Source organism: Chanos chanos, chromosome 4, assembly GCF_902362185.1.
Source record: "Chanos chanos chromosome 4, fChaCha1.1, whole genome shotgun sequence".
NCBI lineage: Eukaryota > Metazoa > Chordata > Actinopteri > Gonorynchiformes > Chanidae > Chanos > Chanos chanos.
In genome coordinates, this window is record NC_044498.1 from 42343024 (window position 1) to 42403401 (window position 60378).

The following is a 60378-nucleotide window of genomic DNA, read 5'->3' on the forward strand; positions in this document are numbered from 1 at the left end:
CCTGCATGGATGATGAACTGGAATCTCTCTACAGTATTGATATTCAATGCAAATTTAGAAGGTTTGTCCTTATAAATCCTCAAAGGCTTAAATTTTATTTTACATTGTCCTGTGTCACCGATTAATTTGACTTCAATCAACCATTTTCCTCTCAAGCTCGCCAGATTATCTTAACTAAAATTTAAAATAGAACATTTTAATTCACATTTTCATCTGTGATAACAAATATTTCAGACTTCTTTTAAAGACAAAAACTTTAGATAAAATATTTTCACTCTATGATGTCCCAAGAAGTACATTGTTTCTGGCTCAGATCAGATTGAGCCTTGTATGTATCTATAGCTCTGACTTGAGTTGCCATTGAGTTGTACAACTCTATTCTAAGATCTAAAATCCATCCTGGTATCTTGTTCAATTTAACCAGTCCACTTACAGTTCAACAAATGAATCGCTTAGTCAGCCAGTCTGCATAAAACTCCTATAAGCCACAATATCAAACGGAAAGGAATCCAGGGCTCACATACATTTCTCGCTCTCTCTCTCTCGCTCTCTCTCACTCTCTCTTTCTCTCCGTGTCTCTCTGTTTTCCAGATAGCTTGGCAGCTCCTGTGAATGTGACGATCAAAGCACTGAAGGCAAACTCGGCTGTGGTGACATGGGACATCCCTGACGGTGATACTGTTATCGGATTTGCCATTACACAGCAGGTGAGAGAGAGAGTGACAGACACAGAGAGAGAGAGAGGGGGGGGGGGGTTACAGGTAAGGGCGCAGTAAGACTTTAAGAGACCGTCAGCACACCCCATCATTTCTTATTCGAAGATACAGGCATATCCCTTATATATGAGCAGTTGAGTCAAGGTTATTCTCGGAATGCAATCATTTATATTTTCTGCTTGTTGTTTCTTCTGATTTCTTTTTCGTGTGAAGAGTTAGGGGCAAAGGCAGGGAAGTGGACGAACGCACATCGCCAGAATAACGAAAAGAGAGAGAGGGAGGAAGTGAGGGCATGCGGTGAATGACAGAAGGAGGGGGGGGGGGGGGGGGGAAATGGAGAGAAGATCTCCTGGGTTTTCAGTTTGCCTGCAGGAGATTAATTAGCACTTGTCAAGGTGTTTTTGCCCTTTCATTGCATCCTGCCTCCCTCCTTCCCTGTGTGATCCGCCGCAGGAAGCGACTGCCGCGCGGACACGTCGTAAGGACCGCGGCAGCGTTCCCAGCGGAGCTCTCATCGCCGTGACAGCAGCCGCGTCACTGACAGCTGTTTAAAGAGGGAAAGAGGATGTTATTCCTCTCAGAGGAATTCTGACAGTGCAAATCTTTACTTTTTTTTTTTTTTTTGTCGTCCTTTTGTCTCCCCGAGTGGAATAATGAAATGACGTTAGTCACGCTCCGGTCACGCAACAAAAAACTCCGAGGACGGAGCACAAAAAAGAAATAGCAGCACCGCTGTAAATATTGCCAAAATATTTCAGAGTGTGGAAAAGCGCGGTGTTTGAAAGAAGTGTTTGAATCTTGGATTCTTGCTTCTGATATATATTACTGCATCATTTCAAACATATCAGAACTAAGGGTGGTGCAGAGAGGTGTATAAGGGAATACAGTAGCTCCAGAGGTTTCCAACCTTTGACATAAGTAAGTTGCTTTGATTAAAGAATGTCAGCAACATGAATAAAGGTGATGTATTTTTGACTTTTGACAAACTTATACTATTATACTATTTTTGTGATACATCAGCTTATTTTGAACATATTTTTTCTTTGTTTGTTTGTTTCGAATGACTGAATGAGAGTACAGTACATCTTTCTGTGCGGAATGATGTATGAGCGTAAAAAACTGTTCTCAATCTCTGTCAGTTTCTCTCTCTCCCTCTCTCTCTCTTACTCTCTCTCTCCTTCTCTCTCTCTCTCTCTCTTACTCTCTCTCTCTCTCTCTCTCTCTCTTACTCTCTCTCTCTCTCTCTCTTACTCTCTCTCTCTCTCTCTCTCTCTCTCTCTCGCTCTCTCTCTCTCTTACTCACTCTCTCTCTCTTACTCTCTCTCTCTCTCTTACTCTCTCTCTCTTTCTCTCTCTCTCTCTTACTCTCTCTCTCTCTCTCTTACTCACTCTCTCTCTCTCTCTCTCTCTTACTCTCTCTCTCTTTGTGTCATGTGTTACAGAAGAAGGACGTGCGCATGCTGCGCTTTATTCAAGAAGTGAACACAACAACACGCAGATGTGCATTATGGGATTTGGAGGAAGAGACAGACTACATTGTGCATGTGCAGTCCATCAGTATGAGTGGGCCAAGTCTGCCCAGTGAACCTTTACACTTTCGCACGCCCAAGGAAGCCGAGACACAAGCCTCTAAGAGTAAAGGTAAAGGAATACTCCCAAACTTACACGTGTACAAACACTGACATACAGTGTAAGCACACACTCAGTATACAGTCAGAACAGTTGGGCCACCACTGACAGGTGAGTCAGTTAAAGTCCCTCTCTACCTCCTGTTTAGTGGTGATTACTGATAGCCAGGCGTGTGTGCTGGCAGAAAGAATATATGTGATTGCTATATTATCTATATATATATTAGGTAAAAGCTGCCTTTCATTTAGAGAGTTGAGCACTGTGTTTTAATAAGATGTCTAGGTCTGCATTATATTTAGGTCATGTTTGTTAATGGGCTTTTTAAAAAAAAAAAATCCACAAAGAAAACAATATTAAGGTTAGAAAAAAAAAAACACGGAGTGAGCTGTGCATTTTAGCCCCGAACTATGCATTTATAGAAATGGTTAAAATATTAACCAAGTGAAAAAAAAGTTTTAACATCTTTATGCATTCAAGATTAGAATCCTGTATAATGTGAGTTATGTGTTTGAATAATGGCTCATACATTGGTCATTGCACTGAGTTTATTTTGACAGACTCCAGAGGATTCAGCACCACACAGACTAGAATGCCAACATAGTTTAGAATGCTACACAGGTCTTAATGCCACACGCATCGGAAACACCACGCAGATGAGAAAATTTTCATCGCCTGGAGGCTCTCTGTTGTGATATTTAAGCCTGCAAAAGGGATGTAATTATTTTTCAGTTGAGAAACTATGCCTTTGATACCTCCAAGATCCAAGAGACTAAATTACAGTATCAAAACAAATAAATTAATGAAGCAAAGATTTTGCTCCGCTTATGCCTTTCATTCCTGTTCTCAGATTTAGCTCATATTTTGAAGTCAGGGTATCAAAAAGTTCTAGATACTATGTAAATCTGAGGAAACACAGGTTCTCTTTCCACAAATTAATAGAGATGAGAGAGCCGGGAAATTAGGCTAGAATTCTGCCTTGTGCTTTTCTTTTTGTTTTCCCTCATGACAAGGGTTTTGTTAGAGATCAAAGAAAAGGCAGAGGAAAAGACTGACTTACAAAGGGTGTGCATGACAAGAGAGTGAAAACAGATGAAAAGAGAGAAAGATGAGAAAAGAAGAAGAGGGTGTGGGGATTACATAGTAATGACACTATTTCCAAGTTCCTGCCAAGTGGTAGAAAACTAAATCCAAGTGCAATCAAACCCAAATATGACAGCACTGAGAGACAGTGTTTCTTTACCCGCTTCCTCCAAAGTTTTGTGAAATTCCAATCGGAAAGGTCCAGAAACAGTTTTTCTTTCTCTCTCTTTCCCTTTCTCTCTCTCTCACACACACACACACACACACATACACAGGCGTACTCACACATACTACTTAGATTGCCTGCAGAAAAAACTATTGTGCACTTAAGATTATCACAAATCCGCTTTGAAATTTACACCTCTAGAAATTCTTGATGCCCAAAATGTGACAACGTTGTATTCAAAGTGATGCACAGACACATCAAACATCATCTCAGCTAACCCAATTTGTCTGAATAGCACTTAAGTTTCTTTATAACAGTCATTGATTTTTAACAGCCTCTGTTCCATTGATCTGGGCTCTGTGATTGACTTGCTGTTATCTCTCACTCTGTCAAGTATCTCAAGAATGACACAACTTGCCTACGCTTGAGCATTACGCATTCTCCACACATCAGGCCTCTCTCGAGTCCTGCGATGGCAAGTACACAGAGGACTAATGGGGATGTCTACGGTTTCCCAGCAAAGACTGATGATTAATTGTAAAGGCTGCGTACAGGTTTTTGACTCCTCGTGAATCTTAAGAAGGGGTTCCAGTCAGTCTCTAAGACAGGCCGGAATTAAGGAGCCCTCTACACAAAACAAACAAACAAACAAAGAAACAAACACGCAAACAAAGACGGAGATGGCATAGTGCATTGTACATGACATAGTACATTTCTGAGGCAAAACAGTGATGTATGCAAGAGTACACATTATGAGACCAGAGTTTCATGCAGCAATGTTCTTTTTTGTTTGTTTTTGTTGTTCAGTGTTAAAGTGAATCTACTCTGTTATTCTCTGTCCTCAGACGAAGTGACCATGGAGGAAGTGGGACAGACCACTCAACTGAGGGCAGGGGAGCTCATCATTATTGTCGTGGTGTTAATAATGTGGGCAGGTAATGACCGGTGCCAAGATTGTATAGATCATGTTCTGAGTAACCACTAAGAACAACATTTTAGATCGGATTCAGCCTTTTTGTCTTGTCAAGTTTTGGTTTGTTAAACTAGTTGACATAATTGACATAGTCAATGCTATTTCTGCTAGCTCCTTTTGAAAACCAATTTTCGTTTGATTCAGTTTATTCACAAAAACCTTTTGTGTGACTTTACAATCTTTTGAGAACTTTACAAGAGAAATTTCTGGTAAAAAAAATCAACAAAATTATGTTTGCTCATAATGGTTTAACACAAGTGGGTAAGAAGTGAAAAGAGTCATTTTTTCGTTTTGCAATGTATGTGTTTTTTACACGTTTGTGTGTGTGTGTGTGTGTGTGTGTCTGTGTGTCCTCTTTCTCCCAGGTGTGATTGCTCTCTTTTGTCGTCAGTATGACATCATTAAAGACAATGAACCAAACAACAACAAAGACAAAGCCAAGAACTCCTCAGAGTGCAGTACACCTGAGCATCCCACTGGGGGGCTGCTGCGTAGCAAGGTATAACCAAATCTCCTCCTCCCTTCAAGACCCCAGAAGAGATTGGGCAGGTGAATTGTCCTGGCAACCTAACGCCATCACACTACCACACCCACTGCTAGCTTTAGCTCACTACATCAAAACATCAGCAAGGTCATGTCATATATACATCTTTTCATGGTTACATGAATTCTAAATGATATTCACCAAAAGCTATGTTTAAAGGAAAAAAAATCAGAGCAGGAGTTTGGATGAGAAGTACTCTGGAGAATCCGAGACATGTCTCTCTGCCTATCTTTATCATACTAGCACACCTGCCCCATCCAAGTACAGGATGTGTATTCAAAAACATTTCAAATCCATCACATAACGGAGCTACTGAGGTTGGCTTCCACTGCACAAACCCGACTCATTTGTGACTTGTGTTTTTCTTTCTGGATTTTATAGTTCCCAAAGAACAACAACAACCGGAAGCCGTCTGTGAACATTATCGAGGTGTGATGCAGGACACATCACCGTGCCAATGGACTAAGCTTTGAAACAGGTGACAAGAAAAAAAAAACCAAGCAGTCCTTTAAGGATGAGCCTAGAATTCTGCAAGCTGCCTGTGTTTAACCTGTCAGAGCAGGTTCTGGGTCGAAACTGGGCCAAAAGACCTCTTCAGGACTGGAGACACTGAAAGGCAAGGGTGGAGACAACACGATAGGACAGGAGGACTTCCATAGCCCCGACTGCTCTTAGGGTATGCAGATAAGACCAGGCTTAGAAATGACAGAGGATCAGGCGATTAGCTGATCCAGAGAGCTATGAAGAACCAGATCACAATTCACAGAGGAGCCACAGATAACCAGGGCAGAAAGATCCTTCCTCTCAACTCCTTATCAACAAAGACCCAGCCAGGCTCTACAAGGAGACACAACAACACCCAGATAGACGCTCATTTTTTTAATCTCTTACTTTTCCGTCCCTTTTAGACTCTTTCTCTCCAACCTTCTTGCCTATCACAAATTTTCTACTTCATTTCTTAATCTCATTTTCCACTGTATCTGCTCACACCTTTTCTTCAGGTTTATCCTTTGTCACCGGAGGTCTTCTTCCACTTGCACATTCGTGTTTCTTTATTCCTCAGTTTTGGTGTTCTATGCATTCTGTCTGGAATGTTCGGAACCTGAAAACTCTTTGTGCGTCTTTTGAGAACAAAAGACTTGATTCATGTAGATTTTATTCCAACTGGACCACCATTCTCAGTGGTCGTCCTACCTTTTAAATCGCCGCAAAACAATTTTTCTCACTTTGAAACGAGAATGTTTGATTTTCTGCTATAGCAGTCCTGGGGCTTGCTTACGTAGCTGATCCAAGTCACAGTTCCTACGCACACCTAAAGCTTTGAGGAGGATGTTTGTCATTCAGACCCCTTCTTCTCCCCCCACGGAGACCAGCATTTTGTCCTGAGGAGAGGCGGCTAATTGCGGCGTGTTTGACATCAGTCTGTGCGAGCAGCGACAGAGCGAGATCAAAGGACGGAGCGAAGTCTCACTCCTCGTGTTCCACCAACCTATTTTTTGTTTTGTTTTTTTGGCCTGTTACACACACATATGCGTAAACTTTAGGCACGGTATATCCACATTTGTAAGTTGTGGGTTTTCTTGTATTGTCCTGTGGTTGTCCAGTCATTTGTTTTCTTAAGGACTTGAACAGTGCCATGTTTTAGCCATAAATTTATATGTCACTCTAAAGCCATAAATTTATCTTTTTTATGCCCCCCTTTGCAGAATTGTGTTTATTCGGTGGGATGGAGTAATTTCTTATTGTCTTGATGACATGTTTTATCGTAAAGAAAACGAGTTCGCCTATTGACATTATGACTGGTATTTCCAAGAATGACTGGCTGTCAGTTTTGGAAAGTTCTTACTTTCCAGTTAAGGATAAAAGAACTTTTAATGCATTGAGACTGTTCAGTAGACTTGCGGAATTTATTTCTTTTCAGCAATGGAGGATCCACCTGTAAGACAAAGCCTCCCAATATACCACAGAGTATATTGTGGTAGAAGGAAGATTTGACTAAAGGACATCCTGACCCATCTCTTATGGATGCAAGAATTGCCTCTGGGGGAGACTGACCTCATCTCTGAGAAAGGGCTGAAAAAGGATTCACATCAGCAATAACACAGTGAGGAGGTCCCTTGTGTAACTCAGTGTCTCTCCATCCACTGCACTTCAAATCTTGGGGCTTAAGATAGACAACCAGCAGTAGGGGCTTATAAGAGTACTTTACCAATCAAAAACTTTCATACAGCGCCACAATTTCATCTCAGTGTATATACCAGGATTCAGTATCTGAAACCTGAGCAATTTGTCTGATAAATTAGGCAGTTTTTTTGAATGCATTTATCCTCTGCATTTATTCCTCTAATGCAGTCCTCTGTTTCAAATTTCACATGTTGCCCACAGCCATTTACACTATACAGAAGGGCTTTCCTTTGAAAAATAATAACATTATTAACAGCAGAAAACTGAAGTACTCTTTTAGGACCTCTTCCTGGTCTATCAATATTCAGTGAACAAGTCATTTTAAAATGAATGATCATTTTACATAGTATTGGGTTTATGTGTTGGGATAAAGGTTTCTTTAAATCCTGCAGAAAAAATGTGGAGAGTTTGGAGAGCTAGGCTTATATAAAATACACTAAATGTTTCCTGTGCTGTCGCAGAAGGAAAAATTTTTCTATCGAATGAACTGGACATTTTTCTATGTCCACATTACAGATTTGTATTCTTACCCTGACAATTAACTTATTAAATGGCACTGAGATATTTATCTTTTCAGTGATCCTTGTCAAGACATTATTTATGTTGCTCCAGTTTAGCTTCAGTGAGAGAAAATTGAGGATGTAGGTATTGAATCGCTACAACCGTGTTTCTTGAAATATGTCTGTATTGTTAAATAGGTCTGAATTTCTTTAAATGTGTCTGCATATCCAATATATGTACATGTTTTATCATGATTTAATGCTGTGTTCTCATGGCTGTTGTTGAAGAATGACTAAACACCAGGAGACACTTAAATAGAAAAACAGTGGAGTAATTCATTTCAGTATATGCAAATGAATACTGGGGACCATTGATTTTATTGCACCAGAAAACACCACTAACATTCTATGTGTCATGGATAATATCATTTCAGAGGAGGCATGCATGTTATTTAGGAGTTTGTTGGTCAGCATTCTTACCTTTGAATTTTTTATATTCACAAGATTTCTCTAATCCAGTGTTAAATGGGATGCAATACTTTAGATATTTAAATTCAGTGCTCTGTGTTTTCAGTCTTTGTAAATATTGGATCAACTTTTCCAATATATTCATTTTGCATATTATGTGTTTATTATTGTACATTCATTGCACAATTTTTACATTACTGTTCTTCATTGCTTGCATTGTTTGTATATTTTTGTCCCTTGATAAAGGATGTGAACATTTCTGTTATTCATTACAAAAAACCTTTGGTCGTATCTTTATACTGCTGTTTCTCCTCAAATGCTTTTCGCTGTTAGAAAGAGGAACATGATCAATAATCTGCTTAAGTGTGTCACAGCTTCACAAACACTGTAATTATAGATGTAGTAATACCCTGTCTATAGTGCTTACATGTGATGAATTTATAGATTTTACAAAAGCAACCTTTTTTTTTTCATTAAGTCTTAAGCAACCTCACATCTTATATATTACATGGAAACCAATATAATTGATTAAAAGGGTTTAGCATTTTCTTTTCTTTTCCTTTCTTTCTTTTTTTACCATTATATGTTATTACCTAAAAACAAATCTGTCAATTGGGATTTGACACATTGTGGTAGCTGAAGTGATTGGGTTTTAAAATGTCAGCATTAGCATCCTAATGGCAGGACTCAATAGGAAAAAAATAAGGCTTTGAGTGGGATAATGTAAGGATGAGATTTTAATGAGAGAATATAAGTCCAAATAGAAACCTCTTACACACTATATCTGCAGCACTGGAGGCTAAGGTTTTTTTGAGAATCCACCCTGTGTAATCACAGGCAGTGAAACCCATTAAATTCTAATTAAAAGTTGCTTTAAGGTAAAAACACAATGCTAACAATAATTAAAACATGGAGAACCTTTTCTATAAACAAGTTTACTTTACAAGTTACTAAGAGCAGCTAAAAGAGACAGAGAGAGTAAAAGAGAAATAAAGAGAGAGAGAGAGAGAGAGAAACCCATTTGATTGATTCTGATGATGTGTAAAGTCTTGTCAGTGAGATTTGCAAATGCTGTTCTGCTGCATTACCCTGGCTGATTAACAGTGCTGAGCTGAAGGTTGTAGTGACTGCTCTTCAACTCTCTCGCTCCTTCCAATCGATAGGCATTCCTTCCACTCACTAATGGATAGTGATGATCGCTCCCCTGGATGAATTTTTTGAACCATCGCCATCTCTGCAGTCTTATCTCAGTCACTAAATCTCTCAAGGACACTCTCATGCATTTGTTCTTCCTGTAGATTAAAGTTCAAGATGAAAGGAGGTTTCAATTATTTTTTTGCTTGCACAAAGTTAAGCTTACATAAGTCCAACATTGTTATAAGGTTGTTAAATTTGGAGGGCTGACAGTTTTTTCCATAATGAAATATCAGTGACAAATTGACTGATCTGAAATGATGTGAAGTGATCATTTATTTTTGTAAAAGTATTTTCTCATTCTATTGTGGTTTTCAACTTAGAAAATGTTAAGATTTTTAATTGCACATGTTGTCATGTGCAATTCAGAATTAGTTGTGCTTTTAAGACCATACAGTATACACAATTTGTCAGTCTTTAGGTGAACAGGCAAAAAGTAGGATGTCACTCATATTTACATAAGCATTGATGCATTCAAAAGGCTATTTTGTAAATATTTTATCTTACAAAGTTAGGTTTTTATTTCACAGTTTTGTTTTGGGGCTTGATGCATTTCAAGAAACTGTTTGAAAATTGTGTGGGTCTTTATTTAGACAGAGGGCGCTTATTAAAAGCATGCCAGTATCATGACATATTCACTGTAGCTGTGTGTTGGTTATGTCTGCAGTTGATATGTTCTTACTGGTTTGAGGAGTATATCCCTGTATCAGTGTGAGATAAAACAGTCAATCATTGGCATTTCTGATATGGTGTCCATTTTACACCAGCCTGTACTGTACACCTGGGAAAATTATTTGCATTTAAAAACTGTGAAATGAAGTAATAAGTTTAAGTATACCTCAATAAGGAACCTGGTCTACAACCTTCTGCATCATTCAGTATTACCACTTGAAATTAAATTTTCAGAAACTTTTTGGGTTTCGTGTCTAGTGGAAAGATAATGATGGATGTGATCAGCTTAAAAAGTTAATGCAAGGGAATTTCATAGAAATAAAAGGAATTAAATGAAAAGAAAAGCATGTATAAGAGATATAAGAATGTTTTAATCTATGTCATCATATTTTCAGTAAAAGCTAAACTGTACAGCTGCCATTGTTTAATGAGGGCTAGCATGGTTTTGTGCAACATTAATGTCACATGCTCAATAATGAGATCAGTGTACATCATCCTGATTGACTGAATATGACAAATAAAACCAAATTTATTTTACATTGTGCTGGACTCTTGATTCATTTGATTTTCAGCAAATGAAGTGTTATTAGTGTTTGATTCCAAGCTGTCACAGTAATGTTGTCTTCCTGTCTTTCAAATAATTTCCCATGGATTTCTCACTTCAGTTACAATATCCTTGTAATAGTTCTTGGTAATCCCCCTGCCCCCTATAGCAAGTGTAAAAGACCTGGGGAGGCAAATTTAAGGTAGGCCAAAATTTATAGCAGTCATTCCTCTCATTTCACACTTTCATTAGCCTGTCAAATGGCTGTACTTAATCTCCCCCTCCTTCCTTTTACCTGCCTCTTCTCTTTTGACGGCACTGGTCCTTGTCCCTCCTCTTCAGAATAACTGCTGCTCATTCAATGCCCGCTCTGAATTTTTATTGTGTTAAAAAGGCAGGCAGTATGGATGATGAAACACACAGTTCTACTTTTGTGTTTTTTGACCTTCCTGGAATTGTAGCGAAATCAATGGAAGCCTTTTTGATATTGTACAAAGTTCCGAGGCATATCCTTCCAGGGGAACAAACCAGGAGCAAGGCAGTGCGAGTATGAAATCAGCGCTCCTGAGCCAAACATTACAAGCTGTCTGATTCGTTGTTTAATACAAGTCACTTTTTGTCTTCTGCATATAACAGTCAATCACTTCAACATATTCAGAATGCTGCCTACTCAGCTGGTCAGCTTTCTCCTCAAGCACTATCCACGTTCAGTGAAAACTATTCCATCCTCTTTCCTGTCTTCTAAATTATTGGACATTTTCACCTGTGAAACTGATCAGACACATTTGTGGGTTCCTGTAATAAAATACATAGAGCCAGAGGGCAGTCACTCAGCAATGTATACGTGCGGAAGCGTCACAGTGCCTCCTTTAGATTGAGTAACTGGTTTCAACACCCGCAACCAAACACTTCCAGTGAATGGTAAAATTTCTTTGACTCATTAGCCTTTGAGTGTCTTCTTGAATATTGTTTATTTGAAGTCCTGACACAATATTTTCATGAGTTTAGGTCATTGACATTGACAGAGCTATTCCCAGTGACTTTCTTCCTTTTCATTTGTTCTCTTGTATATTTGCAAGTTTGGTTTCAGTGTTTTGCTGAATGACTAACAGGAGTTTTGTCTTCAGCTGACAGACAGATGGCCTGATAGTCTCTCAGAGAATTCTCTGATTCATTCTTTCTTCAGCCGTGGCAAAATTACTAATTCGCATTCTGCCATTTAAAGAGAGGGGAAAAAATGGTTTGGCAACACACACACACATACACACACACACACACACACTAAGAACTTTTATAAGCCCACAGACAACCTCAGCCAAAGAGTTTCCCCAAAACCCCAACAAAGCTCGTGTCCTATACAGAACACAAGCCAGTGCTATTCAGCTTTGACTTTACGTTGAGCTTGAGTTTTCATCGGCTGCACATGGAGCAGGCTTGCTCCCTTAATGTCCCGTTCCAGCCAGTTCCAGCCAGTTCCAGCAGAGGATATTACATCCCTAAACACACTATCCATTTAAAATCTCTGTGATTGCACACACATACTGTGAGCAGTGAATTTCACTCATTCTATACACCGGTAGTGAGCATGCACACACACACACACCAGGAGCAGGGGGCAGCACGCCTGCACTGAGGAGGTTAAGTGCCCATGGGCAATTCAGCTTTGTATGATGTGGGAAGGGAAAGCGCTGTTCACCCTGCCAGTGCCGGGGATTGAGCCGGCAATCCTCCGGTTGCAAGCCCACTCCTCTAACCATTAGGCCTGCCTCAAAATTTTCACCCCAGATGGGACTCGAACCCACAATCCCTGGCTTAGGAGGCCAGTGCCTTATCCATTAGGCCACTGGGGCACACTCACTGACTTTGTTTTTTGACAAACCTTACTGTTAAGTTCAGGGTTCTTTTACGTAAGGCACTAAGTAGAATCAATGCCAAAAAGTATTCATGTTGACATGCTTCTCTGAAATGCAGCTAGGTGGGAGTATGTAAGAAACTGGCCACTGGTGTGTAAGCTGCAAGTACATAGCAGCAAATCTTTTTTCAACAAGCAGAGGGTGCTGTTGTGTTTCTTCACTTGAGGTTGAGAGACGCTGCAAGGAAGAGTGGGAGAAACTACCCAAACTCAGGTGTGTATCATGGCTCAAAGAACGTTCCCCCAACTTTCCTGTAACACTGGAAACGGTTTTGGATGGTCACCATAATCACTGGTTGGTAGGCTGTGCCATAGAACAAAAATGCACTTAAACTCTTTTTATCCATAAACCATTTCAATATTTGCGTTAATTAAAGGAACGCAACGAAATTTTGTTGAAATACCTTGAAGAGAAGGTAACACTCTGACTAATGACGGCTCTGGGGATGAAGCAGGTGCTACTGAAATAATAAATATGAAAATCTGTGAATCAGTGTAATGGGTCACTGGAGATGAATAATATTCTCCTTTGTTATTGCCCAGATGTTAGATATGTCGTGATTGTGTTGGCTGATTATGTGCATTATGTCACAAAGATGGTGCAAAGTGCATCTGAACAGATTCCCATCACGGTGATGGAGAAAGGAGCAAGCTAAAATGGGATCTAGGAAAAACCAGCAATTAATTCAGCTAAACTGTGTTTACCTAACATTTGCTAAAGAATCAGTCATACACAATCTCATTGAATACTCCCTATAGTAATCTGTATTTGAGTTTGTGTTACTTAATGTGACTGATTCTAACTTTTTGTCATTATTCAATGGTTCAACGTCACATTTAAGTACATATACAGAATGTATAACCTGGTTCATTTAGCAAGCTTCTATTCTACTCTATTCTACTTGGTTTTTACGGTGTACATAATTTAACTTAACCTCTGTAAATCTCTTACATTTTTGCTGTCTGAAATACGGAACTTTAAATATTCCAACTTTCCTCCTCTCAGCGTGTAGACATTAACTATTGATCCACTGTCAAAACTAACCTGTTCTGCGACGCGTTTAAAATAGCTTGAACAGCATTTGATGCACGAAATGGAGAGACAAAAAAAAAGGAGCAGATAAATCAGGCACAGCTCACAGCAGTCTCCACTTCTCCTCCCATTCACATGAACCCAGACCGCTGTAATTAGAAAACCCAGATATACTCAGGTGTGCTCCTGAGGAGTTGCAGATACTTTATGATTATGTTTTTCCATTCATTGGTAGAGCATTTGAAGTTATTCCAGCAATTTATCAGTGAAAGGATTAAAAATTATTGGGTTAGAAATATAATTTTTTTTCGCTGTTCTTCCTAAATTTGGTATCTCATATTTCCTGTGAGTTTTTGTAAATTTCTATGTTACAGGTAATACAATGGGATCACATTAGATGAACCCACAACAAAAATGACCTGCATGTTCTATTAATTTCAGCATGTTTTTTTTCTTTATTGATCAGACAAACAAAATCTCAGATCCTGCAGATGATCAAGTTTCAATTCATTTCTGAGTGAACCAGAAAGCAAAGCAGTCCGGCGCTCCTAAATGAGATCTACTCAGAGCTCTACAACACAAAGGATGGAGATGAAGAGATTCACAATGAATATGAGGGGAGACAAATTAAGAGAGCATCCAAGAGACAACAAAAAGAGGCACCAATACGATGTAATGACATCTTTGAACCCAAACCCGAAAAGATACAAAATATATCCCCGTTTGATATTTCCACCTTCTTTTTGGGAGCTAGATTCTATGAGAGAGAATAAATGTCGTGTTGTGAATCTTCCTCGTAGCTTTTTTTTTCCCACAGAAACAGGGGAACTTGATGTGTAGAACTATACAGCAATGTTATTTTTTGGATGGCCTAGATGAATGTTGACTTCCTCTGATCTTCAAAAACAATCAGATCATTTGTGATGCAGAAGAACAAATGTCTGGGTGGCTTTGCTCACAAATCTCATCCACAGGAATCTGCTGCCACCTGCTGTACTCTGGGTAAGCTCTCGGCGAGCAGCTCCCAATCACATCCTTCCTTAATTTATTCAAGTGACAGAGGTACACGGTTTCATTGACCTCCAGAGGGGAGAGTTCATTGGGAAAAGAGGCAAACAATGTTGAGGGGGTGGGGCACATATATTGACAAATATGATGATTTGTAAAGGTGGGAATCTTGGATTAAATCAGATAAACAAAGGGTATCTCATCTTCTATGAGGAAGACTTGGGACATTGTCATATTGATGTCAAAGAAATATATCAGTTAATCATGAAGTCTGCTCCCAGATCTTGGAGAGGAATCTATGCTTTGCCAAGAGAAGTGTAAGATAAGTGGGTAGTGTTAATGCAGAGCTATGGCAAACGACTGAACTTCCCAGACTGTTCATCAGAGCATCTGTGTCAGACCTGCCCAAGAATGCAGTGGACAAGAGTTTACAAACTGGAAATGGGCACTTGGATCTTCTCCTGCATTTTCTTTTGGGCCTCACACTGAAGTCTAAGATTACATCTAGGTAGATGTAATCTCTCTGATGTCAGCTGCACACCACTGGCTCCAGTATTAAAAGAACACTTTGAATCACTTTGCTCTCTGCAGTTGAAACTGCTTGCAGGACAGTAGGCGCTTTCGCACCGAACAGTTCTAGGGTCTAATTCGATAGGAACTACCCCCTGTGGAGCTTCCCCTAGAACTACATTCGTTCTAGGACTTTTTTCTGTTTGCTTTCGCACCGCCAGTAGGAACGCTGAAGTGACGTAAGCCGGCCGACGGTATAGCAGCTAAGAGCTGTTGTTTATGACTAACCAGGATAGCTGCACATTTTGAAGTACAAATTTAATGACTTTTAAGACCTTTTAAATACCTACAAAAGGAAAAAAAGAACCATTACTGCGGCAAAAGAAATCGACAAACTAGACTACAGTATACGCAATGAGTTTTATTGAATTTGAATGACAGAAATATTGATTGCACATTAGATAACCTATAACTGCCTTCTCATTAACGAAAATAAAACTGTATGGCGATAGACCCAGTCCAATGGAGAAAATAATTTCCCAATGCATTTATGCATTTACCACCGCAGTAGCAGTGAATGACTTAATGGGCATAGTACTTTTCGGGTGCTAGCATAGCGCTTGTGCCTGACCCTTGCTCGCGGCATCGTGTTTTTTTTTCCCCGCCGCAGCCCTCAAATCGTAAGCTGGATAAACACATTCTTATTTTAGGTTAAAATGCGGATAACAGCCACACAAGCGGACACACAAGCACCTACCGAAGCGGAGTGTACGCTACCTCTTCAATGTACAAATATACATTGGACGTTGCAAAATGGTCAATGCTGGGGGATATAAATACCGGTAAAATAAAACATAAAAACTATGTGCCCCCTCCTACAATTCCAGACATTTTGAGACATGAATATCAAAAGCTAAATGAAATACGTTCTAAGACTTTGTATTTTGCACGGATCTTTAAAAATGGCGGTTGCAATCATCGTATACCTGCGTCTGGACCAATGGCTGTACACCTACGTCACAAGGTTCCTATTGTGCTGCAAAAGTACCTACCCTGGAGTAGGGGCTAAAAAAGCCCCTCAAAACGGCGTTCTTAGAACTAAAATCGTTCTAAGTTCCTGCGGTGCGAACACGCCAAAAAGGGGGTACTTTCTCCAACAGTTCTAAGAACTATGAAAAGTTCCTCCGGTGCGAAAGCGCCTAGTGTAGTGTTGTAAAATACTTGTTGTAAGTTGGTGCCTGTTTGTGTGGGCTTTTACATATTTGCATGCTCATGTTGTCACCCTTTAAAGAGAGTACCAAACAATGCAGTTGTTTTGACAGTATTGCTTGGTACTCTCCTGACATGTTTGCTCATATTTAGGTTATTTATAGTGCGAGAGTAATAACGGTAAGCAATAATCTGCCGCACTCAGGAGTGAAGCTCAGGGTAGACATGTAGGGCACCAGCCTTAGCTCTAAGTTCAAATTTCTCCTGAGCTACAGTAATATGCAGGAATCATGAGTAAGCCTGCTCTCCTCTGAACTGGAGAATCTTCACTGTAAATTGGAGATACTGATACAGGATCTTTCACAGACACATCTTACAGGTTACTTGCGTGCGTGAACGTGTGTGAATGTACAAACTTGGTGAGCTACTGTTTTGTTTGCTGTGGTCTTTTCCCTTTGAATTTTTCACTGAATGATTTTGTGTGTTTGGTATTGCACATCTACACATCAACAAATACAAATACCTGTAAATTGAGGTGTTGATATCCAACGTTTCTTCCAGCATTGAGTCACATTTCAAAGTTGAATAAAGAGCTATTTTCAGAGCTATTCAATAGCTATTCAAGAGCTATCCCCCCCCCCCCCCCCCCCCCCCCCAGCCCCACTTCAGGCTGTAAGATTGCAGTGTAACATTAGATGGTTCTATTGCTCTGGCTTCAGCTTTGGTATCAAACCCCTCATATATGAGCCAGCGACATCTTAATAAAAATAAACCAGGAGACCCAGGAATGAAGCATCTCCCTGCCCTACCTACAGATCTGAGGTGTTAAGCAGCAGTACTAAATTGAGTGTTCTTGAGTTGTAAGCTGTGGCGCTTAACATGAAGAGTTGCTGAAAGATGACCTTAACATTTCTTATACAAGAGTGAGTGTGTTTCATTTTCCTTTAACAGTTATCAAGATGTTTGAAGTTAAAATTTGCTCTTATAGTCAATTATTGGAACTATAAAAATGTGGTCCAGAAAGATATCTAAAAGATGTTTATAAGTACTTCTACTTACTGCACAATCTGATCTCTTGCCTGTGAATTCACTTTGGATAAAAGCATCTGCTGATTGAATAAACGTAAACGTAAATCTCAAAAGCCCTCTCAAAAACATTTGATAGATCGACAACTGATAACTTGTTAGCAGGATTAGGTTAAAATTAGCTCACAGATTCCACTTTGCCATCTTGTAAATGTTATCTCTTAATCTCACTCACTCACTCATTTTCTAAGACACTCATCCCAATTAGGGTCGCGGGGGGTGCTGGAGCCTATCCCAGTGCTCATAGGGCGAAAGACAGGGAAACACCCTGGACAGGTCGCCAGTCCATCGCAGGGCAGACACACAGACAAACACACTCACACACACATTCATACCTAGGGGCAATTTAGTGTGTCCAATTTGCCTAACCTGCATGTCTTTGGACTGTGGGAGGAAACTGGAGCTCCTGGAGGAAACCCACGCAGACAAGGGGAGAACATGCAAACTCCACAGAAAGGACCCAGAAAGGAGATCTGGACTACGTATTTAAATGTCATTTTTTTTCCTACCAGGCTGAGAGGATGCAGTTTCTCAGACTCCTCCGGTCTGAAGCAGTTGAACTTAAGTGACAATAACCTGTAGGATTCAGGGGTGAATCTGCTAGCTGACTGGAGAATCCACTCTGTAAACTGCAGATGGCCGATTATAGGCAATCTCTCTGAGCACCACATAATATGTGTGTGTGTGTGTGTGTGTGTGTTTGTGTGGTTAGTAGTTGCAAATAACATGATACCTTTTCATGACTCTTTTTTGGATTGAGGTTTATTGACTGTTCTATCCTTCTCTCATACACACACACACACACTTAAGACTGAGTCCCAGGGATCTGAATGGTCTTCTTTGCTGTGTTGTTACTCCAGCCCCTTCCCCCTCTCTCGCTCTCTCTCTCTCTCTCGCTCCAGGGTCAGTAAATGCAGTATAACAGCTGGGGGCGCTGCTGCTCTGGCTTCTGCTCCGACTTCAAATCCCTCAAACCTGAAAAAGCTGGATCTGAGCCACAATGAACTCTGCGCTAATGAAGAATTACAGGTTAAAAAAAAAAAAAGAAAGAAAAGAAAAAGAAAAGAAAGAATCTCTCTAGTGAGAATTATTCATAAATGGTGCAATTTTGAGAATATGGACATTAATTAAACACATAAATTCTGTCTTTTCAGCTAGAACAAAGGGTGCGAGGGTGTATGGATACTAAACTACACTGTAGGTTACCAAGCAGTGAAGACTCAGATAAGTCATTGTTCAAAACGTCCCCAAGTCCATGGTTATCACATGCGAAATTGATTCTAGAATAGAACCAAAGATAGAGAGTTTTCCATCACCACCAACACCACACCCAGTGATGGAATTTCAAATGGAAGACAAGACTTCCAGACATTTGTGTAACCCATGCCAGATCTCTTTTACATATATTCATGTATCTGCTGGTCTACATATAAAAGTGTGTACCTTTGAATGTTTGTGTATATTAAAAACATGCAAATTATACATATGTCCTGTCATCCTAGCACTTGTTTCCAAAGTACAAAAGAACTCCTTCTAATAGTCCAAGGTTAGTCTAATCTCAGCCTGTTGACCCCATGTGGATTACAGCAATGGCAATTTTGGATAGTTATATAGAAAACTTTTAATATTCCTCCAAATAAAGCATGAGATTTTAAAAAGTGCCAAAAAGCAACGCTGTCTCGCAACTGGTGACTGCTCTGAAAAGCAGCAATTACACACAATGACTCTCTTTGGAGACTGAACTCCTGCAATTACAAATACAGTAATTATAATAATAATAATAATAATATTAATAACAATAACTTGAAGGTCTCTGCTGGTTTGACGGAGGTGGATGGAGGAAAACAGAGGCCAACAGATTCCCAGGCACAAACAAAAGATGTGTTCAGCGCACAATTCCGGTTTGTTTTCTTATAGCCACGAGTGATTTTGGCTACAGACGCATTGTTTTTTCAACCAGTTTAATCTCGTTGTCCTCTTTCAACAGGTTATTGGAAAGGAGGTGAGAGAAAGGAAGGTAAAACAGACACCAAAGAGTTAAGAGAATCACAGTTAAAGTATCACAACTGTACATATATAGGTTTATAAAACCACAAACAGTAAAAATTTCAAAACAATCCCTGAGTTACACAAGCACAAACAACATCCAAAAACTTGATTGGCATTGTACAATACACAAAAAAACCCGGCACACAACACAATTTCAGTACAAATATTCAAACAAAAAGTGCAAAGCGTTAAAGTAAAGCAGTGCTTGTGGACGATTTTTGGTTACGTCGTCAGTAATTAGAGTAAGTGCAATGGACACATTTGAAGTTTGAACTGGTAAATTGTGTCATGTGTGTAATCCAGACAAACAAGCGAAAAAGTCTGGCTTTATGGAAGTGGGTTGCGTTCAAACACGTCAGGTACTTGGGAAAACCGTCGATGACTGTGGTGGTTCTGTCTCTGCCACTCATCCAGAGAGAGCAAGCGTTTGCCCCTGCGTGCACAGTAGTTTCTCAAAAGAAGAAAAAAAAACATATTCAGACATTCAGGTTTACGTATGCTGCTGACCTTAAAGTATACACACAATGCGATAGTGATTATCTTTTGGGTTACAATCGACCAAGTGAAGGAAAATCATGTTTTCTGAACCACTATGTACCCTGGCCCTCATCCGACTTTTACAAACAGTTTTACTTCTTGAATTTTTTCTCCCCCCCCCCAATGTAAAATGCACAGATTACGTTGATTACAGATTAAACAGTTCCTAGTCATGAAGAGATCTGAGAAGCACGTTTACCTGCGGGTGAGATCAGAGGGATGTTGCCATGGTCTACCATCTTCTCCACATTCTCCTTTCGCCACAGTGTTCATTAGATGAAATAACTCAGTCATCGCTCCTGTGAACCATTCAAACACATCAGAGTGGGCCGAAAGAGTTAACAGTCTACAGTAAAGGGGCGGACAGGTAATGATGTTTATCGTGTTTGCTTCATCACGGTCCATGTTTGCAGCCAGACCGAACAACTGAATCAAAAATTGCCTGCATACATTTAAGCACCACGCCAAACTTTCATCTCAAGGCTCGTATTGTTACCAACTGATTTTTGATACGATAAACACATCTGGATAAGCACATCAGCTACATAAAAAAAACAAAAAAAAACAACTACATCATCTTTAATTCTGGTATTCCCAGCCATTTAGCATGTGTACAAGGATGTTTAATCAGAACTCCAACATTTAAATACTAGCTCGTACCAAACGCTGCGAAAGTCACAGAGTAAGAACTAGTGCCCCTTCAACGCGTTTTTTTTTTTTAAAAGACGCTTTTTAAATCCGTTTCTGGGTGTTTCCCCAGTTACACCAATGCGTAATGGGTAGGCCTAGATGAGGAGAGTTTGTACCCGCTCCTGTCTCGGTGTTTTCTCTCATGTGACTGGTCACTGAATCAATGTAGATCCTCTTCCCACGCTCCCAGTCCTTCTCCCTCTCAAACACCACAGGCCTGGAGCACAGAGAAGAGACCCCTCAGAGCCACAACAGAGCCACAAAGAGTAGTCACCGCCCAGACCACTAAAAATTACATTCAGTTGTTCAAGGGTTCCGTAGTTAGAAAAAGTAAATGCTGGCTCAATTTCTGAGAGGAGGTGAGAAAAGCATTTGGAATGAAACTCCAAACCTCACATGTCCCTAGTTACATCACCCTGTGTATGCTGAGTAGCTTACTATACTTTAGGCCTAGTTCATTTGAAACTAGACACTAATGCGTAATGTAATGGCAGGCTTGGGCCTGTGCTGATTACTCATACACAGTTTACATACATACCCTTCCTCTCTACCAGACAGATATAGATCCATGCATACGCTTACAAGCACATCAGGAAATGATCCACGACAAGGACAGGTGGCACAGTTGTAAAAGGGACAGTCATTCTAAGGTTCAACACTTGAGCATTCATCATACACATGAGAAAACATACAACTCCCTCATCTAATGACAGTTTTATCCCTGTGTTTTGATGCCTATCACATTTCAGTCCAATCTGCCACCTTTAAACAACAGATAAAAACATGCAATCCATGTTTAAGGTTTGTGAACAATGGCATGTTCAGGAAAAAAGTGCAAAAAAAAAAAGTGCAAAAAAAACCCCAAAGACCACAAATGACAGAGCATGTCCTTCAACTGACTAACACATAGGCTACCACTTTTTTTTTTTTTAACTGACAAAAGAGCTTGTCAAGTGAAACCATTTTTCAGAGTACCACAAAAAGGCTAAGAAATTAACACTTAAAGGCTGAAACAAGTTTAAGATGGGAAAATCTACATGGGAACACCTCATATAACTTTCACAACATTACTGTATACCCAAAGCTAATTCATCAAAGGACTAATGATTCATCACACACTCACTCAGTTTAAAGAAGTACATAAACATGTCGATACCTGTGTACGGGCCTGTGGACCGCTGCCTTCGCCCTCTGTTCACTCTGGGTGATATCTGCTCCACTGCTCTTACTCTGTGCTCTTGGAAGTACCACTTTTGATTTCACCTGACCCACACACAGTGTGTTTAGCAGCAGCAAGTTTTCAAACGAATATTAATGGCAGGGCTCAGAAAATCTTTCTTAAGTAAAGGATTTTCCCTCTATTCTTCCAATCCAATAAATAGCAGATACAGAAGACAGCACAGAGCATTAATAGGGAGGGACAGAGAACTGAAAGCTTATCAAAACCAAAAGAGACAGTGTTGTTACTATACTAATAACATCAACAACACTGAAAATACAGAAGATACAACATGGTACCACAGCCACATATTCTCATAAACATCTCAATATCAGTGACATCATAGGAGCTTCAAACTACTTTACCAGCAGTAACTGACACAAGTGGACAGACTGCAGAAGCAAAAAGGCTATGAATTCAAAGCATGTAGGAATGGTACAGGAGCAATATTCATATTCAAATTCAAACCTGGATGCGAAGAGGGAGTGTGCTTTCAGAAGGGCCGCCATTGGGTACCTCGATTCCCCGGAAGGTGACCAGACGCTCCGGGGACATGACCTGTTGGTTGACCGACTGGGGCTCTTCCTTCTCGTCCGAGACAACCACCTCTGTCTTAACGGCTGACTGAGCGACACTTCTGATCGGAGCAGTACTGCAAACTGAAGACTCACGGACAGCTGCACCTACGATTAAAACCTCCTCCCCACTCTTACTCCTGCCCTCCAAACCTTCTCTGTCATCTAAGAGAGGGATTGCTGGCTGCCCTGCCAAGTTAAACAACTTCCCATCCTCAGAACTGGACGGGCTAGTGGAAGTGGACGTCTCAATCAACTGCTCCTTCACAGCTGCAGAGGATTTTTCCTTTTCCTCCGTCTTCTCCTTCAGCGCAGTGTTTGAGACCAAGACCCTCACTGACTCTCTTGACTTGGCGAGGGGAGTGGACATAACCGGAGACAGCTTCTGCATGACCTCTGTTCTTGGTGCCATGACCTCTGATTTCTCCACAGTTGGCGTTTTGAAAGATTTGGTAAAATAGCCCTCATCACTGACACTCTCGTTCTCACCCTCACCTGTGCTATACCTTTGGCATTGCTTTGAACTTTGACCCATGAGGCACATACTGTCAGAACAACCCCTGAGACAGAGAGAGTCAGGCTCCCCATAAAAATTCTGACCATGTGCAATGAAGTCATCAATCCCACTGATACGCTCCCCAACATCACAGTCAATGGGGCTGAGACATAAAATTTCATCTACATCAAAGTCGAAAGCAGGACCTAGGTCCACAGTCTCCTTACGTGAAACCAAGGGGCTATCCAAGTTTGTGCTACGAAGCAACGGGCTGCTCTGACCCTCGTTTGCAACAGTACAGCTGAACTTCTCATAACTCCCACTCGGAACACTGTTCAATTGTTCAAACTGACCTTCTTCAGTAGCAAGGCCAATTCCTTTTCTCTGTCCAAACCTCATGCTTAGGTCTTCAGCAGGCATGAGGGAACTTGAGGGAACTTGTTCCACCTCTTGCAAAGCATCAGAGGTGTCCAAGACACAAGCCAGGTCTGGGGAGGCAGAACTAACAGGACTATAAGGCCTTTTACGTGGAGTCTCATGTGTGTCATCCAGACCGGAATCTTCCAGTCGCCTCTTGCAACTTGCTGTGGTGTTGCTCTTAACCATCTGTATTTTTCAGTTGTAAAATTAATTATTTGCATGGTATGATTACAAATAAGATCGGATATATCACATGTAACCATTTTAAAACAGACATAGGACTTAAATGAGGTGAGCGACGCCTTTCATCGCCATTTGTTATGTGTTAACCAATGTTAACATATTCAGCAAAAATCAACAACATTCTAAAGTTCAAGACGGGTTAGAGGACACCAACAATCCTCCCAAGCCATTCTCATCTGTAAATAACTAATGTTAACTGATTGTGTCTAAAGCCTAAACTTCCCATACTGACTGAAGGTCATCATTTTCCACAAGGTTAGCTAAGCCTGACTAACCTTAAGTGGTTATACCGCCAAAACGCCCCCCCAACATTAACTGAACCGCGCATGAAAATTGCCCCAATTTTCTCTCGTTAATTAGGATTGCACAACAAACCACAAAGTTATGCAAGTGTTGAAATATCATATATACATAGTTTCAAAAGTTTATCGTTCAGTTAGCAAAAACTTCGAACGTTTGCTGCCCACAATCAGCTAGCGGTTAGTCAAGATGTTTCACAAACAAGTTTATGGTCACTTGCTGACGAATGATTTACGTATTATTAATTCAAAAACTACCCCAATAGAGTAGTTACATCAGTTGAATTTAGATTTAAATGTAAAAACCTTGGAAGTACTTTATTGGGGCACTGATTTCTCACGGAAAACGAGTCAAGCCAATGACTCGTATATCTTACCTTTGCAAAGACTGTCCTGTCCTCTCACGTTTTCATGTGTGCATTCGCCCAGATAAACGGCACAAAGTCTATGGCATCAATTTGTAACTGTTTGTATCGAACGCCAACACTGATTGGTTAAGAGAAACGATCGCGACGTAGGTGATGTTTGGAATCTCAAATTTGTTTTATCCTGTTCTGCTCTGATCAACTCTGCTCTCATATACAAGTTGTATGAGTACATTTATTCATATTACCCTAAGAAATAGTAATTATATCACGACGTATAGTAAACGGGTTCAAACTCATCAAGTGGATTCAACACAACGGTAACGTGGTTAAGTTCAAACGAATCGATTCTCAACATTTGTACTCAGAGGTGGCAAAACACGTCTGAGTGCAATACTTTATGTAGTTATGGTTATGATATACCGGTCATTGTTTTCTGTGGATGCTGTCAATCAGATGGACGTCATGACTGTTTAATCCTAGCGTTAAACTCCATGTGTAATAGCTAAATAACGGCCAGAATGTGGGGTGTACAAGAATTCAGAAAGCTACTTTAATTAAAGTAAATAATAACAAATAAGGCAGACAGAATACACATTAATACAAAGTTTATTTAAAGCAAAATGAATAATATGATTCAAATAATGAATACTGAAAACAATGTCAAAATGTGACAAAAAATGTCCAAAGACTTGGAACTCAAATCTAAGCTCCAAATAAAACTCCATCGCAAAAGTAGTCCAAGATCTTGACTACTGTGTAAAACTTTACTCCTAAATGGCAAATAAGTCAGGGTTAAACAGCACATAAAATGTACAAAATATTAGTAAATATTTGAAAATAATCAACTTGAGATTAAATTAGCACATATAAACATTTAAAACTGATTTTGTTAAAAAGCAGTTTGTTTGTTTGTTGCATCCTTGGTTTTCAAGTTATTAACAGTACTTACACAAATTATTTGTGTTTGCTGATAGTAAATAACTGATCCATTTGGTCAATTTGGTTCATACACAAATTAAATGTTATTCTTTTTTTTTTCCCCTACTTTTTTTTTTTTGGTAAAAGGTAGCGTTATAGAAATAATCAAATGCAACTGGTTATGAGAATTATTTCCCTGAAATGAAAATGTGCTTTGGAAACAGATGAAGGGAAGTGCAAAAATATCTTTGTTTTTTGTAATAGAAAAAATAAGATTGTCTTTGATATAAACTTAGGCCGTGCTGTTTCGGCCACTGCGTAATGCCACTGCATGGCTGTAAATATCTGTGAGAAATGGTGCGACCAGAGGTTGGGGACCTTCTTTGGTTCGACCAATTAGAGCTGATCAGCTGCAAATCTGGAAGTAATCTGAACCCCTGTCACTTCATACACATTGCTTACTAACCTCAAGATCTGTTTCTCTTTTGACAAAATATGTGAGGCTGACTTGAGTCTATGGACAAAAAACCCATGCCCAATTCAGAAAAGTCATGGTAAAAGCAAACCTCTCCCTAAATACGCACCACTTAACTATATTAAAAATCTCAACGCCCTGACATTTGACAAAGTTCCTCCATCGACAGTGCCCAGGGTTGTGTTGACCTCTCCAGGAGAGTATATCACTGCATAGAAAGAACCACACAGACAATCTGCATCTCCCAAATCCTCCACAACCATATACAGAGTCTCTCATAAATTATAATACAATTAATATCTTGTCTATGTACATACATACATATAAGCATACACAAAATGTTTAGGGACATTATAAAAGGGGAAACTGCTTGACAACATAAAAACAGGTAACATGAGGATTAAAATCAAATTTAATAGAGAACTAATGTGGAAAAAAAAACATAAGAAACGAGCAGTTACTTTGTATTGCTTTGGTCTGGGACTGAGAAGTAACCATAACCATCACAGGTCAGCCAGGTAAAACTGCCTGTCGGCTTAACGTGATGGCTCCAGATGGCATTAGTGAGAGGACTACGATGGTGAGTCGTTCACAGTCTTCCTTCATCCCTTCTCCAACACCTCCCCACCCCACCTAAAAAAAAATCACTCCATTTCCCCTCAGCACCATCCACAGTCTCAGAAGCTGAACGCGTCCTGTCTGTCAGCTGTGTCGGCATCAGCTTTGTCCCAGTTGCCGGGTGACAAGCACTCTTCAGCATTGAAGTCCTGAGGGTTTACCCCAATGTCCAGGACCTGGGGGTTAGTGCGAGACTTAGCGAGTCTGGAGGCAAAAGGGAGGAGGAAAGGAAGAAAGAAGAAAAGTTTTAGTTAGCTCACCAATGCTAAAGTGCACTTGTCAGTCAGAAGAAAGGTTTTAGTTAGCTCACCAATGCTAAAGTGCACTTATCAGTTGTGCCTGAGTGTCCAGAGGGATGAAATGCAGTTAACCATTTGACCATGTTTCCTCAGCCTGACAGGCTGGGTCACTAAGTACTAAGGCACTCTAAATTATGATTTATAAAATGAAAATAAATAAATAAATTACTCTGACATATAAAAACTACAGGTTTGGTTTAACATGCAGTTGTATGTGCACAAGATACAAAAAAAAAACAACCAAACAATCAAATTGGTTATGGCACAGATTTTCCATTTGAGGAAATCTTTTGAACTTGCTGTCATGACTAAATATTATCCCCTATTGTTTGAGAGGGTGTAAAACGATGGAGACCTATCATGTCATTCACATCAGTAAGTGAGTGAGACTTAGGTTCACAAGGCCATAGTCAGGCTTTAGATATTGATCTCTGCACTGTCATAAACTGATCTAAGGTCAGGAATCCAAGGTCTGACTCTGCTTGAAATTCATTATGTTTATCAACCCATTTAAGTAGCAAGTAAATCAGCTGGCCCCATATCTTCGCTACAACAACCTGTCAAGTTGGCTTACCATTATGGCTACACGATCAGTGACTTGAAAACAGCAGAGTGTGAATGGCCAATGTTGAGATAGGTGGAAAAACAAGACAGAAAAAAAACAAAAAACATAATAACATGTATGAAGACACAGCGGACAAGTATCAGTCTCTAGAAACGACAAAGAACCCTGCCATACCAATCTGAACTCCACCACATTTAATGATACCTTACGTAATTCAACGGCCCTGGGCTGGCACTGAGAGAAATCCTTTGGGAGGGATCTAGAGTGTTTTGAAATCAAAGTGAGACAGGGTTCTGAGCCAAGCGATGCTTCATGCCTGAGGGAAACTGGATGCTACATGATGCTGTACTGTGATGGGGAAATTCAACTAACGTCACCTCTAAAGATGGTTGTGAGGGTTGAGGAAGAGTGTGGGGGAAGGGTTTGAACATGAATATATGATGGGGGCTATGGAATGAACGGATGGGCACGGAACACATCAGTTAAGTAACAACACTACACTTCTAGTTTGACACATCTTTACCTGAGTAGGACTCAAAGCTATCCAGACTGCGGCTGGTTGTGGGAAGAGGAGGATGTAGGGAGAATATCAGAGGAAAGATCAAACACCAAGGAGCAATATCATTAATACATTCATCACATGGTTCTGAGCAAGCCCTCTTAAGTTGATGGAGCTTTAAACTGTATGACATTTATTGTTTGATACTTTGCAGGTACAGACAGTACAAAGCCTGTCAGATAGTTTGCCTTGAGATATACTTCATTTTGAACAGCAGATGGCACAAACGGTACTATAATCTCCTACAGGAACTTTCAACGGGCTCCGTAACACACTGTCAGCATTGCTTCAGTTCTTCTGAGGAGGGGTCAATAAAGGAGTAATGAGATCAATGCACTGCTAACACAGACTAAAAAGAGAAAACGTTAAGAGGAGAAACTTTGCTCTAACCAAATCAGCAAATGACCTTATGACCCCACTAAAGCAGGCTGGAGAATAGACTCAAGGGAGAGAATGTCTGAACCAAACAGAGAGGAAACAGCCACTCGAGGCAAATGCGAACGGATAGAATACTGCAAGTGCAAAGAAACTCACCTACCAAGTGCAAGCAAACGTGTGAGATAAGACTTCCTTTGACCACACCTAAACCACATTTCTTTGTAATGTAACTGTATAAAAATAAAAAATTATCATTTCCAATCAGTAGCTGCTCTGATTAGAGTGATGAACATGAACAAGAAAGTAAGGGGAAAAATAGTATATTATGGGGAGAGAAAATGTCAGTCATACAGTCCTATTTGTGCAAGACAGTCTTTCCAATTTGCTCTATTCATAGAGCACTCAAAATGAGGCTGTCGTCACTTTATGCATTTATTCTTGGTTCTTTATTTTAAGCCTGAAGTGATGCAATTCTGAATGTCAATTTGCAAGCTGTGTCCCCTTGAACACTACATGACCTCGCAAGAAAACCGCATTTGTCTACATCTGGGAACATCTATGCTTCACAAATAAAAAAAAAAAAAACCCAGACAAACCTCACTCACTGATGTAATCAGTAACCTGCAGTAGTGTAGACTTCTGCCCCAACAGTTACCCATGTAAAAAAAAAAAAAAGACAAGTGCCACCAGCTAAGTAGTGTCTGGCCACACAGGTTGCTTATTGTGTTAGACTGGTTGAACAGTCCATGTAGAGAGAGTCTAACCTTCATCCCACCTTTAACCCTACCGCTCATGTATTGTGAATGGCTCTTGTTTCCATAGAAGAGTACTGGTCTCCAGTCAACTGAGCAAATTAGATGAATGGCTTTCAAATGGAACATGCTCTTTGGACAGAAAACCCAATATGTCCTCATTTCACCTTAAACAAGACAGAGCTTAATTTTCAGGGGCTTTGGTAAAGCAGCCCTCCCCACTGCTCGCAGAGGGACACCTCGTTGATCACAGCTCAGACTGACCAGCATGTGTGTGTTTATATTGTGTGCAAACAAATAATGGGATTATAGCTGGTCTCCGACACCTCACTGCATCTCACCTTTGAGTTTAATGATAACACCTCAGAGACATAATCTAGCCTCCAGAGATATGAGAGAGAGAGAGAGAGAGAGAGAGAGAGAGAGAGAGAATGAAAGGAAATATTTTACAGTGCCTGCCTGCTATCACTGTCATTAAAATCATCATTTTCAAACACATTAATGAATTGTTAGTGCTCATAACTATGTAGTGTATCAACTTATCAAGTGTTGGTCTTTACACATTCACCTAAATTGCTGTATTTTGAAAGCAACCTTTAAACCTCGTTAGGAAGAACTGTTTATTTAACAGACAGTAAAGAAACACTTCCTCTTAATAAGGACATTGTTTCAGACGTCAGAAAGCACAGAGCAAACTTTATAACACTCAAACTTAACAGGGGGTCAAAGAGTTCCTTTTCTTGAAATAAAGCCATGCCAAACCAGTCATTATGGGCGTCTCATGCCTCAGATCATTGAGGGAGCCCCTGTGTTGCCTGTTGGGAACACTGAGAGGTCAACGCATGGAGAAAAATTGTCTGCCAGATCACAGAAGAGCCCTGGTGTAATTTGAAACCCAGTTTGGGTTTTACTGGTTTCAAGCGGCAGTAAGCCACCTCCTATCAAGTTCTTTTAGGGCACCATGGCAACACGGCCCACATCACGTTCCAAAAGCCTCAGTCGCTGCTGGCAGGAGCGGTGGCTTCTCTCAAAGGACAAAAAAAATGCCACGTATGAAAGTCTCCATCTGTGGCGTTGCATTCGGTGAAAAATGTAATAAGGTTTTTTTTTCCTTTTGACATGGTTAGCAGAGAGTTCTTACTCTTCATACCTAGGAATTCCATTAAAGGGCTCTTGTATTAAAGGTTAAGGACAAAAAGTTTCTGCTAGACTAATGGAACTGAAAGGAAGTGGAGAGAGAGACTAGAGGCTGCTGTGGTTATGGTTAGAGTTGTAGTCTCGAGCCTCCTTTATGATAACTGCAGTTTCAACCACTACTTCCCCAAGGCAGTGCTTACTCAGTGCAGCCCCACCACTCAGTGACAAACACATGGGTGTGGCATCATGTCCAATGCCAAAAGATGGCAAGACAATCTACGGGAACAGGATCCTTCATCATTATGTAAGAGAAAGTAAAGATGAAGAGTGGAGCTCTATGCAGGGGAAAAAGGTCACTGAGATTTAGAATCACTATTAGAGGAACAGGGGACACATGGGGAATAATGACCTCAAGGAGCAACTAAAACTTATGATACCGAGTATCAGACACATGAAAATACGGAGTTATACAATCCTTAACTGGGAATTGTGCACAGAGGGCACGGTCTAATACTGAAGGTACAGGAAAGATTAAAGGACACCGTGTATGGAGATTACACAAGATCGAGTGTGTTGTATATGTTTAGGCAGAATGTAATACAGAGGGTCACTGACCTTGAAAAAGCTTCGTCCAGACCATCTTCAAGCTCCTGCAATTCAGACACACAGATAGACACTAAAAATCAGACATATGAATATCTGTGTTTCCTTTAGACCAGTGTTTCTCAAACTATGGGCCGCGGACTGGCCCCAGTCTGCGAAGAGGAAACCGCCGACCCGCAGAGCCCGGCCGCTGAACCAGTCAAATAATGCTTGGTGCTTCTGTCACTCTGCAGGTGAAAACAGTAGAATTTTGTTCAAGATTCTAGAATGTTAAGCAAGTTCTCACGGGAAGGCAGGCTTAACATTCTAGAATCTTGAATAAAACAGTACTATTTTCTAAGCAGGAAGTTCAGTCAAGGGGGCGGAGACCTGGCAGTTTCCTCGGCGCCGGTCTGCAGCCTGTAGTTTGAGAAACGCTGCTCTAGACTCTTTTCTAAACCTTTTTTTAAAATGATTTCAATGAGTGTCTTTTATTTCTGATGTTGATGTAATAAATCACTGAAAGAAGACATAATATAAATGTTTTACCACTGTATATGAGCAATCAGTTTTAATATTACAAAACTGGTCAAAGCTTGGATTGACTGTTCACTGTTCTGTTTACTGCCCAAGAAAATTTAAGAAAAATACATTTTGTCTAATGAGGTTATTTGAGAGGATGTTTTTGTTGCTGACAAGTGAAAGTTGCTGATGAAGTTTAACAAGTAATGTCATGGTCTTCCTAACTACAAATACTCTCCCACTTTCTCTTGCTGCATTTCTCACGCACATGCACCAGCTATAGCCATCATTGTCTCACTGCTTTAAACTCCTGCCATTTCTGGAGCAGCAGTCAAAATGTCAGACAGACTAAAAGTCGTGGAACTCCCCGCTTCTAATTATAAAACACTAATGACTGTGGAGACAAACTAATTTAATCTTCACTCTTTATCTAAACTGTCCCTGAAATATCAGGGTGTTATTCAGAGGGCAGTGGTGTAATGTTAAGAGGCTTACACCATAAGCAGATATCTGATAAAGTCAAGGGTTTTCAATACAGTATTGTTCTACACCAAATAGGCCCTGTGTATACACAGTGCTTTCAGACCTGAGGCAAAGTTCAGTAATGATAAAGGGAAAGATAAAGACCTGGTACATGTAAGATCAGGTTTTGTGGGAGGGATTTTACAATAAACTTAGCACCAAAGACTTTCTGAACGTCTAGAGACACATTTTTGAACATTCCAGTTTTTGTAAATAGTACCATATTTGGAGATTTTCTAAAACCTACACTCAAAAACTACTGTTTCTTCAAAATCAATATTGGACCCAGGGAGAAGCAAAAGACAATTTTGGGTCTGATGTCAAGTGTCCAAAATCTTTTAAAAGCTCAGATTCATCTGACTTCCGGCCGTGGAATTGTGTGAGTCCCCCCCGGTACTCACCCATACAGTGTTGTTGTTCTCAGAGCCGTGACTCTGTGCTGGGTGTGTGTTCTCTTGACCTGAGTGTACCATCGCATTTACAGCCCCATCCTCCAGATCCAACAGATTTCCAGTGGCCACTTCTGCAAAGGGCACGAAAAATATTTTTACCATTTTCAAACAAATCATTTGGCTTGCTATACTTTATTGGCTTGGACACACAAATTCAGTACGGTTTAAAAAATGTTTTGCAGATGAGATGGGTTTGCATCTGTTATTCTGTTCAATACAGAAGAAACAAAGGAGCAAACACAGGGGTACACAGTCCCCCAAACAGACAAACACACTGCTTTGGGAGTCATGCATATCATGCCCCTCCCAAAATGAGTCATCTAAATGGCCATCTGTTGGCTTCCACTGGATAATGGAGTGATGTGGGATGAACACACTCTCTCTCTCTCTCTCTCTCTCTCACACACACACACACACAGACACACACACACGCACACACTCACACACACACACGCACACACTCACACACACATAAAGTAACAGGATCATTCTAGTGGTGTAATGGTGGCAATAAGCACAGCTGTCAGTGATGGAGTCTATGTGCTGGTTCCCAATGTCAGGCTAAGATTTGAAGGTTAAAGCTAATAAGTCTGTCAGGTAAAAGTTTGGAGACAACTTGTTTAGTAAACTTTAGCTTTTGACCTAGAGCTCATTCAGGAGATAAAGGTCTCCAGCTTGCATTTAAGAAAAAATAATGTTCTTATCAAATGACATGACTATCAGTTCTTGCTGGTTTAGGCGTTTTCCCCTCCCCCTAACCGCTCCCATTTCTCCGTCTCTGTTCTCTCCAGCTTTCCATCAGCATGTCCCAACTGATTACTCCACAGTCTCCGTTTTCAAAGAGGGAGAAACTATCAGCATATGATTGGTCAGTGGATCCAGATTCTGCCCTAGAGGCATGCAGAGACACCTAATGTGCTTCTGTCTGTGTGTGTGTGTGTGTGTGTGTGTGTGTGTGTGTGTGTGTTTGTGTGTGTTTGTGTGTGTGTGTTTGTCTTTGTATTTTGGGGCGGATCATATTTGTGATATTTCCTCTCATCGGTTAGCCTGGCACACAATCCCTTATTAAGACACACACACACAAGCGCGCGCTCACACACATACACTCTTCCTGTCTCAAATGACAGTCAGGAAGCCAGACCTCTGGAGCCAGTGCATACGCTGTGTCATCGCGTGCAGAGCTGACAGTTTCACTCCCTCAGGAACCTCCTCCAGCAGTTTCAAGTCAGACAGTGAACCTCAAACCCAGCTCTTGTACGTCTCAGAAAAAGCCCCATTACAGCACAGTTACAGTAAATGACGTGTGTATTTATTCGTGTGTCGACGGTCTCTGGTGTGTTTAGAGCTAATCCCAATCCCAGTGGTGAAAGGGTGGTTTCTATAAACAGCAGCGTGGTAAATCTCTTAAAACAAGCAGACTGGTGTGAGCTGTAGTCCCTGTAAACACTGATGCCAGCCAGGCCTTTATATGGATCTGGTTTTGGCCTCAGACCACTGGGCAGGGCTTTGGGGATCTTATGCTAAGCAGATGTTTAAACGCTGATCAGATCGTTCCATTCTACACACACACACACACACACACACACACACACACACACGCTAACTCATTTACACCACACAACCTTTGTGAACATTAAGACAAGTGTCATGCATTGTATGGGCACAGTGAGAAAAGCATAAAGGTAAAACAGTGAGAGAGAGAGGGACATTGAGAAAAAGAGAGATAACAAAACAGCAACACAGAATCACACTGTAATTTAGATTGAATAGAATGAGGATTGAACCTTAATTTCAGATTTGATGGAAAGAAGAAGCAGAGAGTGACAAAGAGAAAAAGAGAGAACATATAGTAGGACTCCTGGCTGACTCCCGGCTCACCTCCTCCTTTCAGACTGGCCAAGCTCTCGGACTGAGAGCTACTGGCTCCCTCACCGTCTGAGCTCGACTGCACTCGCTTCTCCTTCTCTGTAGAAAAAAAAAAGAGAAAGAGAGAGAATATAGCTCAGGGTAAATAAATGTACAGAACAAAAGAGTAGAAAACAAATGATCAGCATTGATGAATTTGGCGCTCATCCATCAAATGGCACCATTACAAACATCATATTACAGCCTAAATAACTATAATACTGACAGTGTAATCAAATCCAGGATCATTTTTAGGGGGAAGGCTTTCATCACATCTCTAAATACATTTGCTAGGGATAAATGACATCCCTTGTGCGTGGACAGAGGTTCACAATCGAATCTCAAAGGATACAGTGCAGTCAGTGTTATCTGAAAGCGCACACCAAGCTTATCTATGTTTCTAATAAGTGTATTTTCTCACAATAAAAGATATCAGTCTGTCTAATTACAGATCTGACACTGATGGCTCCCCTATTAGGCTCCTATCACAACATCAACCAGCAGCAACATCCATTCCTTCAGGGCGTTGCATTAGGGCAGCGGGAGGAGGGGAAGGCGGCCAGAGTGTTTGTGTGTGCGTTTGTTATACGGGGAAGGGGACGAATTGGTGGCATCATCTTCCTTGCAAAAATGTTGGCATGTCTGCAAAATGCTAATGCCAGATATCCCATTTCTTTATCTTTTTTTACTCTCCTTCTTTATCTTCCCCCCCCCCTCACACACACACACACACACACACACACACACACACACACACACAAGGTTGCACACAAGGGTGCGTAGGTTGTAAGGGGTTACAGTGGTGGTGGCGTGTGTGTGTGTTTCATGAGGTGCGTGATGCAACCCGTTCTCCCGGCAGCGCTTTCTTTCAACACGCGCAGGTCTCCTGGGCTTTGTAGAGCACAGTGGAGACTCAAAGCTCTTCAGCTGCCTTTACTCCACCACAAAGGACCATGATCCTTGCCTTTGATATTCCCAACAGATCCTCACACACATAAACTTACCCAGCAGCCCACTGCAGTCAGACCATATGTGCGCGTGCGGACGTGTGTGTGTGTGCGTGTGTGTGTGAGAGAGAGTGAGAGAGAGAGAGAGAGAGAGAGAGAGAGAGAGAGAGAAAATGCTTCTTTTGATTAGGACAAAGGAAAAAGAAAAAAGGATAAGGGGACAGATGGACACCAAAGAGACAGTCACAAAGAAAGAGGGACAGGATGGGGGGAGGGGGGTGTGGGGGGGGGGGGGTGGAGAAGACATAAAAGATATTATAAATAAAATAAAAAGACTAAGAGAGAGAGCATTTCGAATGTGCATTAACATTCGTTTGAATATTAAAACCACACAGCACAACACTGTGGTGTGGTGCAGCTCAGTTCTGGCCTTGATCTTCCCTGAAATTAATTTATTAAATGGAAATGTATCCAATTTAAAACCCTATCAAAGCTTTGCCGTTCTGCATGGCGTGTTTTCCCAGCCTCTTCCTTGGGATCAAAGGAGGAAAGAATGACCCAGCCAGCGGAGGTGGTGCACAAAATGACAGGTGTTGTGTAAAAAGAAGGAGTAAACAATCTTTCTTGCGCTCACTCACTGAGCGAGAGATCAATGTTGGAGGAACCAAGCTGTCAAGAAGGCCGAGCTGACAGTTAGCAGCACTGTCACATTCTCCCACTGCTTCTCCCTACCCTGCTCCTCCTTTTCCATTGTCGTCTCCTTGTGTCAAGACAGCCACGCTTTGAGACAGCAAAAGTGTAAACATACTCTCACTAGCATCTCATAATCATTCAACTACTTCTCTCACATTTTTCTCAGCTTTCTCTCTCTCTCTCTCTCTCCCTCTCTCTCTCTCTCCCTCTCCCTCTCTCTCTCTCGCTGGCAGCCAAGCAGCACTATGGCATATGCATGCAAATGCGCACGCACGCATAGTGTGTCATGTTCACACGTGCAGTAAATTACACCTGTGTTCTGCTGAGCTGTGTGAAAGTCAGTGAGAGTAAAAACCTTCAGACAGCAGCCTCCATAGACAGACATACGACCATGCAGAAACGCGGGGGGGAGAGGCTCACGGCCACACGAAAAAACGCACCAACACTCGAGACCCAAGGCGAAAGAGGACCCCTGACATTACATTATAGTAATGGGCATATCTTAGCAGTAAATAACAGTAAATAACCTCTCTCTCTCTCTCTCTCTCTCTCTGTCTTCTACACAGACACAGAAACACACAACATTATCCCCGCCATTTACATCACTTTTATCGACTCTAATGAAATGACTGGATGCTGCAGCGGTACATTTCTAATGACTGTACAGTCTTAAGACCAGACTCTGATTTTACTTTTATAAGCTGGATTCCCAAGTCTCCCTCTCTCTCTCTTTCTCCTCTTGGTACAAATACAAGATGCGTGGGTGGGTTCACTCTGGCCCAGTCCTCAAGCTACCCCTCATTAATAATGTCAAATAAGATCCCTCTCCCAACGCGGCCTGCTATGCAGAGGATTTGAATTCATAACACACTTGGTCTGGAATCTGATTTACGCACACAGAGAGGAACATTCAAATGAACGACTTGGGAGTAAAGCCTGCTTTAATTATTAACATCATTAAGTTTCTATTTTTGTTGACATGACTGTATTTTTAAGCTAGCTTGAGACACAGTGGGATGGATAGAGTGAAAGTACACATTAAAAAAAGAGAGAGAGTGAGAAAGAGGAAGAAAGAGAAAGAAAAAGAGCGGGAGGAGGTCAAGAGAGAACGGAATCAATAGACGGGGGCCAGAGGAGTGGGGGAGAGAAAAACAGAGTTCCGCTCAGTGAACGTGTGGTGTCCATCACTTCTCTGACATTGAGATCAACCAAGCATACCTTCTTTGGCAGCCTGCCAGAACTCAAATGCCACTCTGAAGGCCTGAGCCACTGTAAGAGTCACTGCCTGGGCCTAAGAGAGAGAGAGAGCGAGAGAGAGAGCGCAACAGGTATTATGAATCCATTTCATCTTGAACACATTTTTCTGGTAAATTCTATAGGCAAAGAGAAAGACTGGTATTTCCTGAAATGAACATGTGCAAAAACTAGAGAAGGTGTCCATTGTCTGGTAGAGGTCTCTCTAACCCTCTCTTCTCAGTCTGAGGTTGTTTATTTAGTGGAGAGGAAGCAAGACTTAAGCCTTAGAGGCAAAATTAGCTGAGGGAAGGAAAGACAGGGTGTGGCCCACTTACTCAGACACACACACACACACACACACACACACACAATGTAGCATAAAGTGAATGCAGCCATTCACACCATTCACTCGTAAACTGTGATGAAAGAACAGGGTACACAGACTAATTTCTACGCATCACATAAACTCACCACTTTCCTCTTGGTGCAGAGGTAGGCATGGCACTCGAGTGTCTCATTGTGTTGGTTCTGGGCGATGTAGGCAAACACTTTATCATGCATCTTATCTGCTGTGCAGTAGGATATCCTGAACGGAGACACAGCAAGACACAGATCACACCATCAGGGGAAAACAGTAAATTAAAAAAAAAAAAACCAGAAACAACGAGGAGGGAGGGCTTGTGGCATCCTCAAATCAGCAAAGGCAATCATACAAAGTCCAGTCCAGCTAAGCCTCTAAAGCCAAATCTTCAATCTCATTTCAGTGTACTTAAATCTCTCAATTCCACACCCAATGAAACAGGAAAAAAAAAAAGAAATGAGCTCTTTCTACTCCAAATCCTCTCTATTCTCCAAGTCATCTGCCCAACACCATCCGGCAATCACACACACATTGATACAGTTGGCCAAGAGTCGACCTCATCAACTCTTTTAGTTTGCGCGCCGCACAGCTGTGCTTTGTTCACTCTTTCTGCCTTTCTGTTTCCATAGCGATGCAAAGATTCTCCCCCTAGATATCTAGAACTGACATCTTACTTCACCCTAATCAGAGCCAGCATCAATTAATGTCACAGTCCCCTCTGTCCTGCATCGTCACAGTGCAGCTGTCCAACAGCCGGGGAGGTTGGACTTGTGATAGATGCCCAGCGTCTGCCACCTGGGTCTGTCCTAACTCACATCCACATAGGCTGGGATCGTGTTAGCATGATCAAACCATCACTTTACTGATGAGTCATTCCTGTAGCATGAGATGGCAGAAAGACAAAGAGAGGGAGGGAGAGAGAGAAAGAGCAATAGAGGGAGGTTTCAAGGCCTGTAAAGTTACAGAGGCATGTTGAAATGTGGCTGGATTTATTGCGAGCTTTGGGGTGAGACTGGGCCCAGTCCATCTGGGTAATTGCTTGTCCATCTTCTTCGCAGCAGATGTTTACAGCCAACGCAACTAAAAAATCGAGCATGTTCGCTCCTCTCGAAAAGAAGGGCTGGAAAGCTGCTTTTCGAGTTGGACGTCCAAAGCACGTCACAGACATTCTGCAACAGACCTCGAGACAGACAAAGGCTAGTTTTGCAAGGGCATGTCATCATTAAAAGCTCTCACAGTGGAGACGAAAAAAAAAAGTGCTATACCACAAGAATGAGATAAATATCTAAGTACCGCATACGCATAATAAGATCACGTTGGTACAGCGTTCTTGTTGATAAAAAAAAATACAACCCAGACTACAGCTTCGAGGGCTTTTCCTCAGAGTCTCAGACCAACAGAGTTTCACAAAACGCCTCATCCCTGCATCACCTTCCAAGCCCCCCCCCCCTCTTCTGAGAGAAAACACAGCCAATCTTCCTGCCACCTCGCTCTAAATGATGGATGAGAGCTGTTTGGGAGGAGCAACAGCGGCGGCTTGCTGTTTTAACATGGGCCTGAGAGCCAAGACAAACTTGGTTTGATTGCACCAACAATTCAGGTCTATTTCAGGCAAGCACCATTGACCCCCTGATGGGCCTGTTCATTAGAGGACTCTTCTCAGTTTCTACTTTTTGAAGTGAACCAAACAAATGCAGGGATCAATTTTGAAGATAAAAACCAGTGAAATGTTTTGTTGCCCAATAGTCTGATTAAAAAAAAATCAATTTTTGAATTTTTTTCTTCATTTTTTTTTCCCCCCATAATTTTTCAAGGTTGACAAATCACAAACCCCATGGATTGAGGTCCGATAGCAGAGGCTCAAATACTTTTTTTTAACTGATCTGGGAAAAGGCCCATAAATGACCTTTTTCAAAAACAAAAAAAAAAATATTTGAACTCACACTTTTTGGGTTTTCATTCATTTTGACAGGAAACTGCTAGGGAGTAAGAGCAAAACTAATAAATCTTAAATAAAATGAACAGATAAATAAGGTCAAAGGACAGATGGGAGGAGTTTAGCACGGAGAACTCACCTGTATATGGAAACATTTTCTATTAGTTGATTAGAGGCACTGTCATAGAGAATGATACCACGGGGGGAGACTTTTAATGTCACTTTCTGGAGTTTCTTTCCACTGGCTTTGGCCTGTCAGAGAGGAACAGAGACAATACACATCATAAATAGGAGGGGTGGGGGGGTGGGGGGGATTACAAGTAAGGGAACAATAAGACTTTAAGAGACCATCAGGACACCCCATCAGTTCTCTACTGTGGTATATCTATAAATTCACCTTCTTAGATAAAAAAAAAGGACACAGCACACATGTTCATGATATTAAGCAATATTAGTAACTCTCCTAAAACCCTGGTCATGCCATGACAGTGACCAAAATGACTCAAACCCTGAAACCCTGGGGGGATACAGACCTCTGTAACCACACCATAATTTGTTTATGATGTGTCAATAACTTGCCTCGCCCTTCTCTTGGCACCCTCTGGCCTCAGCACAGATGGCACCACACCCTGAAAAACTCTGCCTAAACACGGTCAGCTGGTTCCAGTAAAAACCAGGTTGAAGAGTACTATTCCACTTCGGCACACCAAGGGCTTTAAATTTTGGACTTGTCAACAACACACATGTTCCAACAGAGCAGCCTGCTGCTGACGATCTGGTACAAGGACATTTGGCAAAAACACGCGGCGAGATTCCTGAAAAGTTGCGCACAGAGCCAAGAGCTAAGAAGAAATGGCACAAAAAAAAAAGAAGAAGAAATGAAAGAGAAGACAGGCTTCATTTTACAAGCCTTGTTTCAGGTCCAACTCATTAAATCTTATTCACCTCAACAGCTGGATTTTCTAAAGGTCCTGTTTCTCTTTAGGCCTGAGTCTCGTGATTGGTCAAAGCTTTTCGCGTGCACTCACATTCACTGTTTGAAAGCTTCTCTGTTATGATTATCAATCGTGACCAAAAATGTTCATGTATAAATTTACAACCGTGTCCTCACTGTCGAGCACAGATATAAAAAGCGAACGATGAAAAAAAGGCAGCTGAACCGTGACCGTAAACCAAGCTTTGACCTAAGCTTTGACCAAGCTTTGCCTAACCCTTATTGAAAGTCTTCTCTGCGTCATTGTGTCCTTCAAATCATGATCATGAAGTCAAATGGGGGTTGTTGTTGGTGGTGGTGGTGGTGGTGGTGGTGGTGGTGGTGGTGGTGAAGGGGTGTGTCTTGTGGTTTTGGGAGCTGGGGGAAGGGGGTTGGTGTTTCCATGGTGAGCTCACCGTGGCGACAATCCTCTTGACGGCTGCAGCTGACAGCTCCTCTCCTTTCGGCTGCTCCACCAGCGTCACGCCCAAATACTTCAGCTGAAACACCATGCCTTCCAGCAGAGTCTCCCGTGTGTCCGTCCAGTTCTCTGGAAGCTCTGCAAAAGGATTGAAACATGTTACAGAATAAATGCGCACGCGCACACACACACACACACACACACACACACACAGGTTCACTTATGCATTCTACACACAGCCAAAAAGCAAGGCTTCCTGTGCATCTGTTCATTTCTCCAGAATCTCCGAAAACACCTCAGCATAATGTTACACATCAGTCTAAGAAGCATTACACATTTATCCCAGACACAGACAAAGGTTTATCATGTGTGTCTGGCTCTTCGTAAACTCTACGGAAGAAAAATAATCTAATAAAAAGATCACACACAGAGCATATCAATAATTTGTTAGATAGCGGTGTCACAGAAAAAACATGTCGATCTCCAGATGCATACATCATACAAACGACCGCAGACAGCCGTCTGCATTAAATCAACCCGCACACGCCCACTCAAAAGCCTTTTTGCCTAGCATGATTAGCTGAGATTTTGAATGGGCTCTGATTACGTGACATGCACCTGCTCAGATGTGGCCTTAAAGAAAACCAGAACAGTGCTGCAGGGAGCCAGTCTCTTTCATCCCCACAAGAACAAACTCAAAATGCCTTTGTCACGCAAAACTTGTCACACACTCATCAAGCTGCTTCACACTTCACAGAGAAGTACTTCCCTAGTCTTACAGTTGGGCTGAGGAAGAAAAAAATACAGAGATATGGTTAAAAAACAGGTGTTATGTCTCTCTCTCTCACACACACACACTCACACACACTGCACTCACATCAGTCTTGTTCACCATCCACAGGCCCGTAATCTCAGTACCGATAAACAAACTCCTCCACTGCTCTCCCAAGAAACAAAGACTCAGACTGGCTCTTAAAGAGAGGCAAAGACAGAAAGAATAGCTACAACTTTTTGTTACATTGTCCAGAATGAGTGATGTTTTCCCTCTCAAAAAAACAAACAAACAAACAAAAAAAAAAAACCACAATGAGCAACCAGTCAAGGTCATTTCAAAACACGCTCATTCAATTCTTTTTCACCACTACAAATAATATCTCTATTGTCCTGTTATCTTCTCACTAAGCCCATCATAGCTGACAAGCATTGTATTTAGGCAGAAGTTGGTAAATCTAAGCAACTGAGTGACTACATGCTCTGATGTTGAGCCTGTCTCTCACGCTTCCTCTCTTTTGGTGTCTAGTCGTGGCTGAGGTCAAACTCAGGTTTACAAAGCCCCTTCAGCTAACCACAACATGGCCCACAGCTTCTACTTCAAGTATCGGTTACGATATAACCGCGTTAAACGCTCTAAGCTGTGAGACACCGATAGAATGAAATCACCCCTCAGACGGGACTGCTAAAGATTCAGGGCGGAAGCCAGACACCGTGACAGAAAACAGCGTACAAGCTGTGTAAGGTCAGCCTTTCAGTTCACGAAAGGAACATAATTTACAGGCCTCTTGTGAACATCATAAACATCATCATGTGAACAAATCTTTCTACAGATCATGAATAATTCACGATAAGCAATCATTTTAATTAATCCAATCATGTCTGTAGGGATAGTCCCCTTATAACCTTAGACCACTGTCTACTCCGCCCCAAATGCCACATTGTTCCTTTATACACTGCTTGATTTGTCAAGTGCTCTCATGCAATACAAATGTCAAAAAGCCCCTACAATCCATTTTGCACTGCTCTCAAGGCAAATTTGAAAGAGCCACAGAAATGCAGAAATTCAACAAAAACTGACAGGGAAAACGCATTCATCTGAAACATCTCCAGAGAAATGGTTTTGGGAATACTTGAAGGGCAGCCAAAGATCAAAATAAGTTACCATTTCTTTGCTTTGAGCAACGTGTGTACATATTTACCCACGGATCAAAATTAGTATAGCTCAAAATCTTTTTGATTCTGCTAGAGATCAAATTACAAAGTACAAATGTCTGCATAAATGTGGTGCCAAAGCTTAAATTCCCTATCGCACATGCTGTTTAAACGTGATCTCCAGAAACAAATCTGTGTGAATATGTACAAAAGTATGCCATGTCTTTACTTATACAAGCTAGGCAACATAAAGTCTCCTCCTCCTCCTTACGGAGCTGTCAGAAAGTCCGGCGGGGTTTACTAAGAGTTCACTGCTGAAAAAATACATTTGTATGCAATGAGAGATTCACAACCGAGCCCAAAGTGCAAAGAGCAGCTCTCGGTGGACCAGTGGTGTAACCCCCAGACTCCTGAAGCAACTCTTAACAAAACCAAAAAAAAAAAAACTCCAAAGCCACTGATTAGTCTTCAATTAGCTAATTAATGCAATAATCTCTCTTAGTTAAAAGCATGTCATTACCATTTCACACTTGATTGAGTGCATGCAGGATTTTAAGAGACCCGAAGAACAGACATCTCGGCATAAACCATAAATCTCTGAAATATCTTATTCACACTTTTAAATAATCTTTGTCATTTTCATTTTGAAGAAGGAATGAGAAAACAGCTTGGGGCAAAACATTAAGCCATTTCTTTCTTATTCCAAAGACTAAAATTTAAATTTATGAAAAGCTGGTACAGAAGGCCTTTTAGGCACGAGGTCTTTTCAAACATTTCTCACTGGAACGATACCTTTGAGAAAATTTTGGGTGTGTACCCCAGAATCTTGGTCAGATGATGGCACTTGCTGTGATAGAAAGTGTTCATATCAGTCACTGGTCAGAGCAGTGGTTTAATGCTACTCTCTGACAATAGTGCTTGTACATGACGATGCAGGAAAGCCTGGACCCATTTGCATCACCCATCTCACAGATATAGGGCCAACCTCTTTGGTCCATACAGTTACATACAGCTACATTACTAGGATTTTATAAGGCAAAAAAAAAAAAAAAAGATCCTAGGTCAGAATGGTTAATCTGAGATATCTGACATAAACAAACTCTGCTTTCATTCATGTTTGGAGGGATTAAATATGTATGTTGAGCTGGATTGATCTGATAGAAATGCTCAGGTAATATAATATTCCCTTGGAAGGCTTTAAAGAATATAAAGTCCATAGTTAAGAGGGCCTGACCAACACCCCCCCCCCCCCCCCCCACCCCCCACCACCACCACCACCACCACAGAATCACACACTGGTGTACAAGCACATAAAAGTCTTCCCCATTAGTACACCCCTGTAAATGATAGGTATCTGAGCCTCAGAGCATGCTGGGAAGTGTGTCAGAGGGCCACAGCTGGGTTCTGATCAGTGAGTGTCAGGTTTTTCGCATCTGCTGGTGATCTTCAAAGTCAAGCGTGAGTAATCAGAGCAAATCCGAGTCCGGAATCAGACATCCCTCAGTAGTCCAGGCTGAAACTGAGCGAGAGAGGAGGGGGGAGGTGCCTTTATCTGTACCTATTGCCCCGTGCTGGGGGAGCACATGGATGAGACATTGAAGCAGGTTGTAGGTTTTGGTGTTTTGGATAGGGTTTTATGTTTTTCACAGGTATGCTTTTCACAAGTAAAAGGTTACTATATTTATACATTAATGTGATAAAAACAGCTTACGGTCAACATAGGCTAAGCTGGAAAAAATGAAATTAATATGTGCAAATATTCTGCATCACCACAGCTAAGAACAATCACCTTGATGAAAAAGAAGTACACCAGTACAAACTGGGCTTAGCAGTTATACACACAGCATTTATAGTTATAGCATGGGGACAGCAAACAACTTCCCTCTTACTACAAGACTACAGAGGGGCTAAGAGTCAGGACCAGGACAAGTGGAATCCTCTTGTATTTTTAAGATACAAGGTGTTGAATCAGGCTTAATGAATGTGCATCGTTAGTGAGATTAATATTTAGGAGGATGTCCAGGGTCAGCACTGAGCTCTACCACCTGCCAGGAATGAAAATTGATTACAGAGCCAGTGAAGGCAGAGATGAACACACATATACAAACACGTCCCACCTGCTCAACCTCAACAGTGTCTATGACACCCTGAGAATCAGCAGGCGTTTATACACACACACCTCACACGCCTCTGCATGTGCACCCAGTAGGAGTCTATAGACATACACACACACACACACACACACACACACACACACACACACGTACACACACACACACACACACGTACACACACACACACACACACACGCACACACACACACACACACACACACACACGTACACACACACACACACACACGTACACACACACACACACACGCACGCACACACACACACACACACACACACAAGTACACGCGCGTGTACGCGCATACACACACACACACACGCGCATACACACACACGCACATGTATACACACGGCTCTGGAACTTTTCCTGTCTGCTGATTGAGCAAGGCTGCTGCAAACACGAAAAAAAGCACAATGGGGTATCTCAGAATCAGTTTCTCAATTTTTGAATTTGCCTCTTGGTTCCTCTCTTTCCATCTCATTTTTTTGCTAACACCTATTTCCTCTTTCCAGAACGGTTGACCTGAGAATTTTCTGAGACACTCCATGTGGCCCTGCATGTAGCTACTGATTTACACAACCACCAGAAAGAGATGGTAAATATCTTAAACGGACAACTCCAGCCATGCTGCCGAATCAGTGCGCTGCTCAGAGTAAAGATTCGACTCAAGTTCAGGTGAACAAAAGTACTCATCTGTGCAAATCTCCCTGGTGCAGAGTAGCTAACAAAGGTTCACATGGAGCAGAAACAATGTTCCAGGCCACGCACTTCATGGCCTGACAGCAGCGGGAAGGGCCTGTTGTCTGGAGCAAACCACCTCCTGAGCCTTTGAAGCGATTCCCGGTTCTCTCCCAGAAGCCAGGGCAGAGATCCAGTGTACACATCACACTCTGCAGCACACTTACGCTTTTAAAAACCTCGAACCTCGGGTCTGCACTACTGAATCCTGCGCATGCAGATTATCACATTATCACACCTGTTAACCCCATTCATACTGCGTGCTGGTCGCTACATTCAAATATACAATACATGTGCATGCGCGTGCCAACGTGGAGACACACTCGCACAAAATTTGGTGCAGTGAGGAGATGAAAAATTGATCGTGTAATTTCTGAGGACATCCTAGTGCTCAGCAGCAGTGCTCATGTCGCTGATGAAAGGAAGTAAACATTTCAAGACTCGTGTAGAGGAGACTCAAGAAGACAACCAGACATCAGGCAAACATGAGAGAGAGAGAGAGAGAGAGAGAGAGAGTGTGGTGGGGGGTTACCAGTAAGGACTTTAAGAGACCATCAGCACACCCCATCATTTTTGTTTTTTACTGTGGTATATCTTATTCAAAACTTGATTGATATGAAAAAGTCAATGTTAACATACATCTTACATACAGCTCCCTGAAATCAGGAGCATTCACAGAAACAATGAAAAACAAATGTCAAATACATGGCCAAAAAAAAGAGCATGCAGGCAGAACATTTCTGTCAGATCTCTCTAGCAGACCTCTTGAGATAAGACTGTTTATAAAGAACCCTCCCGCAGGTTGTCAGACAGGGGTGCTACAAGTACTCAGATATTCTGCTTGAGCTACAGTAAAGATACAAGCATTAAAGAATAACTAGTAAAAGTGCAAGTCACCCACTGAAAAACAACTTGAGCTCAAGTCGCAAAATATCAGGATTTTAATGTACTAATTCTTTCAAAACTCCAAAAGTTTACAGGATGAAAAAAAAAAAACCCTGGCCTAGAGCAATTAATAAAACATGACTATTTGCTTGTTTGTTCTTTACAACTTAAAATCACTGATGGAGGTTGTAACCAAACAAGCTGTTGTTTATCTTACTGCTCAATGTTTTAATGGTGAGCCACTGATGAGGAGAAATGTTTTAGTCCTGTTCGAGTACATCCCAGGCACACACACACACACATACCATCTCGCACCCCTTTGTGTACATCCCCATCAATTAGGTCTTAACACGGCAGTGCTTAAAATACCCTGTAAGTGGTGGTATTCCCACATGCGTTAAGTCAGATACCACTTGATTAACAAAATGAAATTTAAAGAAAAAGGCTTATGGTGCATGACGCAAGATGGTGCATGATGGCGCATTCAGCGTTGGATTTAAAATAAATAAATAAAGAGGGGCGGGAGCTAAACAGTGGTTATCAGCTGCCCCTGACACCTCAACATACCCCAAGCAGAAAGAGAGAGAGAGAGAGAGAGAGTTTGAAGGCTTTAAAAGGGAATGATTTAGAAGATGCCTGTAGATGATCAAACCTCTGCTACTGTTTACTACATCAACAACCAGGGGCAGAGATCACAGATTAGAGTAAATACATCTGTGATGTTTACTGCTTTAAAACAAACAGGGTTCAAAGTGAATGTATAATGGATCCATAAGTTATGTGAAGAAGGCACACTCTCTACAGTAAACATTAAAAAAAAACAAAAAAAAAAACTTTGTTACTTTTACCTTTTAAGTAAGCTTAGACTCAGATCTTCACGAGAGTCAGTACACAACTCAAGCCACTGATCAACCCCGGACAGTTCCCATTATCATAACTGGGTTATGAGATTTTTGCATATTTTTATATCATCTTCCGTTCAGCTTTTTTTTCACCTTCAGTCAGATAAGATCCAAATCTGACTGCTAGCCCCAGACACCACAGAGGTTAAAAGTGTTATCAGTTGATGATGTCTTGATACTTTAGTGCATAAAAGTACCTCAGGAAACAGGGGGTATACTGCGCAAAACACAGCTCAGGGCCTCCAGTAGCTTATTATACAGAATGTAAAAACTTCTTTTTTTGTACCAGTCAACACAACTTCAACTACTAGTGTTGGTATAGGGTGTCAGAAGACACACTATTTCTGCGTGCTGTTTCCGTGACTGACGTGTCTGTAGTTTGATATCTTTCCAAATCAGTTCCTAGATCTTTCATGTTGGACCCCTCCTGGGAAACTTGTACTTCCAGTAGCCTTGTAGTATCAGTCCTATTACTCTTCCACGCCGTGAAGTTTTCAGGAAGCTTATTTAAAAAGTCATAGTTTTAAATTACATTCTCCTGAATGAAACTCAATCATGGGTGTCTAAAGTAAATATGTTTGACACTAGATACGTGTTCAAAGGGGTACCTTATCTTGTCACCAAGTTTCAGGTTATGAGAACTGGAGTTTCTAAAGGGAGTACGCCCAAACAGGTTACCCAACTGCTGAGTCACACCCTGACCGACCCTCACCCACAGGCTCTGAATAGTTCTTCGACGCTTGATGAGAGGCATGCATTAGGTCTCTACAGTCAGTTACAGGCATTTAATTGCCACAACCTCAACGTTATGGATGCTGGACAAGTTTCCAGCGATTAAGTGTTCGAGGTGGCATTATGTTTTCTTCACTACACAACTGGCATAGTGCTGTGGAAAAGTGTTTCAGATACAGCCATCCTCCTAAGCAAAAAAAAAAAAAAAGACAATTTCAAAAGTGGTCTCTACTAAAGTCCGTGAGTGTCACTTGGGTTGCATTTGTAAAAGTAGAGGTCCGATACCAGTTTTAGCTTTAATAGCACTTTTCAAGTGTTTCAATAGCACTCAATGTAGTGATATGCTAAATGTAACAAGTTTAACCATTCGAACACAGACAAAAATGCCTTACCATCGAAAATGTAATTACCAGTGTCTCCTCACATGCAACAAATGATATGCTGTCTGTGTGGCTTGGCACACATAAGAAAAGCCCTGTAGACACTAAAGCAACACTAGAGAACATAAAAGCACTATTCATAGAAATGACCCTGACTAGCCATTTTAACAACTTAAACCACAAAATTTCAGCCTTTTTTTTACCCTTCCATGCTTTTAAAAACATCCATTTACCACCATGAGGTGGTGATATCAAACCAACATTTAAAGGTCCATTGGTCTTCACCTTCCAAAACTTACAAATCAGCTAAACTCCTCAGTGTTATGGTCAGAAACCAATAATGCCTCTTGCTGCCGCTAAGTGTTGTCCTCTCCATTTATTCAAGATATAATTTCTAGGAGAGGTTTTTCCATACATCTTTAAACAGAAACACTGTGCCTCTTTTTTTTGTAGCTATACTATTTGTTCTGTCTTGTGTGTGCATATTGTGTGTACATGGTTCACTTAGCTGTGTCTGCAACTCATTTATTGCTGTTAATATATGTGTGATCAGGTGTTGGAACAAGTCCGCTGATTGATTTCCTGAGGTTATAATGACTTCTTAGTGAGAAATGCAAAAGCTGTATTAGTGGTGTCTACAACCCTCATTTGGGGAACTGAAAGTAAATGACACTTTATAAAATATTTGTTAACCCCAGCAGCAGACTAACTCTGACAGTGAGAAAGAAAGAAAAAGAGACAAAGGGAGAGAGAGAGAGAGAGAAAGAGAGAAGAAGAATATGCACAGCGATACAAAGTGTTCTGTTATATGACAGTACTACTATATAATGAATAGGGCTTTGTTAGATGTCAGTTATCCATTTGCCCACCCACATAGTCTTTCTTCTCCCACTGTTTAGCACACAATACAACATGTTACCACTCTCCAGCAAACACAACCTACTGGTGCCAGCACGTCCCATTCTGTTTAGCTACAATGTCTAGCAGTAGAGGAAAGGCATGACATTTCCACAGTACAGAGAGAGAGAGAGAGAGAGAGAGAGAGAGAGAGAGACAGATACACAGAATTCCATCTATTTTCTAGGAACTGCATCATCATTTTCAATATGACTGGAGAGCCCTTCATCTGCACAGCACTTTAAATATTCCATAATATGCAGACAGGATAATAGGCGCCTCATCTTGCCCACCAATTCCATACTCCTCTGCAGAAGCAAATATTCAATAAATATTCTATACATCTCATTATGTCAACACTCAAGCTCATCAGAGCACTCCAATTTCATTTTGGGAAAGACCCATATTTTTTTAACCACTCTTAAATGCAGACTCTGTCGCTGACTTTCTGCTGACATTTGATTCATGGCTGGGAAGCACCTCGGAAGCCAAGGGGGACTCTAATCAGCTCGGAGGCCAGATGCACAGGCAAAGGTGAATCTGGGACACAACCCCATTTGGAGCGCGTAAGCGCTGTGTAAGGCTCGGTGCAAAATTAAAACAGTGTTGGGAGAGAGGACAGACCTGGTGGTAAGGCTTCTTTTCCAGTGCGCCAACACCTTGACGCAGCAAGACCTCAAAGTTCACAGTGCACAATTTAGAGAGGAGGAAGACACGGAGACAAGAAAAGACACAAGGATTGGTCGAAGTTACGTGCTGCGATAACTGAGGAATATATTTAGAAAAAAGAATAAATTATTGCGCTTGAAATCAGGTCTTCAATAGTGTTATTTTACTGTGTAACAGAACTGCTAAACTGAAGCTATCATGGAGTTTTCAGCCTCTTTTATTTGTTCTAGTGTAACGAGCCCATGGAAATTGCTCAATGCAATGAAAACCAGTTTTACATTATACAGTACATTTTTTTCTATGAGAGGCATGCACCTCCTGGTCCAGAGGCATCACCAAAAGGCCTAGAATCGACCAATATTTGATTCCAGATAAGGCCATTCAGCAGTCATTTAAAGGAGCTGCAGACTCAGTAAGGGCAGAGGCAGATAAGGAGATCTGTAAGCACAAACCAAGACACGTTCGGAGACCGAGGAGATGAGGTAGAGACAGCTGACACAATCTCCCCTGGGAAAATGAAGAAATGTTGTTTCGCTGAAGTAAAAGCTGATATACAGTAACGCAGAAAAGAAAAAAATAAATAAAAAAACAGAGTCTACGTCGTGTCAGTATGTGTCATATCACCAGCACAATCTTGTTTCAGGGCCGTTTATTAGGCCTAAACATAGTCACACTTATCTCCTATAGAGAAGAGCTGTTCAGACAAGTTCCTACTTCTGGTTTAAATGGTTTGACTAATCATTGTTGAAGCAAATGTGTCAAGAATAGACTTCATAAATGCCTTCTATGAAAGGAGAAACTTCACATTAAAATTGTAGTTTGATTTCGGATGATCATTCATGCAAGTTTCCCACCGTGGCCTGCAACTTCCATTTTGAATGCCCCAGATTCCTCCACCATCTAAACATGCTTATATACACTCTCATGCATTTGAGTTAAGACGAATCCCGATTTTCACTCCACAGCTCACCTCTAAGGCATACGCACACATAGGAACCAACATGTCTAATGTAATGAACAAACACATTGTTGTAACCGTGAAGTGGAGTTAGCCTCCCTGGAACCATGAGGAGTAACAATGTTACAGTGTTAAGGTCAGAGCAAAAACAGAGTCAGTACAACAGATACCCAATATGAAAGAGATCTGTTTGTCCTTGGACAGAATGACTCTAGGCATCTCTCTGAGGAAAGACTGATGAAAAAAGGGAAGAGAAAGTTGAATAGGAGGCATTGTGAGGGTGGGGACAGAGCGAGGAATGCGAGAATTCCAGCAAAAGAGGAGCGCAAAACTCTTCTTGCCTGGCACTGCCTTACCCTCAGCGTATAGAACTGTGCTGGAGAAATAAAAATAGTGTTCCTACCATGGACCTTATTACACACACACACACACACACACACTCTCTCTCTCTCTCTCTGTCTGTTTATCTGTGAAACATGAATCAAGTGTTAAATGACTTGATGTAAGATAACACTAAGTATGTGCAAAATAACAGTAACAGTAACACTAACGCACAAGTATGATCGTGTTCCACTCCTCAGATTAGCTCACGGGGGATTAAAAGCAGAAGGAATAAAAACCCACAATAGTTCATGTTTGCGCTCTAGTTAAAAAAGTCCTCGAAAGACCTTGGCTGCATGAACAAAATTCCATTTTTAAGAGGACAGCTAAGACATTTGACCTGTTCACTACATCCTAAAAGGGGCAACAGTCAAAAAAAAAGAGAATTTCCAAGGGAAAAAACATCTAGCGTTTGTGAATTTCAAACACTGTGCTGCTGTCACAGAACTTAACAGAGAAAGAAAAGAAATCTGTTTTCCAGTATCACTCTCAGAAAAAGAAAAAAAAAAAACCCAAACAAGGCAAGCCTCTCTCAAGAGTTTACAGTGTGGGATGAAGCAAAAGATTTAAATCAACTGTTTTCATCAAAGGAGGGGGCTTCATCTAAAAGACACTGAGAACATTGAAACATCCTGCGTACCAATATGAATAATCCTGAATACACAGCGCTTGGAAATCTGGGACTTTATGTTGTCATATAACCAGAAGCAGATATCACATTGATCACAGTTGACAAAGGATTTTCTTCAGATAAGAGTCTTAAAGTCAGTCTAAGACACGCACTGTTTGGTGTTAAGCACACTGATGATGAATGTGTGGATGGGGTTAGAGGAAAAAAAAACAAATGCATCATTCATTTAGAAGCAGACCAGTGAAGTCTGTGCTTGTCAAACTGTGCCTGTAACATGAAAAGCACTGGGTGTAGGTGTGAGGTCTAATCTCATACTGTTGTAATGACGCTGTAGAAGATTAGTTTAGACACAGTTTGCGTACAGACAAGTTAACTATTTCTGGCCCGTTAATCTGTTATACTGTTGGACTGTCTACCAAACACTGGGTTTCCCTGAAGGTTCCACTTTTGTCTCCACCAAAGAGACAAAATATAACATATATACCTTGGTTTGAAGAGATACAAGAAGTAGCTTTCAACACTACTAATATCACTGATATGCAAAAGGCCGCTTAAACCATATGACAAGGATATATGAAGTGTGTTTAAAAGCAGAAATAGGTAAGGCCAACTACACCTAGTCACACTCCTGATGTGAGTGAGTGAGTGAGTGAGTGAGTGAGTGAGTGAGTGAGTGAGGAAAGGTTAGGGCGAGAGCGAGGGTTAAAACAGACAAGGGAAAGGGTAGACAGATGCAGAGAGAGAAGAGGGTGACACAAACTGTGATCATGACAAAGCAACACCTACCATAGCCTTTTTCTAAGACCATATCAAAGAGAGAGAGAGACAGAGAGAACCAGAGAGGGCAGTGCCTCAGAAGAGAACTTGCCTATGTGCTATGTGAAGCTCCATTAATAAACTCAGCTTTAATGGGATCTGAAGGCCTTGAGCTGCTGTAAATAGCTCCAGGTAGCAAGTGCTCAGACTGCAGTGCCAATCTGTTTGCTGAAAACACAGCACAACTCTTACAGGTTGGACAAGAGAGAGACAGTCACTGGTCTCAGTGCATCAGACCCTCTCTAGTGTGCATGTTCCCGAGCACCAGAGAGAACTATTCTGAGCTCAAACATAAAAACACACTGAAGACTCTCTAGTCATTGTCTCAGCATGGTGCGCCAGCAACGCTTGTGTCAAATGTTCATCTAAAATATCTGATGGACCCAAAATATCTATTTCAGGTATTCAGCTGTTTCAAGTTTAGGGTGTTTGATTGCCTAACATCCTGTTGTAATGTAATATATGACATACTTTAAAGGCCTCATTTTAATAACTAATAAAACACATCAAACTCATCACACAATACCATGATCTGACCAACAAGAAAGCCAATTTTGACTCTGGTACATTGAACCTTCACTTCAGTAGGCTTCACTTAACAGCTGCTTTCAGCCAAGATCTCTGAATGATGGGCACCAGGAGAGAGTGTTTTAAACTGAGTTTAAGCCAGTGTTTGACCCTGATCAGAAATCGGTTCTACACACAGCAAAAACCTCCACACAAACATGCGCCGAGCTGTGAGATATAGAAGATGTCCCATGGCGTCATAAATTTAACGGTTTTTATAGCACAGTAAAAGAACTCTGCTGGAAGCAATCTCCATTACAACTTGGCAGTGGGTTTCTCGGCATGACTTTGTACAAGAACAACATGATCCCCCCCCCCCGCCAACTTACCCAAGTAAAATCTAAAGCCAGCTAAGCCAAACAGGGAAACTACAATGGTGGTAGGCTACTTAGCTCAAATGTACTCATTTTATACATAATGCCATGCTTTGTAAACAGTGGATTTAGGCCTACCTTAGGAAGTGACTGGCAACTGCCGAGGTTAAGAGGTCAGAGTCATTTGTTAACACCATGTGACAGAGAGACACATACACAAACACACATACACACGTGCACACACATGCACATGTGCACACACGCATGCACACACAAGGATTCCATACAAAAAAAAGGTACAAAATGAGCCAAATTACATACTTAAGATCTACACATTTAAATAAAGGGGGAAAAACCCACAAAATGAGTCAAATGGGTTCTTCCACATAGCAGAATGCTTTCATGTCACTTTGAACCACAAAGGTTGTGTCCACTTATGTTTAATGCTTATTACCACTACACCCTGTTTCTGGCTGGTTTGGTGAAGTATTAGGGCCCATAAGCGATCTGATCACTCATGGGACAGTGACCAGGGTGAGAGCCTTGTGATTACTGATGGACCATATATTTCAATTTCTGACAAGTCAGAGGCATACCAATGGGAAAAGAATACAAGGAAAAAAGAAGGAAAAAAAAAGAAAAAGTCAATGCAAAGTCTACATTCTGTTTCAAAGCTTAAACCAGGGGTTTTCAACCTGTGGGGCCCGCTGGGTTGCACCTGTCGCAGGATCAGGAGATGTTTAGGCGTAAACCGGCAAGTACAATGAAAGGGGGCGGGGGCTAGTTCAAACATAGCCTGGGGGGGCGTGTCGTAAAAGGTTTAAAACCCCTACCTTAAACAGTCAGACTAGTGTGCATGTGTGCATGTGTTTTGCCTGACTCAGTCCAGAACCAAGCCTATCTGTCATCCAGTACAAGCAGGGTTTTGATTAAGAACATCAGTAAAGAAGGTAACAAAAGGTAAATCACCAGAGATACTCAAGGTCAGAGAGCGGAGAAGATTCACCTGTCAGTTGGGGGGGGGGGGGGGGGGGGGGGACAACTATCTGGGATGATGGTCAGTCCAGAAGAGAATGACTTTTTAATCTGTCCTGATGTCAGCTGTTCAAAAGTGGAACAGCATCAAAAATTTATCTGGTTCGAGAATCTTGTTAATTTGCTTTGACCAGTGCCCTTAAGTAAGACTAACATTTAGCCTGCTCCCTTACCAAGACTCTGCTCTGTGTCGCGGAAGACCACCACAATAAACCGACCTCTATTTATCTTTCAACTTCCTTCCATTCTCAGTTTTGGTGAGGGTTCTTGCAACATGCACCTATGGTATACTATTGGATTAATACTTTGTATCAATGCTGTGGCTCTTGACAAACCACTACTTAAGTTAACATTTAATTGACAAGCATTAACTGGACTGCAAGACAGGAAGCATACAGTGGTTTAGCACCTTTGAATTTCTCAGGCTTCATAGTCGTCTTGAACCTATAGCGAGCATGTGTGCATCTCCGTGCTCTGAAACTGTCTGTGGTGAGATATTTCCTGTTGTGAAATGCTGAAACATGCCAGTCAATAACAACTATCAAATGTAGCTGCCCTGCAAACCCGTTTCAGTCGAAATGATGGCAACAGTCACCAAACACGCAAGAGACCCCCCACAGTGTGAGAACTAAAAAAGAAACAAAAGAGAACCAAGGTCATGGTAGTGAAGGTTTCATGGCAGGTGGTCTTAATTCACTCACCAAACCTCCGCAAGGACATTCTTAGAGAGTCAAGGTTAAACCACCCAAAGAAAATACACATTTGTCCGAAATCTTAATTTGCACCACAAAAACCTAGAGAAAAATTTAATTAAAAAAAAAAAAAAGAGAGAAAGAAAAAACAGTTTGCTGAGGGTCAAGCTAAGTGCTGGGGTGTAACTGTCAGTGGTGGAAGACATAAGCTAGCCTCACCCTCCACCATACGTTACCATGGTAACCTTCATAATCAGCCAAAGCATTGGCCACTGTCCACACTGCCAAGAGGGATCTGGGCTGGAACACAGACAGCTCTCTGAAAAGGACTGTTGCATTCCCCTCCCTCACAAAAACAGGGAAACTGAAACAGAAAAAAAAAAACAACAAAAACAAAAAAAATTCCCCATGGCACCTGGAGTGGTGCGTGCAGCACCAAAGCTGCCAGCTATCCTGCGCTCAATGGATAAAAAGCGGTGAGGGGAGGTGTCACCCTCGTGAAGCCAAAGAAAAGGGTTACCAAGCAGCTAAGCTGTTCTTTGAAAAGCCACACCACAGTAGTGCGACTGCATTCAGCCGACCGGCTGACTGCACGTTGCCAGCACTTGCTGTCTGTGTAACTTACAAACAAAGCTGGAGATCAAAGCCACTGGTGACACCAGCTGCTGATATATGCACTGGCAACCCAGGCAGTAATGTAAAAGGCAGCTACTGCGGTATTGACTTATTAGTTAAAAAATTGTTGTACGTTCACATGGCTGTATGGTTGTGTATGGAAGACAGGTTTTATTGGAACCCTAAGCATACTTCCTATGTCACCGTTACAATCATGGAAATGGGTCACAGAGTAGAAAATTTAAGAGAGACAAAATACAGGAATATGAGGAGTCTTTTCTTAATGTGCATTCCTTTGTTGTCATTTAAGCCACAGAAAGGCATTGCCTAGCAACAATGTGTTGCCAAGTAGTTCCAGTTCCAATAGCACGGGCACCACAAAGCATGAAGGGTAGTCATCTCGCTTGACTCAGTCTCTCACAGAGAATATCGATCTTAACATGTATACCTACCGATTTCCATTTGTATCACAGTATCTTCGTCGCCGACTCAAGCACTTTCAAGCACTAATCAAAAACTTATGGGGATAGCCAAAGAAACATGACGTGATAAAAGTAAGAATCGTTGACGTGGCGATGTACATTGACTTACAAATGTATGTTAACACAGCTTCAGCTTCTCGGGTCGCACCTTATACAGCAATCTCTCAGACTCATTAGGCTATCGGCTACAACTAAAGGTTAAAGAGGAAAGAAAATGGTCATTTTGCTGGTGTCAGTTTTCGGCAACTTCATTTTCATGAGAAACGATGAGAATCAACCAGATTTGACAAGTTTGAAAACTGTCAGCTTGCACAGTACTATGAGATATGCCTAAGTACAACAATACATAACTGTTACAACATGTTTCATGCGACCTCAGCCTTTTACAAATGTTACAGAAGAGCAGGGGACAACTAAATTTTTGTGGACCGCTGGAAAAGGCTACACCGACGACACGAGAGAACCAGTGTTTCTGCTAACCGATCTGCTACAACAATGTCGGCCGAAGAAGACGTTAACCAGTATCCAACTTAGACAGCATTGCAATAGTCTTCTGTCAAAATATACATATAACCGACCACGGGCTTTTTAATGCTGCTGTCACTTCGTCTACAACGTTACATTTAAAACAGGCAACTGTCTGTAGCCCATTTAAGGATCTTACTCAGCTGTAGATCGTTGACCACGTTGAACAGTTACTGCCTGAACTGATGCAGACAAACGAGTTTCAACAAGCTTCTCTTCTCTTGCCGAAGTAGGGCAGACGAGACATATCCTATTTAAGCAGAGACGAAGACACAAAGCTTCTTCACAGGAGACACAGTTCTGCACTAGACTACAAGTGGTAGTCTACCTAAACCCCCTGCAAACTTCGAATAGGTTATATCTATCCAGTATTTGCTGTTAGTTCGAGGATAGGTAACATGAACTCTGTTTTTGGTGAAGATGTATCAAACTGAAAGCACACATCCATGTTTAGACAACAAAGAATAAAACAACTCGACTGAATTCACAGACTTAAAACTCACTTTTATGTTTGCTCGCTGTCCATGACTGTTTCGCGAGACTCGGACTCCGAATTATAGCTCGTCCAGCCGACTTCAAAGCATCCATAATTTGTAATCCACAACTTGGGGACAGAGCCCTAAAACGCTCGACCCTCTGCTGCCCGTTCTCAGGAAGCACCACTTATTCCTCCACTCACGGGAAAAGTTTTTTAGGGCTATATTTTTCTCCCTTTTCGAAGAAGATCCGGAGTGGTGGGATTATCATGTTCGCCGGGATGGGCGGTGTTAAGTATGTAAATTGACCGGATAATGTAGTTTCATGACGTTGAGTGTGAGACTATACGACTGGCGTGTTATTGCTACCGTGGGCGGCGCCTCCCCAGTACGCAACTGAATAAGCCACTCTTGGTCACTTCCTAAGTTTGACGTGATAGGTGTATTTTAAGGCAAACTTATCAGACAATCCACATCCATATGTTCTCCAAGAGTGCGTTGACAACTCATCTTTTTGGCGGTGGGAGCAGTATGCTGTCTTTTAAGTGGATTTGTGACAGAGCTCTTACCTTTATGTTGTATTGATACTACAAGGGTATCTTACCACTGTGGCAAAGCTCAGCACCCTTGTCTTGAACACAGAATTGCAAAAATCCAGCTCTTTTGCATTCCAGAGCAGTGAAATAACAGTGAGACACAGGTACAATATGTGGGTCAGTCTCTTTCTCTGTCTCTCTGTCATCTTACACACACAAACACATACACATACACACACACACATACACAAAGACTGTTAGTTTAAGCTCTGGGATCAGGTAAATAGTGTAACCAAACTATTATGATATATGCCTCTACTTCAGGTTGTCATGCCACACCATTCGGGATTACAGACTTTTCTTGTCATACCTGCTCAGTTGAAGTGTTACACTGAAACAGTGAAACCACAGAGAAATAATAAGAATAAGAACAGTAGGTTTGGTGGAAATTAAGGAAGGTAAAATTATACCAGGAGCAGACTATAGATAAAATAAACAAACAAACAAACAAAAATACAATAAACAGGCTTCTTCAAAACAAAATGAGTCAAGAACAATTTCAGTCCTGTCAACTTTAGCAAAATGAGAGGGATCACAAGAGCGCAACCACCAGTGTAACGGAGGCGTCTTAGAACGTGTATGAAATGGTAAATGTGATAGGTGTGCATTATTAATGCGCTCAAATGCAAATGTATGCTAGTTTGAAACTGTAAACAGAGCGTTCACAGAACTGAGGTTCTCCTTTGTTTCTTGTCTGTTTACTGTTTCTTTAGCACTGTAGTTGAAGTCTGTTGTCCATTTCTTTCTAGGTCTTATTCTGGATTGTTCCTTTTCCAGCTTTGGCCAGCTGATTCGAATGAAAATACTGCCCGAGTTTTCTTCAAGGATGTCCTGTCACTGACACTTTTTTTTCAGCTGATCCCCATTCATATTTAATTGTCTTCCTGCTCTCTTTTGAATAAAGATAACCCTGTTAAAAGGTTTATGGTCTGGCTAATGGCGAAGGCATATCTTATGCAATTATTTGTATATGAATATTAATAGAGTAGCCTAGGATGGAATTTGAGAACTGAGCAATGTAACCCTGATAGTTTTAACAAATAATAAATCGTACACACCTAGGATTTAAAATTTTTTAAATCTTTCATGTTACTAAGGTCTGCACTTAACCACATAATTGTTAAGGTGTACATGAGGGAGAGAGAGAGAGAGGGAGAGAGAGAGGGCATTTGATCTAAGCTCCTTGAAAATACATGTTCATTACGTGTTCATAAAATGCTGTCTTATGTCCTCTGTTCTTTCAGAGTCAGTCTACAACCCACTACCATTCTATTCATCACTTATTAATACCGTTGGCTAATTATTTTCACACAATGACCATAACGGTGAAGAAAAGCAACCTTCAAATACTCATATGCCCTCTACAACATTTCACAGTTCTCAGACACATTAGGCCTCAGGGATTCATAGAAAGAAAATTTGGTGTAATTGTCTCCTTTAAGAAAAAATAACCAAATAAATTCTTATAGAACAGGATGAGAGACAACTTTTGTTAAGCAGAAAAGATATGTGCTTCAACTTGTCTTTGGATTAAGGTCATCAATACATGTCTCCACATCCCCCAACCCCCGCCTTATTTTTTTTACTGCAACCATCTGTAATCTTATTTCACAGTTGCCTTAGTTCAAAAATGCAAGATGATATTATCAAAAAGATGAAAGCTACTTTTCATAGTTGATATGATACATTAATAAGTGATAGACACACACACACCTTGGCTAATGGATAAAATCATGTTCTTTCATCGAACCACAATACAGTGAAAGCATTCATCACAGGCCTACTTTCACATGCGCACCAGTGCAACTTCAAGCTAAAATCACACAGGAGTTTGCCCTATTATTGCTTGGCACATTGTCTTGCTTCTTGTCTGAAATATTAATAATACAAATATGGTAGAAAGATTTAGAGGTTAGTCATTGGGCAGGCGTGTTAGGGACAGGCCAGTGCAGTTGGACATTTCATCGGTAACCAGGATGGATCCTTCACCCGTTCAAAACTACCTCCGCAGCTTACTTTTACTTAAATCCTTTATCTGGACCATATAATAAGGCAAATCCTGAATGTTTCCTGTCGAATACAATAGGCTGTTACAGGTCTGTCCAGTAGGCTTCCATCGCTCTGATCCTGTCACACCCAGCTGAAACAAAGACACTGCCCTCTGGTGGGAATAAGTCTATATTACAACAACTGTCATTCCTTTGTTGTGTCTATTAGGTACTTTAGTTATATTATATTATATTGTGACAGCTCGAAGAACTTTTAGAGATTGAAACATTTTGTTTTTATCACCTAATGACATCTCTTTTTTTGTCTTTCACATCTATTCAAGCAGGACTGGAGAGGAGTGACTGAGCGGGTTTCAAACCTCTTCAGCTGTCACACAGCATTGCTTTTACTGACTTAAGTCACCTCAGATTAGTAAAATGAAAAAGGGAGTAGGAGAGGAGAGC

At 41.2% G+C, this 60378-nt stretch overlaps 2 protein-coding genes and 1 non-coding gene across 3 annotated transcripts in view; 1 reads left to right on the forward strand and 2 right to left on the reverse strand.

Annotated features, from left to right (window-relative positions):
* The window catches only part of fndc5a (fibronectin type III domain containing 5a), a 10047-nt gene extending 4504 nt beyond the window's left edge, over positions 1-5543 (forward strand). Inside the window, exons 2-6 of the mRNA XM_030772337.1 lie at positions 592-707; positions 2159-2357; positions 4437-4526; positions 4930-5063; positions 5490-5543. Coding sequence (XP_030628197.1) covers positions 592-707; positions 2159-2357; positions 4437-4526; positions 4930-5063; positions 5490-5543 — 593 coding nt within the window. The remainder of the gene's footprint in view (positions 1-591; positions 708-2158; positions 2358-4436; positions 4527-4929; positions 5064-5489) is intronic.
* A 6904-nt stretch (positions 5544-12447) lies between these two features.
* trnar-ccu (transfer RNA arginine (anticodon CCU)) lies at positions 12448-12520 on the reverse strand. The gene has a single exon. It is a non-coding gene; the product is annotated as a tRNA-Arg (tRNA).
* A 12871-nt stretch (positions 12521-25391) lies between these two features.
* Positions 25392-57524, reverse strand: ldlrap1b (low density lipoprotein receptor adaptor protein 1b). Its single transcript, XM_030771530.1, has 9 exons — positions 57357-57524; positions 40571-40713; positions 39321-39433; positions 37356-37470; positions 36867-36939; positions 33982-34068; positions 32053-32174; positions 30641-30675; positions 25392-26539 (listed from the first exon to the last, which is right to left on the reverse strand). Exons 1-9 carry the CDS (start codon positions 57439-57441, stop codon positions 26395-26397), a joined length of 918 nt encoding a protein of 305 aa, XP_030627390.1. The 5' UTR covers positions 57442-57524; the 3' UTR covers positions 25392-26394.
* Between the last annotated feature and the right edge of the window lie 2854 nt (positions 57525-60378).

Coding starts and splice junctions, on each gene's coding strand:
- ldlrap1b (XM_030771530.1), bottom strand. CDS start 57,441: ATGGATGCTTTGAAGTCGGCTGGACGAGCTATAATTCGGAGTCCGAGT. Junction 37,471..39,320: donor GAAAATGTTTCCATATACAG/GTGAGTTCTCCG, acceptor GTCTCCGTTCAG/GATATCCTACTGCACAGCAG. Junction 30,676..32,052: donor AGAACAACAACACTGTATGG/GTGAGTACCGGG, acceptor TCTGAATTGCAG/GAGCTTGAAGATGGTCTGGA.